Here is a 72,089-nt window from a genome sequence, read left to right on the forward strand (position 1 = left end):
AGATTTAGATTAGACATTAGGAAGAAATTCTTTACTCAGATGGTGGTGAGGCACCAGCACAGGTTGCCCAGAGATGCTGTGGATGCCCCATCCCTGGAGGTGATTTGAGGCCACGCTGGATGGAGCTTTGATCATTCTGGTTTAGTGGGTGGCATCCCCGCCCATGGCAGGGGATTGGAACTGGGTAATCTTTAAGGTCCCTTTCAACCTAAACCGTTCTGTGATTCTGTGCCAACCTCTAGTATGTCTCAGTGTATTTCTTCCTTGTATTTAACTCTCTCAAGACTGTGCACGTTTCTTTAATTAGAAAATGATGGCCACTGTAAGAGACGAGAAGCTTGCTGCCCCTATTCTAGATGTCCCTGGATTTAACACTGATGGTTCGGTAGATGAGACTTGTCTGGTAATTTCCAAACAACTGCCTTGACAGTTGCCACAGGTTTTCTCTCAGCTGCCATCTCAGGTGTTGTCCTTCAGTGTAATGAAGACAGAAGTGGGGAGCACCAACTTAAGCTGGGAGTCATGAGTGAAGACTGTGTTAAGAAAGTTGTCCCTAAGGCTCTTGCTGCTGTTTGTCTGGGATTTTGGAGGTGCACCCCTGCTCCACACACACACACGCTGTTTTCCTCCCTGCTGCGTGGAAGCAGAGGAGGACACTTGTAGGGCACCCTGCCGAGGGACCCGCTCCGCCATCCCACGAAGCGATGCCACCACTCCTCCGACACGAAGGCAGCTTCACTCCAAGCGCAGCCTTCGCCCTTCCGAGGTCTCCTTGCCCTCCTCCCGGCACCGTCCCCCCCACCCGGGGGGCGCAGCGGGTGCTGGGTGGGGGGGGGGGAGCGGAGGCGCCCAGTAACAGGGGAGCAGGGGGCGGTGGGCGAAGCGGCCGCGCATGCGCGCTGCGCCCGCCAGCGGCGGGGCGGGGCGCGGCGCGCTCCCTGCGCTCCTGTCGCAGTTGTGTCGGCGCAGTGCGCCTGCGCGCCGGCGGGGCGGCCGGGAGGGAGGGAGGGAGGGAGGGAGGAGGGGCGGCGGAGGGCGGGGCCCGGCCCTGTTTTGAACGGGCGGCTGCGGTTGGCTCACTATTTGGCAGGAAGGTGAGCAGGCCTCTATCCTGCCGGCTGCGCTGGCGTAGGCAGCGGGGGGCTCCAAATGTGGCAGAGCCGAACAGGAGGAGGCGGCGGCGGCGACGGCGGCGGCGGGGGGCAGGCGAGACAAGGGGAGCGGCCGAGCCCGCTGCCGCCGCGGAGGAGCTGAGCTGAGCGGCGCGGCGAGGCGAGGCGCGGCGAGGCGCGGGGGGGCGGCTGCAGCAGCGCTGGCACCCCCGGGCCGCCCGCCCCGGCGGCAGGTGAGCGAGCGGGGGCGAGGCGGCGGCGGCGGCGGCGGTGGGGGGGGGGCCGGGCCCAGTACCGGGCAGGGCCGGAGGGAGGCGCTGTGCGGGGAGGGAGCCGCCGCCGCCGCCGCTCCCGGCCCGGCCTCCCCTCCCCTCCCCTCCCCTCTCTCCCCTTCCCCTCCCCTCCCCTCCCCCGGGGCCGCCGCGATATGCTCGGCCCGCACCCTGCCCTCCTCCCCGCTCCGCTCCGCCCCCGGCCCCGCCGCCGCCACCGCCACCCTTCCGTGCTCTGCGGCCCCGCTCGGCGCCCGGCCCCCGCGGCGGGGAGGGCGGGCTGTGCACCCCCCACCCCCCCCCAACACAGCACAGCACAGCACTGCCTCCCCTTCCCCTTCCCCTTCCCCTCCGCCGCCCAGCCGTTGCACTGCACCGCCGGGCTGGGGCCCGCCGAGGGGCCGCCCGCACGGCTGCGGCCCCCGGGGTAGCGGGGGCGAGGCGCCCCGAGCGGGTGTGTGAGTGTGTGTGTGTGTGTGTGTGTGTGAGTGCGGGGATCCTTTGTCTGCTGCCGCTGTTCCCCTCCTCCCTCCCTCCCTCCCTGCCCTCGCTCTCCCGGTGCCTCTCGCGCTCTCCTCCCTCCCTCCCTTCTTCCTCGCCCTGCTCCCTCCCTCCCTTCCTTCCCCTCGCTCCGAGCGCTGCTGCAGCTGCAGGTTTGTAAATACTGGACCAACACACGCACACACACACACACACACACACACAACATGGCTGACGCTCGCCCTGCTCCTCCACCAGGCTCTCCGCCTTCTCCCTCTGTCTCCGCCGCTTAGCCTCATCTCCGATTAGGCTTTTGTTTCTTCCCCCTCCCCACCCCCCTCTCCTTCGTCTCCCATCCAAAAAAAAAAAAAAAAAAAAAAGGGAGGAAAAACAATTCACCCTCCTTATTGCGCGCATGGCGGGATTTCAAGGGTAAGGATCCTCGCTTTGGGAGCTTTCTCCTTTCGTTTTGCTGTTTACCACAAAATGAAACCTGAAAATCAGAAGGGGTTTGGGAACCTGGCAAGGCCGGGGGGAGGGCAGGAGGGGAGGGGGAGAGCTGGATGAGCCCCGCTGAGAGAGGCTCGATTGGAATGTGCGTATCATTTTCGCTTTTTGGGTGGGGGGAGGCCGATGCACCAAAGTGCTGGCACAGACGAAATACTGTATTACACTTACAGAATGATCTAGGGCCATTTCTTTCGTTTCAGGGTGTAGTTCAGTGTAAGGTATCAACTCGGTACAGTCACATTTAAAAGAGCTGAACTAGTTGGATCAGAACAGGCATTGTGCAGATAAAAAACAAAAAAAAAAATGCAGCACAGGCTTTTTGTGTTCTGTTGCATTCCCTGTATCATCTTGTCAATATCTCAAATAGCTGGCAGATCATGGGGTACAAAACTGGAATTAACGCTTGCCAGGTCTTTGTGCTGCTAGTTTTTTATCACAGATTAATTTGCCCTTGTGATGACAATAGCAAACTGAAGCGTTTCCTTTTTGTTAAAAGGCGCACTCCTGCCTTCCAGCTTCCTTTTTTGTTCAAAAGGCACGGCATCGTGACTTAACTGAGCTCCTGAGCTAAAACAAGACAGCATGCTTCTGACCTCTCCTAATGCAAGGCAAATGTTCAGTTCGATACCCCTCCCAACCTCAGTTATTCAGAGCACCCCCTTATGGCTTCGATGGAAACTGTTTATTTTACTGCTTTCTTATGGCCTAAAACCAAAATAAGGTAGTTTGCTGGGCACATCTGAAATGACCTACTGTGAACAGATTTATATCTAGGATGTAACTGTAGGGAAGAATGGTGATGATGCAGAGGTGGATGCCTCCTATTGCTTTCAAGACGTGTTATTGTCACTCGCAGTAAATGTTTCATTCTTCAAAGGTTGAAGGCATGGGATTTATTCAAAGCATATGCATGTGGATTGCCCCGGCTTCTCTTAATACCTTAGCAGTGCCCTAAAGTAACAAATGTCCTAGCTAGCTCTGTCGTCTTTGTCTACTTGGCTTTGGAAGCTTCTAGTAGAGAAGCACTGGGATGGCGTAGTCATACAGCTTTTAACTGATACATAGTTACTTAATTCTAGGGTTACAGTGTAATACATATAAATACTTTTTAATTTTGTGACTCTTCTCACCTGCTTTTTCTATCCATGTTAGCAAGTGTTGATTAACGGGCATGAGTAGAAAATAAATTGTAGTAATGAGTTTACAACAACGTAAAACTTGAGTGGAGTCATCCAAGTTACAAGATCATTTTGGAATGTGTATCTACGTCATGGCTCCTGAGCCAACTGTAATACTCAGATGGAAAAGTCTGAGCAGAAGTCTGTAACTTGATATATCATTAGTTTCCTACAGCAGTCAGTTACTCTTCTTTACATTTAACAACCTGTTCAAGAAAAGAATTTTGGTAAAGCCACTAGAATACTGTACTAGCAGTAAATAATCTGTCGTTCATTACAATAGCCACTAAATATTTTGGAGTCACCACTCTTCTGCTAGTAGTGTGAGATGGTACCAAAGGGAAACTGAGGTATGCAGCTCTTCGATCTGAATAGACCTTTGGGTACTTAAGCCTGTTCCTTAGGCTACTGAACAAAATGAACAAAATAAAAATATGCTGTCCACAACCCACCCATTTAAGGATGGATATGGATTGAAAAGAACCACTTAGTTGCATTTCTTATTCTACTTAGTTGCATTTCTTATTCTAGTACATTCTAGTTTTGCTACGAATTGTTTTATTGTGTAGAACGCAGCTACGATTTGTTAGCCTTATTGAAGTTATATATTGTTTATAACATCTTTGCTCTAAGTTGGAATTGTTCTTTTGTGTGATACCTGGAAGATTTTTCTTCTGTCTTTTTTGTGTTGATGATCTGGTCAAAAATCAATATTGTTGCTTTAATAAGTGTCCCATGATGAGCCAATCTAGTTCAATAACTTGCCAAATCTTTGTGTGTTTGGTGCTTCTAAGTGAGGACACTCCAGTGTTTTTGTAACTGTGGGTAACACTGGGCTATTTTTAGCCAAATTAAAAACTAAGTATTGGTAAAACCTTCTTTTCCAAAACTGTTCAGTTGTTCATATTGGGAAATAAACCTGAGGAAAAAGTCAGTTAACTTTGATAGTTTGCTTGCTACTGTAGAAATGAATAGTCTTTTTTTTTTTTTTTTTTTTTTTTTTACAATAAATATTTTTCAATGAATCAAATATGTTGTGATGCAGTTTCTGTGAAATTACCAATTAAAATGTAAAGTCTTGAAGGTAACAAGTACTTCTAGTTGATCTCATGCTTCAGTAATTCCTCTGTATTATTTTGATCCATGTGTTCTTCCATTGACTTTTTAGCCCGTGTCATCCATTGCCAAGATTCACTTTTTGACATGTTGAGATCTGTAAACATCCAGCTGATGCAATAACTGCTTTAAAGTGTTTTTCTTAATGTAACACTTTATTTGCTTAGTGTTTAGCAAAGGAAAGAATCTCACTAAGAGTATATTTCTGAGGAAGCAAAAAGAAAAGGCCAGTCTTTGTAGACTTTAAGGTCTGTTGCTGTGAACTTTTGGTGCTTTCATTTTGTTTTTCCCTGCTTGCTTCCCTCTTTTTCCCCTAGGTATTAAGTAAAACTTGATTTCCTGCTGGTAAGGCATCAGAATGTGCTTTTTTTTTTTTTTTTTTTAAATGACTTTAAAACTTATTTGATGAATTATTAAAAAAATAAAAATCTTTAGAAGCTGTTAAATGAAGCTGAACCAAAGGAGAAAATTAATTGTTATGGAAGGGTTATCTTTTCTAACATGATCAGATAGCTTGCTTCTCATATCCAGTGTGAGAGAATTTATACATATAAAAAACTAATATATATATTTATATAGTTTGTTTTTCTCGTTTTCCTTGCCTGACTACTCTCCCAAGTTTGTTAGTTTTATGATTGGAAGTCATAAACATGCTGATGTTTCTTGACACTGGTTTTCCTTGTAAGTACTTTCTGTATATCAAGATGTGTCCCACTTGCTATGCAGATGCTACTTAGATGTCAGCATACCACATGACTTAAAGGAATTTGGAACGTGGTATAAATGTTCAGACCACTTCCATCTGTATCTCTATGACATGGATAAGTGTTGAGTTCCTCAAAACAGTGTAGTTAACTAACTTGCAGTTATGTATGAACGGTTGATTCTTGTGACAGAGAGGGCTACATCATTAAAGCAGTTTTCAAGTGATGGTGAAAACATTTAATTCAAACAGTTCTTTCAGGGTGTGGTAGTGGTTGGATTTTACTTCCTATTATAGCGTAAAATGTGAATTCGCTGAAGGCAAGCAGAATTTAGGAGGTGTTTTGGTTTGGCTATTAGGTTTCTGTACATGTTTCTGGCTATTAGGTTTCTGTATGTGTTTCTTTTTTGTTTGTTACCATGTTGTAAAACTGCTGTAAATCCATGCTACATGAGGTCTGTTTTGACATGCTTACTTGGAAATCTTATTGTTGTGCTTCCACAAACTGCTGAGTTAGAAGTTGTAGTCAGTAACTGTGGTGACTAAATACTAGCTAATTGTATTCGGATATTTGCCATTATTGCAAGGTGTTTGAGAGGTTGGACTACCTTTTGTGATTATTTTTTATTTTTTTGCGCTCTGTCTATGGAATAACAGTAACTGATATTATGCTGTAGGCACAGGTAGGTAGGTTATTATAGCCTTTTTGTTAAGGTCAAGTTCATAGGTTTTTTTGATTGCTTGGTTATTGCTTTTTGTTGTTGTTGCTGTTCATTTGTTCCCATTACTGTTGAATGCTTGAATAATATATTCAAGTTCTTGAGCTACAAATAGTGGTCAGAGATTATAAGTCTTTTAACAGTAGCTGTATGGATTTCAATGATCTAGTAAATAATTACCTATACAGAATGACAGTTGAGCTCTAGATTTTTCATTTCAGATGTTAGTTTGAGCAATACTCCGTTACTGTGTTCTCTATTAATTTTGTGTTTATTCTGACATTGCTAACAGTAGCCTTGTACAGGGAGAGTATTTTTTTATCATGGTCACCAGTTGCTGAGCCCTCTTGCTGTGTTTGAAGGCATCTCTCTTTTCCTTTTTCACTTCTCGCACAGCTGTATGTGTATACTACTTTTTGATCATCTTGCAGCTAGCTGGTAGTCCCCATTTGGCTGTGCCAGCTACCCCAATTGAAAAGCCTTGGGTTCAATCACTAGTGATAGTAGAGTGCAGTAACAAAACAATTCATGATCCTTTTCCCACGTTGTTTTTTTTTTTTTTTTTTTTTTTTTTTTTTCTCCTTTCTTTGATTTAGTGTTAAACTGTTGCGGAGCCAATCTGGTGAAGTCTCAGACCACATGTGTCTCCAAGTTTGAAAATGCTAGAGAATTAAAGTGCACTTGTAAAATGTGTTGCTACATTTAAGGTCAGAGGTGGGTCTTTCACCCTTTTGGTTTAAGAGCTTTCCTAATTGTTCAGAGGTAGTCTTGTATCATGAGTAACCCTGACACAGTAACCATGTAACTTTGGGAGTAGCCTGTTAAGATAACAGTTCCCTGGGAATGTGTACTTCCAGTGTTGTTTTTTTTCCCTATATGTTATGCTACTTGTCTTTTTTTTTTTTCCTTCCTAGATGCCTGTTATAGCAAAGCAATTAATGAACACAGAATGATACTGACTTTCACCTGTTTTAAGATTACTCTGCTGAGTTGTAAAGTATAACATTACTTGGTAGTTTCATGTCTAACATTGGTGCTGCTGCTATGTGATACTGCTCTGCACAGATGTAGTCAGTCATTTGTTAAATAAAAAAAAGTAGGGGTTTAGTACTTCTTTTTGGTAGTGTTAATTTACTTGCTGTGAAGCATAGAAAGCTGTTCTAGATGATCTATGGTGATCATCCTGAAGGCTGCAAAATTTCACCTATATACACTTTGACACCCTTTCAAAAAAATCAGATTACTTTTTTTTCCTTTATTAATCCAATTTAAATCTAAAAATGAATTTTACTAGATCATGTTCTCTTACCCTCAGTGGGTGAAAACTGGAAGATTTGTTGGGTTTCTCATCTGGTATTTATTAAAATCAAACAATTATGTGTTGCAAAACCCATTTTACTACATTTGTATGTATGTTCCCCATGCAAAATTCTTCACCAGTGTGTTGAAAAAATTAGCTTAAATAAGGGGTATAATCTTATATTTGCTGTTGAGGTTTTTAAGTATGTAAGTTTCTATCATTTTAGATTTAATTTAGGTATTGTGAGCTAAGTAGTATAGAAGAGAGCATATTCTGGAATACTTCCTTGGTGACATTTCTGCTAAGTTCTCTTGGCAACTTTTTCAAATACCTTGAAAAACATAACATCTGCTTAAGTTCATCACAGTGTTAAGGTCTCCAGTAAGCAATAATACGTACCTATCAGATACTGATGAACATCGTGCCTGTTCTTCTTTGTGTCTGTAACTTAGTCACTGGTCTTCGATTTATATGCTCCAGTTTTCATTGTAAAAATCTTTGGAGGGTAGACAGACTCTTTTTTTCTTTTTTTGGTAGGAATGATACAATGAAAATAAAGCTTGGAGGTCATGTAATTTATATCTTCTACTCACAAGGCAGTTGGCTATGTCTCTAATTCTGGACAGTTGCTTGCCCATTGTCTTCTGTAATAGTTTTTTATGCAGTCACATGAATAGCAAAGTGAAATCAAAATGGGAGCAAATACATTAGAGATTAATTTACTACCTTTTCAAAATCCTTCGGTTGCAGGGAGCTTTATTAATGGGCATAATAACTTCTTGTTCATTAATTGCTTTTGGAAGATCTTTGTCTTCATCTTGAAAAATGACACACGAATTTGTTAATGGTTGTTTTGCCATCAGTGGAGCTGCAGCTTTGAGAGATTTGATCAGTTAAACTGAATGCTATGACAAGAGTATATTCAAAAAATAGCTTATCAGAAAAGTCTGTCATTCCCTGATTCAAATAATTAACAAAAAAAAAAAAAAATCATTATCATAAGTTCTTCTAGAGTTAAGGAATAGGCAAGGATTTGATGTGACAATGAACGAGAGTACTGGGTGCTTGTGCCTGATGTCATGTTGGTAGATGGAGCTTTCACAGGGGCTGTCCTCAGGGTCATAGTCTCTCTCTGCTGCTGAAGGGAGGAGAAAAAGTCTTCTAGGGGTGAATAAGGACAGAAGTCTCTTTTAGTCCCTTGACTGCAGGAGTGTGTATCTTGGGGTGAATTATGCCTGTCAGTATTCCGCACCTCCTTTTTTTAAAAAAAAAAAACAAAAACACAAAAGAGTATTGTTAGTTGCTAGCTCTAAGGCGGAGAGGGAAAGCAACTTTCCAGATCATGTGTTGGCCTAATAATTTAAGTTTGGGGGTGGGATTCACTCCTACTCTCTGTTTTACCTGTATTGGTTTGTATAGAGAGGATCATGAGACAATTTTTTTTCATATCACTAGGGACATGTGACTTTTACTTTGCATCCATTATTAATACACTTTAAAATAGTAATACCTTCCTGCAAACATGATGGAGACAGGATGATGAAGGAAACTCATTGCATTACAGATAAAAGTTTTAGGGTACATGCAGGAAGGATTTATATGAGAGGGAAGTGATTGTCCTGCTCTACTCTATGCTGGTGCGGCCTCACCTCGAGTACTGTGTGCAGTTCTGGGCACCACGGTACAAAAAGGAAGTTGAAACTGTTGGAGAGTGTCCAGAGGAGGGATCCAAAGATGGTGAAGGGCCTAGAGAGGATGACATACGAGGAGCAGCTTGGGTCACTTGGCCTGTTCCTCCTGGAAAAGAGGAGGCTGAGTAGAGGCCTCGTCGTGGTCTACAGCTCAATAAGGGGAGTGGAGGGGCAGGAACTGATCTGTTGTTTTTAGTGACCAGTGGTGGGACCCGCGGGAATGGTGTCAAGCTGCAGCAGGGGAGGTTCAGGCTGGACGTCAGGAAGAGGTTCTTCACCGAGAGGGTGGTTGCACACTGGAACAGGCTCCCCAGGGAAGTAGTCGCTGTACCAAGCCTGTCTGAATTTAAAAATCGATTGGGCTGTGCGTTTAGTCATATGGTCTGAATTTTTGGGTAGACCTGTGTGGAGCCAGGAGCTGGACTCGATGATCCTTGTGGGTCCCTTCCAACTCAGGATATTCTGTGATTCTATGAAATGTATTCATTTGAGATGTTTCTTTTATCTTTGTTCCCTGGGTGTATAAAAGTTAACTGAAGGAGAAAAAGTAGTGGGGTGAGATTCTTTGTGTGTAAACATCCTAGTTTCTAGTCATGCTTAGGCCTCTAGCTACGTTGCTCGGAGACAGTATGTTTGAGTGGAGTGGGCACACAGCAGGGACCAGCACGAAAGGCAGAGGAGTAATTCCCTATTTTTGTGTGCACCCTGTTTATCTACAGGACAGGTTTCTAGGAAGCCTGTCTTGGTTTTATGGGGATGGATACCCTGCCTTTTGAGGTGGTGTTTTCATTGGTCTTTCCTGTCTTTCCTTTTCTGGATTTCTTTCTCCCCATGTCTGATAGTTGTGTAGATTTGATCTGATTTCAAGCACTAAAGGTCAAAAAATTGCACAAAAAGGTGTGTTGTGTTTTTTTTTTTTTTTGTTATTATCAATGCCTAGACTGTTGTAAAATTTCAGGAAAAAAGGCATAATTATGTGTTTGTTAGTTAATCTATTTCAGGTCAGACACAAAGCTTTCTGCAGAGACTACCAAGCTAACAAGAAGAGAAAGATCTATACCTACCTGTTGCTGCAGCTGAAAGTTCTTGCTCTGAAGTCCTATCTTGATGAATGTGCTTTCTCATTTCTTTTCCATTTGTGCAATAAAGTAATTACATACACAGTAAAGTAATTTCAATGCCAGGATATTTGATGAGAGCTTATTATCCAAGTCTAAGAAAGGAATGCATGTTTTCTGTGAGACAAATAAGGTATGGTAGGGAATAAAGAGTACTTCAGAGTCACTTTGTTTTTAGGGGCTTGACTTCCTTCTTACCCTCATTTTTCACCTTTCTACTATGACAGGACAAGAATTAAATGTTGGAGGCAGCTGTTTTTGCTTGTCTGTAAAGGCAGTTCCTCAAAGCCAAGCAAATTTATTCACAGGCAGTACTTCCAATTTTAAAAACATTTTGAATTTCAATTCCCAAATAAAATTATCTTGCTTCTGTATTGAATTGTGTCTTGCATTTGTGAATAACTTCTTGATAGCATTTACAAACACCTAATTCTACCAAAAGCCACAAAGGGAGTGTTGATTCCCAACGAAATAGATACTGTGCTTTGGGAGGGGAGGGAGACACCTCTAGAAAGGGGGATGAGTAGTTGGTGTACACTGAGCTACAGGCTGTTTTTGACAGCTGAGTTTAAGTGGATTCCTTGATTTTTAGATTAGTTTTTCTAATTTCTGAGCAAAGCTGTCATATACGCAAACTCTTGCAGGTATTCTCTAAAATACATTTCTTCCACAGTTCAGTGAATGACTTTTCACAAAGCAACTTGAAACATTTCTACAGCCTTTTAAATACTTCAAGATCCAATTAGCTTAATGAGTGTGCAGGTAGCAGTTTCAGATCTAGCTCTTTGTGTATTCATCTGCCTATTAAAAAGTATGAGAATTAACCTGTATGAGGTTCGATCTGTTTTGATTTCCTCACTGCTTTTGGGGAAAACCATTACTTTCAGAATTGTTTCCCACCTTCCTCTTTGCAAGCTGTCCTTCCCTATCAGCTTCGACCGTTGCAGGATGTGGTGTGTTTTCTGCCAAAAATCTGAAAGATCTGTATATAAACAAAGAAAATACCATGTAGTGTTCTAATGCTGAGGGTTCTCATCTTTCATACAAAGAAAATAAATAAAACAGTATAATCAACAATTTAATAAGTTCTTATCATACCTTTGCTCATTTATCCTGTGTTGATTTAAATATTTAAGTAATCAGTATTGGAGATTTCTTTTTTTTTCTTTTTTTCTACAGCTTTACTGCTCTTCTACAAGTAACAGTTTTTATTTTAAAGTGCTGTTCTTTCCCTGACCCTACAATTTTATCAGGGTTGGGAGGAAGAATGCGCACAAAAACTAATGTATTTAGCTGCAGCTGCTAATAAAATGCTGAATTTTGTTTTCAGTGCCTTACCATTACTACACATGACAACTTTGACAATCATTGTTTGACAATCATTGCAGCTATTCACCTTCTAAAGCTGATAATCTGTTTAGGTTGATATTTATAATAACACCATAGAAGCAAAGTGAATATTCTGCAGTTGGTCTGAAAAATAACATATCATTGGTTGCCGTGGCAAGAGTCTTGGCATTCTTACCTGCAAATGCGTTCACTTAAGTGACTTACTGTTCCAATGTAAACAATTACTTTAATGTATTTGCATGAGAACTGCTTTTGGCTAAGTTAAAATGGCTGGAGGTGAAGAAAATAGGTAAGATAAATTCAGTTCATGACTAGTTGCTTATTTTTTTCAAGATGCAAATAAAAGACAAGAGATACTTTCTGGGAGTCCCATTTCTTTTTTCTCCATTTCAAAGATAAGGTAAAACTGACTGCTGATGATTTAAATTGTCTAATCATGTCTGTAAGTTTTTCTTTGAATCAGGCATGTAAGGAGACATTTTTTTCTTTTTTTTTTTTGCACTTTGACTAGCAACTTAGGATCTCTGTATTGGTGTCATGCAGCAGCTTGCAAGATGTTAATATTTACAGTAATTTTTAATGACATTATCTGTTCATTTTTTCTGTGACAAGAGGAGGCTTTTTGAGTCCTGATTTACCCACTGTCTCTAATTCATTAATTCCTTTCCTTTCCCCAACTAATTTTAAAAGAAACAGACTTTTAATAACGTAAGGGCAGTCAATATTTGGGTATGACAGATACTCAAGTTAGTGCCCCTGATGCATTCAATGGTCTGATATGATTGTAGTTACAATGACTTTGATTGTGGGAGAAGTATAGGCATGCATGTCTCAAATCCAAGAATAAAGAGGCTCATGGAACAACTTGTCAACTTTTGGGTTGTATATAGAGGTAATGCATTGTAAATGCATTGTCCCTCTTACCAATTATTTTGCAGCTGTATCTTTTTTAAGTGCCAAATTATTATTTATTTGTCTATCCTTATTCGTTATTTAGGTTGAGGTTTGTAGCAATTAAATTTTGACTTCTTTTAATTAATGCTGTGAATAATAGCTTGTCATGATAAAAATTTCAAACATGCATTAATTTTGTCTACTTTTAAAATTGGTAGATTAGTTGCTGTAGCAAAGATCTTAAATAATGTTACATAAATACTTGACTTACTATCCGACACTGATGTCTTCTGACACTGAATTCTAGCTCCCTCCAGACTGGTAATCTGCTACTGCTCATCTTGGGTAAAGTGATTATGCTGTGTGTAAATTATAAAACAGCTACAGAAGTTGAATGTAGACCCTAAGAATCAAAAACTTCTAAACCTTGGACTGTCATTCCTGAAAGAAGGGAACAAAATATGTTCTTGGTTGAGGACCTTGGTGAATAAAGTTGTAGAAGGCTTAGGGAAAGTTTCAACTATGTCACCAGAATGTTTGCTCTAAAAAACTGGTGCCACAAATTTTAAGGCTGACTTAGGAAAACACTTCAATTACGCTTATTTTAAATTCAATGTCACAGTGGCTTAGTTCAGTACACCTTAGAATCCAAATGCATTGGACTTAGAGGTTCTCAAAACACATGTTAAAGACAAATTTTTTACTTACAGTCCACTGGTAAATCAAAGAGCTTGAAAGTGGTCTGTGATACAGCAAGTCTGTTTTTTCCATTCCTTTATGTTATGGTATCGAACTTATATTCCTTCAATGTTGGCAGTAATGTGTAGCAGCATCTGCTAGTCTGGATTGTTGAGAACTGACTATTGGACACTGAAAATGTCAGTGAAAGATCAAACAGTCTCCAGAAGAAATGTGAACCCAAGAGTTTGATTTACAATGATTAATTAACATAAGACTAAGTGTAGCAACTTACAGTCCATTATCTTCCAACAGCAGGGTTAACTATGTTTGCCCTGGGCTTGCTCTTCAGAATGCCTGGGATATCCTTTTGACTAGAGCACATTTTAGACTTGGAGAATAGCAATTAAACCTACCCGTCAAACAAAAGCTAATGACTTAAGTAGCACCTTTGAGGAGACACTTAAACAGAGAACAGGGAAATGTCTTTTCAGACAGGCATTTCCCTCTCTGATTTGCAGAGATCTGTCGTTGTAACTGTTAACCAAACCAACCCGAGTAAACTTGCTTACAACTGTAAAAAATGAGTTAGGTCAACTCAATCTGTAAAAGAATGAGTAAGGACAAAATTTGCATTATACTACTAGAAGTTGCATTTACCACAGAATGAGTGCGAGTGCATGATGATTGGCAGCACCTTATTACAGTACACATACCCTGGGCAGGGGTTGTTTCTATGCGTATGCTGTTGGGTTCGGAGGAGGAGGAGGAGGATGGCCTATCCGTAATCAGAAGCTACAGTACTTTGTATTTACCATGATGGTAAAGTGTGCAACTTAAGGCAATTACGTGGACATGTAATAGCTTGTTACCTTGATGCCTATACATGTTCTTGCCCTGTGGTTAAATGCAAGGTAATTTGAAGTAGGCTGAACAATTAGGAGTAATTTATGATTACCTTTGGGTAAAGGGATCCAGGGAAGGTTCTCATGGATTTGAAAAAATACACAGTCTTTTCAAATTGTTGATAGGAGCATTGCCTTGTAAGACTTTATTTTTTTTTTTAATATTAAAGGCTGTGCCTTTATTAAATGATCAGTCAGTAGAGTTGGAACATACGCAAGGCTTAGCAAGTAGTTCTTCATTGCCATGAAGAATAACTGTGGGATACCTTAAAAGGTCCACTGTGCTTCAGAGTCTTGGCATATTGTGCAAAGTCACAAGAAGAGCTGAAGTACTGGGATGAAAAGAAAGTCATATCTTTAATATTACCGAGTGATAAATTTTACCACTTTTAAAGCTAGCTGGCTAAACTAGCTGTTTATATTGGTTCCATACTAGAACAGAAGGATACTGAAATCAAACTGTTAAATTCCTGTTCTCCTAATTCTTCTGTTGGCATAGACAAATCATTCCAGAACAAACAAAAGTTTTTGCTTAGCCAAACTGCTTGAGGAGAGTAGAGTATGGATTTAAAAACTCTAAAAATGCTCTACGATTGTGTCTTCAGTGTTCTGGTACTGAAGGCATGCATACTATTGCAGTAATGGGCAAAATATTCTTTGGCACAACTAGTTCTGCCAAAGAATAACTGAAAGTTTTGTATATAGAAAAGTGTTACGCTTGTTTTTTCCACATCTTAAAAGGGAACAGACCCATAGTTAGTTTTTTAATTTAAAATCCTCTATGTAGTTTCAGGTGGAAATTCAGTTTATGTTGATGAGTATATTCTGTTGGTTTAATTAAGCTTTTGTAAGCACATTGGACATTAGCCTATTCTTTTCACCCTTTTTAGCTCAATTCCTGTTGATAGTGGAACAGCCAGCATGCATGTTTTTAATACCAAAGTTCAAATCAAATTTTTGTGATTTTTGTGTTCTGTTTTGGTATGTGTTATTTGGATTAATATTGTAAACAATGAATTCTTCGAAGGGCAGAGGTATAGCAATATGTCATTCAGTCCCTTAGCCAAGTATTGGTGTGATGTTGCTGATGTGGTAGGCAAGTCAAATAAGAAACCATTATGTTTAAATCCGTTTGATTTTAGACAAATATATGGTACCTGGCTTTACTGCAGATAAGTCCTAAAAGCAGACTAAAACTCTAAAGCTTTGCAATATGTTCTCCTGGAGAACTTAACCCAAAGAACTAAAAGTTATTTATGAATGTGTTCTTAAAGTGGTAGTCATATAGTTGTCCTTTCTCCTGATACCTGGGGGGAACTGCAGAAAAATGATTTTATTTACTGTGATATAAAACTTCAAACAGTTTGTCTTTTTTTTTTTTTCCTCATTACTTTTTGAATATGTAACTACCCATTCCCACCCCTTTTTCCTCAGGAATTTCATTCTTTAATGATTTTTGTCACTTTAGTTTTGTCAGTGCTTTTAATTTTTTTTTATGTGTGTGTTGATGTCTGTCTTTGAAGAAAAATCCTGTGCCTATAGTGAATGGTAACCATCAGCGGACATACTGACAGCATGTCTGGTTTAGTGAAGGTTGTTTGCTGTGGTCAGTTTCTTACAGTCAGCCAACATGACTTGAGGATAGGTACTTAAAGATTGGATAAAAAACCCAACTTCACCAGTTACAGTGAAAGTAATACAAAAAGGCTACAAGTCTTTCTTGGCCTTTTTTGTCCTCTGAAGAACTCCAGGGACGAGTAGAGCAGCACATAATTACCATAATGATTTGATCAGAGGTTCCTTAAGTGCTTATAGTTTATCTCAAGCCCAAAACAGTGTGAAGAGCCTTGATCTATGAACTACTGAGCTGCATCAGCCACAGTGAACATCTCTTGTTAGGTGCACCTGTCAAGGAAAGATCAAGAACTTTGGAAAACAGATGAGCTAATTTCTATGTAGCAGTACTGGTCTGAATAATGTATCTTCTCTGACTTTTGTGTGAAAAAATGTTGAAAAACAGATCAAGCACATTAAAAATACACTTTTCTTTCAGTGAAAGCCAAGTTAGTTATCCCCTTTCTGTCCTTCTTTATCCATATTTTTAAGTCCACAAAAAGAAAAATCAGCTGGCCTCTGGCTAGCTCATTTGGTAGCAGAAGATTCTGGGGAGAAGAGGAGTCAGTCTTGTGTATCTGCATTTACAGTGCTGTTGTGAAGATCACTCAGTTTTAGTATACGTGGGTATATCCGCATTTGGCAGTCTGCATGGTGTGCAAGTTCCTAAAGTTCAAAGGAATGCATTAATTTGCTGACTATACACAAGACTGAATATGTAAGACTGAATACGTAAGTTTTTTGTATTACTTTGACTTCAGTAATTGCTATCCCTAATGCATGAATAAGGCTACAACTTGAAAAGAACTGTGCTAGAATATTTTACAGACAGCTTAATGTTCACGAATTTTATGGAAGCTTAATATTTCTGAAGATTTCTACTAATATCTGCTCTACCAACAGATGATTCTTCCTTTTATTAGTTAAGTGTTCTTCCCTGACCAGTTTCAATGGCAGCATCAGCCTCTAGTGGTTTGGAAATTGTGCAAGTCTGTTTACAATTATCTGTATGGATTTCTTGCTTTCTGTTGAGCTTATATTAGCTATAAGTTATCCAATGTTTTAACATTATTTAGGAAACAGATCTCAATAACTGATAGTGAGTTGTCCTATGTCTTGAACTGTTTTGCTGCTTAGAGTTAGTAAGCTACATTTCAATGCTGCCAATTTGAGGGCTGAGAGGTATCTTTCTTATCAACTAATATCATTTAAAACTTGTGAGGGCAAAAGAGGAATTTCATTGCTGAAGTTCATTGGGATAATTTACCTTGACTGTGTTTGTGCAGGTATTAAGATACACTTTAAAAGAAAAAAGGGGGAAAAAAAAAACACAACTATATATGGTGATATTTCAGGTGTTTGTGTGCACCAAATTTCTGGACTGGCAGTTTTTCATGAACTCATCATTTAAAAATACTACCAGTATTTTAAAAAATTACCGTATTTTTGCTCCATAAGGATCTGTTGCAATGGTTGCATGTTCTTTTGGGAAAATAAATGTTAAACCTATTAGAAGTATTTTTTTAAACATAGTGAGATATAGTGGGGGAGTTGTATTGAAACAAGTGGCTGGCTATTGCAATTTACATCAGTGGATATCTGTAAGCCTTCAAAAGTTCCTTGCGTAATCTGCTAACGTGTCTTTATAGGTGTTCCATAGAAAATCCAAATGTTTAAATGTTTAGATTATTAAAAATATCTGTTTTATTATAACAGTAAATCTTTCACTTAGAAGTAGTTAGCATGGTTGGGATATGACAGTAAAGCTTGTGGAACACTTTGGCGGGTGGTAGGTGCTGAATATATGGGAAAATGCAGTAAATCAGTTTCTCATACTCTTTTCAGGAAAGAAATCTTATTGAATAGCCCTGTACCATATGAATTAAAAAGCAAAGCAGCTCTCACGTTGATTTGAAAAAGAACAAAGTCACTTTATTTCATCAATCACTTCTTTAAATGAAAAACATTGTTTGCTTTAACCTGCTTACGGAAGCTGTTAAGTACCAAAAATAAATTATGGTTGTGTACTGAGAGGTAGTTTTCAGTAGGTTGGTTTCTTCAGCTGTTGATGGTTCTTATAGACATAAAATGTACCATGGTCTCCTGGGCAGTTCTGATAAACAAACCATGCTTAGCACATCTTCTGGGATTCGTTTTCATTCATGTTCCATTAGTGATACAAAAGGTAAAATGGAAGCATGCTTACAAAATTTGACAGAAGATTTTTGGGCAGCATACTTCCTTAAAAATAAAGATGGAAAATGTATAGGAACAGTATAGAAACACAAAATTTAGAAAGTATGGGTTGAGCTTTAATCAGCATTCTGTCAAATAAAGAGATTAAAATAGATGGCCTTGAAGACTTCTCAAAATGGTCTGCTTCTCTAACGTGCTGTTTCATTATATGCTTTACAGGGAGGGGGAAAGCACTTACCTGTCTGTGAAGCCTTCAGCATACACAATAGCTCAGAAACATCTGGAAAAACTATAGACTGGTAATGCAGACATCTTTAGGAAAACTGTTGCCTTGTTTTTATATAAGCTGGTAATCACTATTTTTAGAAACAAAAGAAAATGCTGATAACTGAAGTAAAACTCAAGAGTTCGGTCAATTACTTGCTTTTTTGTTAGGGTATGTGTTTGTTTCAAAACAAGTTTTTTTAATTTGGTGATATGGCGTGGATCATTTTGTTTACTGTAGAGGAAAATGTTATCCTGCCCCTGTTTTTAAAACAAAACAAAGAGTCTTTCTTAAATCATATGAAGAGAATTAAACAATGTGATAAATTAGTCTTAGGATAGCCAGGATCATCATATTCTTACTGTGTTCGGACTGGACCACTGGCATATTAGTAGAATTAGGTGTTAAGGCTTCTAATGGAAGAAATAAAATTCACCAACTTGTTAGTGAAGTCATAACCCAACTGCTGGTGTCCTGGAAAATTAAAGGAATAGGATAGATTTGTTTTCTAACAAATATTACATTTTTTTCTTGTGTTATTACAGCAAGGCATATCCTCTAACTCTACCAGTATGACAAAAAAAAAAAATCTTACAGAAATAGGATTACATTAAATCACAATGTTACCTTTTCATGATTTCATTATACTGGGTTAGTAGCACACCTCAGCAGTGTTGGTCGTGGAACTTGATTCCAGCCAGCTCTGTGTGTGAAAAGATCTGTAATGCACTGGAAACGGAGAATATTAAAAGATATGATTGCACAAGCTGAATGTTAAAGCTGATGGTCTGGGGAACCTTTCAGCCTCAATATTTATACCTAGAAAAGTTAGCTTCTCTTCTAGAGAACTAGCAAGATCCAACTTTGTGACTCTTTTGTAAGGAGATGTAGCTCACATGACCAAGGCTGAATTACATTATAGTAATCTTTCATTTAAAAAAATAAAAATCAAAAATCCAATGCATTGCTAATGGAACTAGTTAGCGTGAGGAACTGTGTTTCTGAAGATCTTCTAGAAATAGCTGTATTAGTAGAGAAGATCAAGAATGATTTTGGAATGCTAAGATCCTACTAAGTGCATCATGAGAGGTAGATGCTGAGTTGCTGGACAGCTGGGCCAAGTGTTTAGTGTGGTGTTCACAGCTGGAATGTTTGGCTTTTAGAATGGTATTAACAATGCCTAAAGCATTTCTTAATACCATTTAATTAAATAAAAATAAAAAGTGGTTTTGGTTGTCACAAATTGTGTGCCTGTGTGCACTGTTTCAAGAAAGCAAGAACAATAAGCAGGTCATAGAGTCCCAGAAAGGTTTGGGTTAAAAGGGACCTTAAAGACCACCAGGTTCCAACCCCCTTGCCATAGGCAGAGACACGTCTGTCTAGACCAGGTTGCTCAAAGCCCCACCCAGCCTGGTCTTCAACACATCCAGGCATCCACAGCTTCTCTGGGCAACCTGTTCCACTGCCTCGCCACCCTCTGAGTAAAGAATTCCCTCCTATCATCTAATCTAAATCTACCTTCTTTTAGGTTAAAGCCATTGCAATGAGTCCTAACGCTGCACTCTCTGATAAATAGTTCTTCTCCATCTGTCTTTAGATACTTGGTCAGAAAGAACAATGTTAGGTGACTGCCTCCCATAGAAAGGGCAAGGGACAATTTCTCTTCTTCCCAAGGTGGGAACAAGAACAGATTTCCTGTTGATCTGCAACTGACAGTCTTAATTCACTGACTTTATAAAACAGGAAAACTTTTATCTCTTTCACTAGAAATGTTGACGATCTTACTAATTCTCTATACCTAAAAACTGTTGCTTGGTTAGTGTATGTGAAGTGCTTATGTGATAATCACACTTTAACTTGTTTTCATCTGTTCTAGTTAAATATTTTCTGCTTGTAGTGCTGTTCCACCTTTCAAACCTGTAAAGTGAAGATGTCATCCTGAGTTACTAGTATAGTTATTTTGCTGTAACCAGTAATGTATGTATGGATACGTGTGCTTAAAATTCATTCTTACCAGTGATTTTCATTAGCTCTCTTCCGAAGTGTTTGCTCTGAATGGTTAGGATAGCTTCTTTTCAGTCACTTTAATTCATCAAGAGATAAAGGCTGATGTGATTAGGGCTAATAAAGTGTTATTTGACAGCACTTTGCTCCTTAACAATATTAACTCATTTTGGTCCATTTTGCAGAATTTGGTAAAATTACACTTTTTAAACAGGAAGGAGATGTGAAAAACACTTCCAAATTCATTTTGTTTGTCCTTAAAGTTGTGACTCATAATTTAAAATCAAAACTATGAGCCATTGAGTTCTATGCATTGTAATGAAAAATTATGTTGGGATTATCTAACTATTTTTTCGAATACTATTTTGAAAGCTTATATATATGCCTATTCTTCTATAACTTTAAGAGAATATGTGTAACTGCTTGCATGTGTCCTGCATCGTGCAGTAGCATGGCTTAAAACTCTTCAATATTTAACTGAAAGTGATCTATGACTTGTCAAGTATCAGGTTAAGTTTTTGGTCAAATGCGGTTCATTATTAAGATTCACTTAAGGTTCGTTATTATGATACACTGCAATGAGTGTGACTTAAGAGCTGAATGAACGGAAGAGAAGAATTAACAGAACTTCTGTTATACAAACAATTTATGAATGAGGGTGACATTGTGAATTGTCCTGGTTTCCGTTAGGACAGAGCTAATTTTCCTCCTGGTAGCTGATAGGGTGCTATGTTTTTGGATTAGGGTGAGAAGAGTGCTGATAACATGCTGATGTTTTAATTGTTGCAGAGCAGTGCTTACACCAAGCCAAGGACTTTTCAGCTTCTCACTGTCCTGCCAGCGGGCAGGCTGGGGGTGCAGCAAGAGCTGGGAGGGGACAGACCCAGGACAGGTGACCCAAACTGGCCAAAGGGGTATTCCGTACCGTATGGGGTCATGCTGAGCAATAGATAGGAATGGGGGGGCCGGACTGCTCGGGGATAGGCTGGGCATCGGTCAGCAGGTGGTGAGCAATTGCATTGTGCATCACTTGTTTCGTACACACTATTGTTACTAGTACTGTTATCATCATTATTGTTATTTTTCTGTCTTAATGAACTGTCTTTATCTCAACCCACAGGCTTCACTTTCCCATTTCTCTTTCCCATCCCAGAGAGGGAGGGAGGAGGGTGAGTGAACAACTGTGTGGTGTTTAGCTGCCGGCGGGTTAAACCACAACAATTGTAACTGATACTTCAATGGGTGAAAAGAGGGAGGAGAATCTGATTTGAAAACTTTGCAGAAACATGTTTTCTCTAACAAAAAGATGGAAAGACCAGTATTCAGCAGTTGGTCAGAACTGGTTGGTGTAAGATTAGAGATTTAAAATTGTTTTCACTTACTGCATTTTGGAATTAACATGGCATGCTGGCAGGATGGTACTGTGGTTGGTTGGTAAGTGATGCTACAGAAGCTATATAGAATTCTGTGGTACTGCAATTCTGTTTATGCTGGAAGCTGCTTTGTGTTTAAATTTGGAAGTGTTTTTTTGGAATTGCTTTTGTTTGCCCAAGATGGACCATTAAAGTTTGCTCCTTTTAATGCTAGATGTATGCATTAAACTAACTGAACTTCTAGGAAAGTTTCAACCAAAATTGCTTCTTTGTCTTCATGATGATATAACAAAGAAAAATATTTTTTTCCTGGAGAAACTGTAGCCTTCTGGATCTTATTTGACCTTTTAAATAAGAGAGGTGTAACAGGATTATTCAAGAGTGTGTGTATATGTGTATATATATGTCTTTGATAAGGACATGGTGTTATTACTAATGAAAAAATAGTGAACTAGTAATGAAGAACATCAACTCTGAACAATTAAACAGTGAGCAATTCCTGTTCATGCATATTTAGCAGTGACCTACTGGGGTTTGGCAACAGAGCTCTCTCTAAGTTCTTACATATGTTTTCTTTCTATCCAGCATTGTGTGGGATGGGTAGGATTGTGACCATAATTTGGGAGTGTGGCATTTGTTGTGCTGCTGAAGACCAGAGAGGCTTTGTCTGTTTGTATTCTCTGTTCTGCTTTGTGTGTTTTTCTTTTATTTTAATAGATTTGTTTTTGACTGAAATGCAGGTTTTCTCAGGGGTGATGGCTAAAAGTTATTTGTGACAAGTAGCCCTCACTGAGAAAACCTAAACCCCCGGCAAGCATGTATTATAACCAGCTTTACAAATAGGCTTAGACAGAAAAAAATGCTGCAGTGATTCCGAGAGTATTGGTGTGAGGAACTATGTAAAAAAAAATCATGTGTGTGTGTGTGCAAATATATAAATATATCAGTATATGCAGGGAAGAGTGGAATCTGTAGGGAATAATACAGGAAGAGGGTGTAAGGCAGTGCTTGGGAAGTAAGGTCTTTAAACCATGTTGAAAAAGGAGTGAAAAGCTTGTTTTGCTTGCATTGAACACGCTTGGAGTGGTAGCTTTAGAAACTATAGTGCAACAACATGTTTTTGACAGATAAAGAGACCTAGGCAATCTGGAAGGATAACTGATGCGTAATGAATGCGGAGAGCCAGGCGAGGTGGGTGCTGACAGTGGCAGAGACTTCTTAACCTGATACTTTCAATAGAAGTGCTTCATTGTACCTATACAGTATTAACAGGCCTTTCCGTTATGCAATCATTAGGGCTTATCTCACATCTCAAACAGCGTTATCATTGTACTGAAAATACTGTGAACTGTGAGAGGAGCATAGCTCTAGAGAACATGGCAAAAATTAGCTGTATTTTTGTGTTCAGAGAAGTACAGAACTGAAGTGCACAGCTGGGCGATTTGTTGGACTTAGGGTTACTGTAAGTGGGATTACATCAGTCTGGTAGCCAGTCACTATTGGGGTTCCACAGTAAAATGGGGCTCCATTTTAGGGCCAATCTCCTTTAATCTTTTTATAACATTATAATGAGTGGTGTCTGTTCCACTCTGCCCTTACCTCAAGTACTTGTGCGAAGTTTGGGGTGCCACAGTATGAGAAGGACATAAAACTATTAGAGAGTATCTAAAGGAGGGCTGCGAAGGTGGTGAAGGGTGTACAGGGCAAGACATGTACGTAGCAGCTGAGGTCCCCTGGTTTGCTCAGCCCAGAGCAGGCTGAGGGGAGGCCTCATGGCGGCCTGCAGCTCCCTCACAAGGGGAGCGGAGGGGAAGGCGCTGAGCTCTGCTCTCTGGGGACTCTGAGACGGAACAGCATGGAGCTGGGACAGGGGAGGGTCAGGCTGGGGTAGGGAAATGTACCCAGAGGGTGGTCGGGCACCGGGACAGGCTGCCCAGGGCAGTGGTCACAGCACTGAGCTGGTGAAGGTCAGGAGACGCTTGGACACTGCTCTCAGATGCATGGTTTGGTTTTTATGTGGTCCTGTGTGGAGCCAGGAGTTGAACTCAAAGACCTTGTGCGTCCTTTCCAGCTCAGGATACTATATGATTCTGTGATGCTAGAGTGAAGCAAATCTAATGGGTGCAAGACTTTGCTATTAAGTAAGAATTAAACAAATATTAAAAGCAATGTGTTGTAGCAAGTACCAGGAATCCTACTGGGGGGCGGGGGGGGGGAGGGGAGGAATTGTATTGATTTAGCAATGTAACGGGAGTTACATTAATGTAAAGAGTAACGGGAAATTTTTCCATAATCTTCTGTAGAATAAGAATTGCGCTTTACACATTTATCAAACAATGTTTTGTACACCAAAAAAGTCAAATTTAATGTAGGTGTGTCCAGGCTTGTTTTCTTTTTTGAACTTCATAGATGAGGTTCAAATACTTCCACAGATATTTCACAAGTACACAAATACTGTGTGCTGCTTCTTGTCTGTGTGTTTAGCTTGGATGTTATTTGAGCATTTTCTTCATTACTGTGAAATATGAAAGTAAGTAAAATGTTTATCTTGGAGTTTTAGTAGTGAAGGCCACAATTGTTCATGTTGCAGTTATTACGTAACTTTATATGTTGTAAAGCAAATAGCTTTATCAGTTTTCTTTGATTGAAAATGTCCTGGGGTTCTACTTCCCACTTTCACTTCAGTTTAACAGATCTTACTCCTAAGAGAATCTGTAGTAGCATCAGGCAATTAAACACATAAAATGACTGATATGTGACCCAAGTCAGAAGTTTAAACCTAAAATTTATGTCCAATGATATTGGTGTCAAAATTTTCACTTGTAATTATTTTGTAATTAAATTTTGATGCTGCATAATGTGTAGATGACACATACATAAACATCAAGGTTCTGCTTGAGAACACGATGAGTTAAGAATCTTTCTGTGTTAGGTAGCAGAGACATCCAATTCTATTCTGTAACTTCTGGGTGGCAGTCTGTCTAGGGTAACTGCTAATTCTGACACTGCTTTGTTCTGAATGTCCAGTTATAGTGCTTTCTAAAAGTGGTCCTTTGACCATTATAAAGTCAGCATGAATATAGAGGTGTTTTTCTAAACTGCCCTGTTAACAAGTTACCTCTTAAAATTATAGTAAATTCCAATAAATTCTATGCTTAATCCTTTATCCTCTGATGTTAACTTCATGCTAGAGTAGAAAACTCATAATGCTTGTTTTGTTAAGCATTGACCTCCTAGCTCTGTAGACATAGAAAGCAGGGTTTCATTTTCGTAACTGCACGCTAAAGCTTCCTGCACAGTGGTATCTTGAACTACTTTGAACAGAGATTGGAGGTTTAATAAATAGGACTTTTTTCACATTACACTGAAATTCTTACTTGACTTTATATATAGGAAACTTAAGATGATGTCAACCAGAGGAACCTTGGCAGGCCTGTGCAATACTCATGCAGTTCAACACAGCCAAGTCCAGGGTCCTGCACCCGAGCCAGCGCAATCCCCAGTGTCAATACAGATTGGGTGATGAATGGATTGCAAGCAGCCCTGCAGAGTTGGCTTTTGGGAGGTACTGGTGGATGAAAAATTGCATATGAGCTGGGAATGTGTGCTTGCAGCCCAGAAGGCCAATTGTATCCTGGGCCACATCAAAAATATCTAGATGATCTTTCAGGTTCTTCCCAACACAAACAATTTTTTGATTTTTCAGATGCTTCCAGGCATTTCTTTGATGGATCAAGCTTCAATTTCTGCTTTTGTTTGCTAAGAACCTTTGGACAATTTGTTCTAAAGGCTTTTTACTCCCCCACTGAAGACAGAAAATTCAAGCTGGTACAACCTAAAACTTGGTAACGTTAAAGGTAAATACCAGTTCTCTTGTGATGTGTTCAAACATACATAAGCCTACTTGAACACATGACTGAATGTTTTAAAATATTCAGTCATCCACATAAAAGTGTGTGCAAAGGAATAAAATCCTTCATTTGGAAGGGACCTTCAAAGACCATGCAGTCCAACAGTCAGACCTCTGCAGAGCTAACCAGAAGTTAAAGTATGTTATTCATGTCTGTTGTATATCCAAATGCCTCTTGAATGCTGACAGGCTTGAGGAATCAGCCACCTCCCTAGGAAGCCTGTTCCAGTGTTTGACCACCCTCACGGTACAGAATTTTTTCGTGCTGTCCAGTCTGAACCTCCCCTGGCACAGCTTTGTGCCATTCCCATGCGTCCTGCCATGGGTTCCCAGGTAGTAGAGGCTGGCACCTCCCTCTGCAATTCCCCTCCTCAGGTTGTTGCAGAGGGACTTTGAGGTCACCTCTTGGCCTCTGCCTCTTCTCCAGAATGGACAACCCAAGTGTCCTCAGCCTCTCCTCATGTAACATCCCTTCCAGACCTTTTACCAGCTTTGCCATCCTCTGGAATACTGAGAAAAAGGGAAAGAAATAATGTGAAGTTCACGTGCAGTAGTACTACAGTGCATGCTGGGCTCATGTGCCTAAATGTTGACTAATTTTAGCTATCTATCTGTACTAGGTCTGGACTGTTTTTTTTTGTTTGTTTGTTTGTTTGTTTTTTGTTTTTGTTTTTTAAAGTTAAATGGATCTGAGGTACATGTGTGTTTTCACTGGACAGATGTGCATGTAGCCATAAGGCTGTGACAGACAGCTCACCTGCTAGTCGCGTCATCTCAGGACAAATTGTTTGACAAGCTTAATATTCACTGGTTTTGCTTGTGACCCACTCAATGAAATCTTTGATATGTATAAATGCAGTGCATTTCGTGCAAACCCCTTGGAACTACAACTATTGTATATCACTTTTAGAGGCTCTTGCATTTTTAAGCCAGAATCCTACATTCATGTTGGATGTGGATTTTTTTTTTATTGTTAAGGTTAACATACCATATCAAGCCAGTCACATGAGGATGAGATGACATTGCTGTAATTTGTAGATGACAGGGAAGTCTAAAATACTCCTGATTGTGGTAGGGTTTAGATAAGCTCTAAAAATTGCCACTTTGCTGTCTTTGAACTCCTGAACTTGAACTCCTACAAAGCGAGAGTTGAGTTCTAGATACCTAAGCTTTCAAAACAGTAGCTTTTAATAAAACAGTAGCTTATAATATCTGGAGAGACTTTAACCATTACAGCTTTCTAGAAACAGTGCTGAAGGAAGCAATTTCACGGGTGTGGCACTAGTCAGATTCATCCCACGTTCTTGGGAAAACATTTGAATGTCTTGCATTTTATATTTGCCTTTCACATATGGATATTTTGTTTTACAACTGCAGCGTATACTTCTGTGACTGTCTTAAATACCCTGCCCTTTGTTATAGGGTGCTTAGAAGAACTAATTTCCTGAACCATTCTCTCTCCAAGTAACATATAGCTTTTCAAGGGACAGATGCCAGCAAAATACAGCCAGTCTCGGTCCTTGAATTGCATATGGTATATACTTCCTATAATTTATAGCAGTTGTCCAGGATGGGAGAATTGGATACGATCACCCTGTGTTTGTTCGTTTGTTGGTTTGTTTGGTGTTTTTCCATAGAAACTGAAAAATCCTATTTGTTTTCTTGTGTTGTAGAATATTAAGAGGTGGGTGCTGTAATGCAGACAGGAACACGCTTAACAACTTCTGTACCTTTCATCGCCTGCAGCATCTATTTCTATAAGCGTAAGGGTAATGCAAACTAGGCTAAAAATTATTCTATAAGGTTTCAGAGGAAATAACATATTTTTAGCATTTAACCTGTAACAATCCTTTAAAGCCAGAAATAGGTGCATTATATGATGCAGGGTGAGAATCCTATGCTCTTATGCTTTCTGCACCAATATTTTTAGTACAGTTTTGAACTGTAGTATGAAAGTTCTCAAAGTTAGTCTTGTGAGATGGTATTTTGATATTAGAAGGGTGATCACTGAGCCCCTGAAATTTAAAATACCAAAATTATTTACAATACCAGTTTGTACTACTGGATCTAATGAAGTTCATCCTGATGCCTCTACAGAGTGGCTGAATTATGTACTCCATCCGAGTTAGTTTTAAATTAAATCTGTTGCAAAAATAAGAGCTCTTAAATGCTAAGTTGGATGAAGTAAGGGAGACCAAGTGTTTTAATAGTATACATTATGATGAAAATTGAGTGGAAATAGAGAAAAAATTATTCTGTTACTGCAGTAACAGCTACATCTTGGTAATTCAAGGGAAAAAACAGGTAGAGACAGGAAACACTGGAAATGGTACTTGGAGGATTTTTTATTTTTTATTTTCTGTGTAAGACCTTTAAATGCAGTCTTCGAGAGCTACCATTTGTATGTGTTGTTGCAAAATTATACTAATACATAAGTTCCCTGCTGTACTTCAAAACAAAAAACTCCAGGTTTCACCCAAAATACCGTTTTTAATTTCAGTAAAGCTACAGTAAAGACCTGTGCTTGAAAGCTGGCTTAGACAAAACTTGTTCAAATAGTTGCCTGAGATAGCTTTACAAAGCATACTAATCTTAGAAGTCTACCTGTCTTGTTCTAAATCATTTGGAGTTGTCAGTAATACCTGTGGGGGGAGTATTGGGATAATTGTCAAATTAATATACTGCTTATAGTTTTTCTACTTTTTTTTGTTTTTCTACAATTCCTAAATGATCTCGGTTTCTCTGGTTCTGTGCTATATTGGGAAGTTTTTGTTTCCAGAATTTACAAACTGTCCACTTTTTCTTTGTTATGTTAAAATTTTTATCTAATCTTTCCATTTGTTTATGCTAATAAAAAGGTATTTATAATCAAAAACAGTGTGCTGTCTCTTGCAGTGGACACAAAGTACAGGAGTTTGCTGAAAGGTTAAAACAATTTTTTCAGGTCCAAAATAATTGTATATTTTTTTCTGTTATGTTAGTGGAACATTTTATTGTGCTAGCCTTTAATAAAATCATCATAGTACTTTTTCTTAGCTTTATGAATATGAAGATACTTAGGAAAACAAACAAACAAAAACAGTAGTGTTTCTTTCCCTTTAGCAGAAATGGTATATTGTTTACAGTCCCTTTCTCCCTAGAAGTCACATGTAGAGGCACCCTATCAACAAAAAGTAATTTGCACAAGTTTCAGGTTGTCGGTCTTCTGTTGAATAATCTGCAGTTGCATCAATGTAGCATTGTAGATAGAAAATAATTTTATTTCTTAAGTGTGTATTTGTTTATTTTTGTTTGTATATATACACAGAGTCGTATGCCAGTGCTACTTGTTTTTGTACAATTCTAGATGAATAACACACCTATGGGTAGAAGAAAAACTGTATAGGATATTGAGGGAAGGGAAGCACTTGATTTGGAGTCTGTCTGTTGATAGATCCAGAGTTGAAATGTATTGCTCTTCATCATTGTCAACTGTAAATCACCTTTGTGTTTACAGGTTCATGTACTCTTTATCTTTTTTTTCTCAGCTGTTAATACTTTTATGAAGCCTTAGTGATAGGAAGTAAAGTTTTTAATAACTAATTTGCTGATGAGTCTGTAGGTTACTTATACTTCAAAGCAGACTTGTAATTTGAATGGTTGAATTCTCACAGCATGGGAAAGCTTTTGTTTTTCTGGTTTTTGTTTGTTTTTAAGTAACACTAACTGAAAGTAGTCATGTATTTTTATCCTCCCAGTTATTTAGGGGATATTCTAACATTAAGATCCTGCTTAGGGGAGGGTGTGTGTGCAGAAGACTTGAATGCAATCATCCTTTTTGTTCCTGTGGTAAAATGTAAGGAGTCTGTGTTGAGATGCCTGCGTCATCCCAGTAGCTTGTGCTGAAACCATGGTTCTACTCCAGCTGCAGTGTATACCAGCAGCTCCGAGCCGAGTTGCACAGATCAAAATGTTACTTAGCAAGACATCTCTTCAGCTGACAGACTTAAGTTCAGAATGTCTCCTTTCACGAAGTGGTCTCGGGACATGCAAGGCTGATCCTTCGCTGAACAGACTGTCAGTGCAGGTTTAGAGGGAGCTGCGAGCAAGTGTTAAGAGCCCGCTAGGTGGTGCCAGAAGGCCTGCTCACTGGCAGCTCTTGAAGCTGTAACAGACCTTAGAAGGCAGAAGCCTGTAGTTAATATCAGAGGTGTATATTTTGAATTTACAGTTCTGTGTCTTAAGTTATACAAGCAACATGTGCTACTACCCTCTGCCTCCTTCCAAACGCTTCCTCCTTGACTGAAGCAGTGCCTCAGCGAGTCTGCCAATACTTGAACAAAAAGTTTCCGTCTGTGTTCATGGTGGTTAAAGGTTAGAAGCATCTAAGGCTGTGTTTTCAGTGCCATTTGTGTTGATTATCACAGCTATGATGTTGTGCTACCTAACGTCCCTCTTCCATGGCAACAGCAGGGTCCTGAAGCTTTCAGTAGAATGCAGTAAACATTTTTTGCTATGTGCTGCAGTGAAATATGTGTAATTTAATGGAAAAATAAACGTGAACATGAACTGAAAGTTAAGGTAGAGTATGATTTTAAGTGATTATATTAATTCTGTAGAGTTAAAAGCTCATATGTGTGTTTAATTTTTTCTAAATAATGAAAAGGTTATAGAGGGTGGTTAAACTGCCTTACAGGAAAAGCTGTGTAGTCTGTATGCATGCTGTTTTTTCTTTCTTTTTACCTTTATGGTGGAAAAAATACAGCTTTAACGTAGCTCTATTTTTTCAGTCCTAACGCATCTTCCTCCCTATTCTGTTAGTATGATTGTACTATTCTAACCTGGTCTTAGCACTCCTTATTTTGAACAGCCTTCTTAGTTGGTCTTCACAACTGTCAGAGTGAAGCTAAGACATAAATTGAATTCATAATGCAACCTTTAGAAAAACACATTTTATTTTTATTAAAAATAGAGAAGTATACTAGATTGCAGCTGATTCTCTCTGGACTGTAGGAAAAATGGATTTCTCTTATCTGGGTGCACAGAGGCTGTGAGACTCGGTATGGCAGCATGTGAGAACGCTGCTGTGAATTCGTTTGTTTTCATAATCAGGAATATTTCTGTGTTAAAGTATTTTGATCTAGCATAAAGTATTTTTGAGTTTGGTGAGGAAAAATTATCTTCATGCTGTGTCCTAGTAAAGTGGTTAAACCAATTGCTTCCTCTTGCATCTTCAAGTGCTGTTTAAACTTCCAGTGTTGTTGCTGTGGTATCCTTCAGCATTGTTGTGTATACAGTGGTAGATTTTGAGAGGAGGTGAAATGTGGAAAAAAATCATATGCTGCTTTAAAAGAATGTTGAACTTTCATTTCACAAATTTGTACAAGTTCCTGACTGAATGTTTAAGTTAATTCTTCTAAACACTGATCTTTCTAAAAACTCTGCTGATTACCAAATCCTTGCTTAAAATAGAAAAATGAGAAATTGGTAAACAGTTTTGTCTCCCTGCTCTTTTTTCCTAGGAGTATTCCTCTGTAATACTCCAACATGCCTAGAAATTAATGAATGTTATTCATGGAAGAATTGGCAAATGCTGTTAGATGTAAATTTGCTCATTTTGCGTAACACTTGCACCATAGCTGAAGGCATGTCCTTGTCTCTTCCCTTACTCAGTAAGGCACAAGCATAAGATACACCTTTTCTCTCAGCTTGGTCAGTGGTTAAGGGTATTCTTTTGTTTTAACCTGTGTATCAAAACTGACAGCAGGCTGCAAAACAGAAATAAAAGGGGGAAAGCCATCTTTTGTTTAACAGATTACAGAGAACACGATTACAGCAATGACATTTCTTCAGGAAAAGGAGCTAAAAAGAATGGTCTGACATAACCTGCTGTCTTAACTGCGTACAACCCAAATTTAAAACGCGTAATTGAAAGTATTACCTAAGTGTCTCTTAACTGTGGACAGGCGTGGGTCATATATATACACACACACACACACACACACACACACACACACACACATATATATATATATATGTTATCTGTTGTATATCCAAATGCCTCTTGAACACTGACAGGCTGCTTGAGGAATCAGCCACCTCCCTAGGAAGCCTGTTCCAGTGTTTGACCACCCTCACGGTACAGATTTTTTTCGTGCTGTCCAGTCTGAACCTCCCCTGGCACAGCTTTGTGCCATTCCCATGCGTCCTGCCACGGGTTCCCAGGAAGCAGAGGCTGGCACCTCCCTCTGCCCTCCCCTTCCTCAGGGAGTTGGAGAGAGCCACGAGGTTGCTTTTTGGCCTTCTCTTTTTGAGACCAGATAACCATAGTGTCCTCAGCCTCCTACACAGGATATGCCTTCTATCCCTTTTACCAGCTTTGTTGCCTTCTCTGAGATCTTTCATGTACCTTAACGTCCTTTTATGTTGTGGAGCCTAGAACTGCATGCAATGTTCAACACGAGGCCGTACCAATGCTAAATGTAACAGGAAAATCACCATTTTTCACCAGCTGACTCTGCTGCATTAATGCACCCCAAAATGTGGTTTCCCTGCTTGGCTGGCAGGGCACATGTCTCATGCTGAGCCTGCTGTCACCAGCACTCCCAGGTCCTTTTCTACTGAGCTGCTGCAGCTGTTTGCCTCCAGTCTGTGCCTGTGTCTGGCATCACTCCATCCCAGGTGCAGCATCCCAGGTGCAGCACCCAGTGTTTTCCTGACATTTGTTGAACTTCATGCCATTGCTGATTGCCCAGTGCTCTAGATCCCAGTGCTATCTAGATCCCTCTGCAAGGCATCTCATCCTTCCCAGGAGTCAAGAGCACCTCCCAGTTTCATACCACCAGCAAATTTCCTGAGGATGCATTCCACTCCTCCATCCAGATCACTGACAGAAATGCTGAACAGGACTGGCCCAAAATAGAGCCCTCGGGGACGCTGCTAGCGACTGGCCACCAGCAGGATGTAGTCCCATTAACTTAAAAGCCTTTGAGATCTGCTGTCTAGTTCCACACCAAGTGTGGTGTGTGCCTGTCCCGTTTCAGTTGGACAGTTTGTCCCTCACGGAATTCGTCTGGACAGTATCAAATGCCTTTGTAAAAAATCCAGGAAAAACTACATCTACCATCTTCGCTTCATCCACTAAACAGATGATCTTATATGTTATCAAATTAGTGAGAAAAGCCTTTCCTTTTATGAATCTGTGTTGTGTATACCTAATGGTTGTGTTATCACTTGGCACTTTAAGTGACTTGAGTTTACTAGTTGTTGTAACTTAAATCCTCAGTAGGACTGGAAAAAGTTGTCCTCAATTATCTCCTTCATCTAGAGGAATGTAATGACTGAATGTTCTAGGACTCGGGTGACTTTAGAAGTAGAGAATCACCAAGAACATCTGTAGGTCTTCTATGAACCGATGACTTGTTCAGCTAGTTGATCTTGGGTAGTTGTAGTAATGGAGTCTGGTTTTGATACCTCAAAACTCGAGAGTTTTTTTCTGCAGACTTCTTTTTTAAACCTTATGTGGAAAGGTTACTTTGCTATGTGGGTGTGTTTTATTTATAATAAATGGAAATAGCAAGAGCTGAAGCACAACCCTACTGAATGTAGAAACCCTGAAACAAGAAGTTGCGCTAAGTTAGTAGATGTTCTTCCCTGTGCTAAGCTAAGTGGTTTTAAAGAAACTTTTGTATGTTGTGTGTACTTGTTGTTGATCTGATACGGAACTTGACTGAATATGATGGAAAAGCAGCATCCTTATTGTTTGTTTTGCTGTCTACTGGCCTACATGCCCCCTGTTTGGTCAGTGTGTTCAGAATAACAGAATATGAATGAAATTCCAATTGAGCATGAAATCAAAAAATACTGTTTTATTTTAATGCTTATTTTAACGAAGCTTCAAATCAAACTACTTATACTTCACCTGTTTTGTTTTTCAGAGCGATATAACTGAAAGTGCATCTTCTACATTTGAAGAACAATTTTTTCATTGAATAGCGGATTAATAAGTAGCTGTTTTATTTCATAAGAAGAAGGTATCCTGGGATCTGGGAAGAACTGGATTTTCACCCTAGTCCAGCAGCTTTGCTGCTCACTTAAACACAGATGAATGAAGACCCCATTTGGAAAATCACCAGGTCAGCGGTCCAGAGCTGATGCAGGTAAGCCTGTTTTTTGGTTTGCCTTTTTGGTTTGTTTGCTTTCAGGACGTAAAATTGTTCTTACTTTGTAGATTTTTTTTTTTAACGTATTATTGCCTTTTATAAAGGTGTTGTTATTTCCATCTTAAAAGAGCTCATGTTACAGAAGCTGATAAATTAAAAAGACATAATTAAATTTAAGTGTTACAGACCAGTATATAAAAAGTATTTAGTAGTCTATAATATCAAAGTCTTAGTAGAACTGTATGTTAAATAAAATTCTGAAGTGGAACAAAATGAGCTTTTTATAGGATTACATTGACATTTTAAGGGGCAAATTCCTCTCTTGCTTATCTCAAAGATTACAGACTATTGCTAGGATGTGTGTTATCTAAATTGAAGATTAGTCAGAAGTATTTAAAAGCAATTCAGAGAAACGCAAAACACAAGTTAGCTTTCAGACTTGTATGACCAGTTGGGCTTATTTAAAGTTTTGCAGCTTGGCAAATCTCAGTCAGTCTTGGGTTCTCTACAGGATCATCAGGATTACCAGTGATGGTAAGTAAGGATTATCAGCAATGATGCAACAAAAGCATCGAGTGAGTAAACAAGTATTGTTCAGTATTTTGCTGCTTGGTCCTGCAGAAACTAAGCTAGACTCTTACCTACTTCAGCAGTGCATTCTGTCTGGACTAGCGTGCAGGACAGTGCCTAGGAGTTACCATTTGCAAGTTAAGAATTCTATAAACCAGTGTTTGAGGATGAAAATGTTATAGGTGAATGTTCATTCTTCTGTTCGATTACCTGCTTTTTAGTAGTACTTATTTAAGTAATGTAAATTGTTTTGTATATTTAGTCAGTTTTCTGCTATGAAGTGCATTAATAGTTTTTATCTCATGCTGTAAAGTATCTTACTATTTTATACCGAAATGAAACTCGCTAATGACCTGCATAGGAAAAAACTGTAGATGCATGGTGCAGCATATTATCTAACACTAACCATTGTGAAGCGGTGCTTTTCTAAAAATCTCAGTAAACCAAATGAATATCACCTCAAACTGGAAAAGGTCAGTTAGCTTTTTAAAATATGCAAGAAGTAGCCCATTCTGGTGGTTTCAGATACTTTACCAATTAATTGCTTCATGCTGAAGCAACTGATGATGGACAATTTCTCTGAAATGTGTTGGTAACTTTGTTTTTACATGTGATTAGCTTCCATTAATGTTTCAAACATGACTTCTGCAAATATTTTTTAATAAATAGTTTCAAAGGAGTGATCCATTGCAGAGTCATAGTCACTTGTTTCAGTGAGTTTTCATCCAGACAGCTGATAAGTTATCCTTCTTCTTGACACTAGCAGAATACCAGTGGGAGGAGAATTGTATTTGTGGGAGGAAAAAAAAAGGAAAACCTCTGTACTGAAGGTTGACTTTAGTACTGATGACTTTGTAAGTATTAGTGAATCACTGCATCCAAGTTCAAAAAAATTCAGACACAAAGTTTTTTTAAGGGAAATGTTAGAATTTTTATCTATAAATCAATTGTGATATTTTATTATTATCAATAAAAATTATCAATAAAACTACAGTACAGATTTGAAATGTCATAAAATTAAACATATTTAGAGTATGATTGCATGGCTAGATAGTATCTATTAAAAAAAAGGAAATTTTATTTAAATTTATTGTAGAAAATACTGCTTCCTACTTATCCTTTCAACTGTTTATATATTTTATTTTTCAACTTTTTTTGAAAGGTTCCACTTTCCATTATTATTTCATTGTGGTTTACCCTATGCAAAATCATCAATAAATTTACGCTTGTTTCTTTAGTTGCTCCTTTTGCTTTATAATATTTACAATATTTATTACATTTACAACATTTATTACAACATTTACTATTTAAATCTTTTTCATTATCAACTTTTCTAATCTTAACTGAGAAGTCCTTAAATTTTAGTAACTTGATGAACTGTTATTTAAATATAACCCATAAGTCATATGCATTTGGTCAGCCTCAACTCTTAGCATAGTTGCTGTGTAGGCTTGTGTATTGCCTCTGGCTTTTGTTTTCTTGAAGCAGACAGCTGCTGACCTTTTTCCTATTGTTGCTTTTGGTTTTTACCGTATTTGATGGACTGTGTTTCTTTTGGAGAAGCAAATGTGGGGATGCAATTATTTGTTATTTATTACTTGATTATGGATAGGTAGGACAGCAGGCAGCTGTCATTAGAGGGACTGCATAGGCCACTCTGTAACAATGATCAGGCATGAGATTTTATTTTAAAGGCAGATACTTAATTTTAAAGTCAGGAAAGAGAACACTGGCTTATTACAGGAGAAATTTTACTGAGACTGATCACGTTTTCCTTTGGGAAGAAAAATAGCAATAATTGAGTTTGTCAGAATTTATAAAATGATTCTGAAGGCAGGAAGTGATATAAATTAAAATTGTAGTAGGATAGTTTTTATTTTTTTTGTATATATTTTTTAATTTGTTTGTTTCTTTTTCAAGTGTCTCTGGCAAAGGAAGCTGTCAAGCACAAGTCAAGTGACAGTGGCTAAATGATGACTGCCTCTTCTTCTAGTGCAGAACTTCCTATGCTCCATCTTGTGGCCATTGCCCCTTGTCCTGTCCCCACAAACCACTGAAAAGAGGTTGGACAAATCCCTGTCTCCCACACCTTAGGTATTTATACACATTGAGGAGATCCCCTCAGTCTTTCTTTCTCCAGGCTGAACAGACCCAGGCCTCTCAGCCTTTCCTCATAGGGAAGATGCTCCAGGCCCCGTATCATCTTTGTGGCCCTCCGCTGGACTCTTTCCAGGAGATCCCTGTCTTTTTTGTACCGGGGAGCCCAGAACTGGACACAGTACTCCAGGTGAGGCCTGATCAGGGCAGAGTAGAACAGGAGGATCACCTCCCTTGACCTGCTGGCCACGCTCCTTTTAATGCACGCCAGGATCCCATTGGCCCTCTTGGCCACGAGGGCACAATGCCGGCTCACGGTCAACCTGTCATCCACCAGGACCCCCAGGTCCTTCTCCTCAGAGCTCCTCTCCAGCAGGTCATCCCCCAGTCTGTACTGATACATGCGGTTGCATGGTATTAACTTAATGAAGCACATGTTAAACATATATGACTACAGTACTCAAATCTCCACCTAAATTCAGGGGTGACCTTATCGCTGTCTATGGGTACCTTAATGGAGGCTGTAGCAAGGTGGGGGTCGGTCTGTTCTCCCATGTGCCTTGTGACAGAACGAGGGGGAATGGGCTAAAGTTGCGCCAGGGGAGGTTTGGGTTGGATATTAGGAAGAACTTCTTTACTGAAAGGGTTGTTAGGCATTGGAATGGGTTGCCCAGGGAAATGGTGGAGTCACCATCCCTGGAGGTCTTTAAAAGACATTTAGATGTAGAGCTTGGTGATATGGTTTAGTGGAGGACTGGTTAGTGTTATGTCAGAAGTTGGACTCGGTGATCTTGGAGATCTCTTCCAACCTAGATGATTCTGTGATTCTGTAAACTATGCCAAACATCACTCCAGCAGGGAGGAACAGATAAGGTTAGGATATAAACTCAAAAAGGAAAGTGTGGAAAAAGTGTTAGCATTGGGAAGAAGAGTTTAGTGCTAGCATTTGTTAGATAAAGTGAGAAGAAAGCTGGAGAAGCAGGAGATAAGAGACTTAGAGGCAGTCGATGATCTGTGCTCCTTCTCTTCCAACAGTGCAGGGATGCTTGCTTGGTAAGCTTTGTGTCTTCACTTCTGTGTGGAATAGCTGGGATAGCGTTTTGCTAGCACTATCATTGTATGTTAGTGCTAGTGCAGTAAATGTATTTATGAACAGCAATTCCTAACCTGTTTTATGTGTCAGCTTATTCAATGTTTTAAACTTTTGCAAAACTTTCTCAATGCTAAGTCCTTGGCAGGGCTTTGATACAAATGTTTGACTCTGATCAAAGTACTCCTTAATGCAACAGCATGTGACAATTAAATGCTTAATTCTGTTGCTCTTGACTAGGAGTTATGTTTGTGTTCACTTTCTTTTAGGAAAAATACATATTACTAAGCATGTAAGAGCTTGAGCCATAAATATTTTCCCCTTTCTCAGATCCACCAAAGTTAGAGTCTTTGCTGCTTGTTAAAAAGAACTTTAAAACAAATCCATTTACTTCTAATTTTTGTTCAGTGTTAACTTATTCTTTTATTTTTTATGTTCAGAGCAATTTAGTCGTACAGAGCATTTTCAATGTTACGTAAAATATAGCATATCATGGAGTGTTCTAGTTAGAACTTGTCATTCCATAATACAGAGGAGATAAAGAAAGTTTAAACCCATTCAGTCAATGGCATTTGTGGTATACATGTATAGGATGTCCTCTAGTTAGCATGTTAATTAATATTCTCTAATTATAGTTAACTTCTCTGAAGTCACATTACTGCTTGTGACCAAACTGCTTGACCCTAAAATGCTTGGTACACAGATTTTTTTTTTCCTCTGGAAAGATTTTTGTGAAGATATTGCCCTTTAAATACGGATTTAAAAAAATCTTCCTACTGCAAATCGGGCACTTGACAGTGAACGTGATAGAAGCATAATTAGATTAATCAAGTGGCTGTGATAATACCACATATCTGGGGAGAATTTATGTAGGTTGGGTTATTGCTTTATGTTCCACAATCATTAGCTGAAGAAAATCAGCAATATATGCATATGTTAAATGATAATATTTTTTTAAATTTGCTTTCAAATGTTTTATATCAAAGACACATCAATGTAACATCTCATAGGTGTAATCCGTTAAAATGACATGTATTTACAAGTGAATAGCTCTGTAGAGAGATCTACAAGCTCTTGGTAATTCTAAATAGGAAAAGAAGAATCCTTTGCCTCACTTGTCACAGGAAAATAAGTTTCTTGTGCATCTTTTATGGTGAAAATTTATTTCTCCTTTTAATCTTCGGTGAAAAAAATTAAATACATAGTACTTAAATCTTTTAATGTTTTAGAATATCTTACTACTTCAATTTTTTTTAACTCCCGTAAGTAAAAGAAAAATGGAACAACATCTCTAAATATTTCTTCTGGGAATGTGTCCTGATGGATTTTGCCACTTAAGAGAAATGTTTTTGCATCTATTTGAAGGCCATTCAAAGGCTGTTTTGTTTCAGCTGCTTAAAACGTGTGTGTGTGTATACACATGCACATTTAATCCTGACATGGGTCAGGTAGTATTCATTTTGGAACAGATGGACAATATAGGTGCTTTATGGTGCAGTTAAATGGAGTTTTTGTTCTGTTACATGAGCTGCGCACATTTTTCCCCCATTTTCTTTCAGAATCCTCACTAAAATTACATGGATTATTGATGTACTGCTTCAGTATATCTTGTTAGCAGTAACCTGGATGCTGTCCAGAGTGATAAATAATAAAGTGGCACTATTTACATCTTGAGCACTTACTTTCCATTCACGTTAAAGTCTAGCTACAATTCCAGAGTGTCTCTGGATGCTGTTGAACTTTGTTGAACACAATGAAAAAACTTTGCTTGTTGAACTTTTCATTGAACACAATGAAAAAAAAAAAAAAAACTATTGCTGAACTATTTGCTCGAACAAAGAAAGATTTAGGCAGAATGATTTCTCAGATAATTCTGCCTTTGGCTAGAATATATTAAATGTAAGGATTTTGTGGTGTTCAGTCTTCCTGTCTAGAGGTCCTGTAGGTGAGATAAATGTTCATGATTCAGTGAACTCTTGCTACAATTTGAGATTCACCTGAGTGAAGTGCTACACAATTCACTAGTTTAATTTGAGAGGTCTTTAAAATAAACGTGTCTTTTTGAGACATCAGTTCAGCCAACATAAAATCTAAAGGTGGTTTATTGCCAACAGGCTTGTAATCAATACCAACGTGGGTTTGTTCTAGGATTTTCACATACATGTTATCTTACTTTCTTCTAAGTTTGTTATATATAAATGTAACTTGTCTATTTATCTGAAGAGGGCTATCTCAAAGTACTGGTGTGAGGACCTGAGCAATGGTCAGTCAGTTAGCTTTGGTTTAGAGCTTTAACTGCATGAACAAACAAGTTTCTTCAGCACCTGTCAAGTTTTTGTGTTCACCTGACAGCAAAAACAGTAAAACTCACCTCTCAAACCTTAGCAGACTTTTATTATAAATACTTCTTGGTTTGATACTTTTCACTTATGTGGAGATTGTGTATGCATAGTCAAAAAAATTTTGACCTAAGTGAAATCAAGAGAGAAGAAATCTGTCTGTAGAGCATGGATCATATCAAAAATAAGTTCACAATGTAAGTTACTGAGCATGGCAAAGGCCTGTTCCCAGTGGTCTGCATACCTTCTCCCTTGAGGTTCTTACTTTTGTATACCTCTAAATTTCTTTTTCTTCACCTTGGGAAGTGTTTTGGGCCCATCTTCTTAGGCACCGGTTCACAAGAATCCTTGAGCTGAGGACAGAAAGCAAGTTTTCTGCAGAGTCACTCTGCAGAATAACTAATGAAAAGAGTCTAAACCATGACACTCCATACTTGCAGGTAATGGGGTCAAAGAGTGCACCTACTAGAGCAGTCAGGAGTGACACTCAATCCCAGCACAGGATAACTCAGAGTCCTTCTGGACAAAATGTTCAGTGTACAGCTAGACAAATATAAAATACAGTGCCTGAACAGGTGACTGATGGGTTGGACTTAAAGGGGTTAATGAGGTTAAATCACACTGGTGTCCCGTCACTGATGGGATTCCCAAGAGCTCAATTATAGGGACAGTCCCCTTTAATGTTTTTGTAATGAATTAGGAGGAGCTGTTGACACCCTTGAGGGTGGAGATGCCTTGCAGAGAGATCTTGACAAATTAGTGTGCTGGGCAATCACCAACTTTACGAAGCTCAGCTGGAGCAAGTGCCAGATTATGCACTTGGAACAGGGCAACCTTGGCTATCTGTACAGGCTGAGAGATGAGAGTCTGCAGAAAGGGATCTGGGGGAGTTCTAGTTGACAGCAAGTTGGTCATGGGTTGACAGGGTGCCCTGGCAGCTAAAAGGGCCAACCATATGATGGGGTTCATCAAGCATGGTATTGCTAGCTTCTCAAGGGAATGGATTGTCACACTCTGCTCTGTGCTGGTGCAGCCTCACCTCAAGTGCTCTGTGCAGTTTGGGGTGTCACGGTATAAGAAGGGCATAAAACTATTAGAGAGCCTCTAAAGGAGGTGTGCAAAGATAGCGAAGGGTCTAGAAGGCAAGACATATGAGGAGCAGCTGAGGTCCCTAGGTTTGTCCAGCCCAGAGCAGAGCAGGCCGAGGGGAGGCCTCATGGCAGCCTGCAGCTCCCTCACAAGGGGAGTGGAGGGGCAGGCGCTGAGCTCTGTTCTCTGGGGACAGCGACAGGACCCAAGGGAACAGCATGGAGCTGGGACAGGGGAGGGTCAGGCTGGGGGTTAGGGAAACGTTCTGCACCCAGAGAGGGGTGGGCACTGGGACAGGCTTCCCAGGGCAGAGGTCACAGCTCCGAGCCTGCTGGAGTTCAGGAAGTGATTGGACAATGCTTCCAGACATATGGTTTGGTTTTGGATGGTCCTTTGGGGATCCAGGGGTTGATGATCCTTGTGGGTCCCTTCCAACTTGGGATATTTTTTTTACGATTCTGCAAAATGCATGCAACATGAGTAACAAACATGAGGAGGAGGTTGATAGCTGCTGTCCAGCTGGAAAATTGATTTGATTGCTATCAGGGAAACCTGGTGGGATGAATGACACAACTGGTGTGCTGCAGTCAATGGCTACAAACTGTTCAGAGGGGACAGACAAGGAAGGAAAGACTGGGGAGTTGCCATCCATGGAAAAATAAATGGATTGATTGATCAGGGAGAGAACTGTCATTGAAGAACTTGTGTGCACAGGTCAAGAGCTTATGGGTGAAAATCAGAACAAGTCAACAATGGAAACTTTGTGCTTAGTGTCTGCTACAGGGCACCTGATCAAGGGCAGGATGTTGATGTTGAGTTTTTTTCAACTACAGGAAGCAATGCATTCGCAGGCCCTGATCCTGTAAGGTAACTTCAACCACCCTCACATACCACCCTTACATCTGCTGTGTGTATAAAGAAATTTAAAAAAAAAAAAAAAAAAAAGACATTTTTTGGAGGGCACAAGAGCTCTCAGTTCTAAAAACAGGAGGTTGGGCAGGAAAGGCAGGAGACCAGCTTGCCTAAGTCAAGACATCTTAGCCAAACTGAAACACAAAAGTGAAATGCATTGGCAATGGAGCCAGAGGTATCCTGGGAATATTATAGGGATAATATATTGGGAAGATTATAGGCATATATATGGCTTAGGAGTGTCGGGAGCCAAGGCATAGCTGGCATTGAACTTGGCTAGACAAGTAAAAAATAACAAGAGTTTCTTCAAGAACATAGGATAACAAAGGAAGATAAAAGAAACTACCCCCACTGAAAAGTAAAACAAGAGGCCTGGCTACAGTTGATATGGAGAAGGTTGAAGTACTCAACTTTTTTTGCCTCAGTCTTCACAGGCAAGTGCTCTTACCACACCTCCCTGATCCCAGAATCTATAGGCAGGGACTGGGGGAACAAAGTCCCATCCACTGTAGAAGATGAGGTTTGAGACCATCTAAAGAACCTGAATGTGTACAAGTCCATTGGACCTGATCCCAATGAGATGCATCTGAGGGGCCTGAGGGAACTGATAGATTAAATTGCTAAGTCACTGTCCATCATATTTGAGAAGTTGTGGCAGTCCAGAGAAGCTCCCACTAGCTGGAAAAAGGAAAATGTAAACCATTAAAAGGGGAAAAGAAGACCTGGGGAACTACAGGCCAGCCAGTCTAGCCTCCTGTGACCCACAGGATCATGAAGCATAGCCTCCTAGAAGCAATGCTAATGTGCATGGAGAACAGCGGTGACTGGTGACAGCCAGCATGACTTCACTAAGGGGACAAATCATGCCTGACAAATTTGGTGGCCTTCTACAATGTAGTTATGACATTGGATAAGGGAGGGGCAACTGATGTTGTCCACCTGACTTGTGCAAAGCGTTTCATATTGTCCCACACAATATCCTTTTTTCTGAAATGGTAAAGAGACATGAATTTGATGGTTGGACCACTCTGGATAAGAAATTGTCTGGATTGCTGCACCCGAAAAGTTGTAGTCAATAATGCGGTATCCAGGTGGAGACCAGTGATTTGAGTGGTGTCCCTTGGGGGTCTGCATCAGGAATGGTTTTATGTAACATGTAGCATCTTTGTCAGTAACTTGGACAGTGGGAATGAGTGTGCCCTCAGCCAGTTTGCAGGCAACACCATGCTGAGTGGTGCAGCCAACATATTGGGAAGGGATGCTATCCAGAGGGACCTGGACAGGATCAAGAAATTGGAACATGCAAACCTCTTGAAGTTCAAGAACGCCAAGTGCAAGGTCCTGCATCTGGGCCAGGGCAATCCCAAGTGCAAACACAGGCTGGGTGGAAAACGGATTGGGAGCAGCCCTGAGGGCCTGGGGGTGCTGGTTGGTGAAAAGCTCAACATGAGCTAGCAACATGCACTTATAGCCCAGAAAGCCACCTGCATCCTGGGCTGCATCAAAAGCTGCATAGCCAGCAGAATGAAAGAGGTGATTCTCCCCCTGTGCTCTGCTCTTGTGAGACCCCACCTGGAGTACTGCAAAGTAGTGGATGCCCCATCTTTAGAAGTGTCCCAGGTCACGTTGGATAGGGCTTTGAGCAGCAACATGATCTAGTGGTAGGTAGGTGTTATTGCCCATGTCAGGTGGGGTGGAACTGAATGGTCTTTAAGCTCCCTTTCAACCCAAACCAATGCATGAGTCTATGATAGTGTACTACATGAATGTGTATTCGTGTTCTGATGATGAAGTTCCATTGTGAGAACAGGTTTATTTTTTAATAATTGTTTTTAACAAAACACTCCCTTATTTTTAATAAACAATCTTGTTACATTAAGTATAAATCATTCACGTCCATCTCATACACAGAAGAGGTAGCTAATGATATGGTCAAAAAGTTTGTTTAGTTGTAGTCAAGTCTCAATTACTCTTGAGTTTCTAATTGCACTTTTGTTACTGTTTCTGAATTCCTGTTAATAGTTCTTACAAAGATGCTCATAAGAGCAAGTGTAGAGTCCTGCACGTGGGAAGGAACAGCCACACATATCAGTACAGTCTGGGGGACAACTTGATGGAGAGGAACTCTGAGAAGGACCTGGGGGTCCTGGTGGATGACAGGTTGACCGTGAGCCGGCACTGCGCCCTCGTGGCCAAGAGGGCCAATGGGATCCTGGCGTGCATTAAAAGGAGCGTGGCCAGCAGGTCAAGGGAGGTGATCCTCCCCCTCTACTCTGCCCTGGTCAGGCCTCACCTGGAGTACTGTGTCCAGTTCTGGGCTCCCCGGTACAAAAAAGACAGGGATCTCCTGGAAAGAGTCCAGCGGAGGGCCACAAAGATGATACGGGGCCTGGAGCATCTTCCCTATGAGGAAAGGCTGAGAGGCCTGGGTCTGTTCAAGCTGGGGAAAAGAAGATTGAGAGGGGATCTCCTCAATGTGTATAAATACCTGAGGAGTGGGAGATAGAGGGATTTGGCCAACCTCTTTTCAGTGGTTTGTGGGGACAGGACAAGGGGCAATGGCCACAAGATGGAGCACAGGAAGTTCTGCACCAACATGTGAAAGAACTCCTTCACAGTGAGGGTGATGGAGCACTAGGACAGGCTGCCCAGGGAGGCTGTGGAGTCTCCTCTGCAGATACTTGAGGCTCGTCTGGGCGCCTACCTGGGCAGCCTGCTCTAAGGAACCTGCTTTGGCAGCGGGGTTGGACGCGATGATCTTTCAAGGTCCCTACTGACCCCTTCAATTCTATGATTCCGTGATTTAATTACTGTTCTAGTTACTCAGTCTCATAACAGCCTGAAATTGCAAACAGAATCTTTGCTGTATTAGTTATTATGAAAGGCTTGTTAATCTGCTTTTCATTCATTGCTGTTTTATATGTTCTGTAGGCTGAACCACACGGATACTTCCCTTGTGCTGGTCTGGCTAACTCAGAAAGGCATTCATTTGCATTAACACAAAGATGAATAGTTACACAGTCAATTGATTCTCTTAACTGTTGTAGGGAGTTGATCATCTCAACTGTGGTGGCCTTTCTTCTAGAACAAACACAATTCAGGTCCCTGTTGTGTTAAATTCAGCTTTCTTTGTATCTATTGTGGTTAGCTCATTCCCCAAAATTAATGAGCTTGTAGTCCTTGTCTGTTTCTGCAGATCTTTCTCCCATTGTGGGAGTTGATTGATCGATCACAACGTGAAGTGTTTGGATAGCTTACATTCTGGCACTTAAAAGGAAAACTCTTACGTAAGCTCACTTTCTTTGACACTGTATACACGCTTTATTTTTCAATAATTTCGTCATCATTTATGTTGTAGGTCATGCAGGAGTCTCTGCCAGCATGATGAAGAAAAGAACTTCCCACAAGTAAGTTGTCATTATTTTTACAAAAGCATAGCTGTCAGTAACTTGAAGGTTTGTTCTAGAAATATATCTGTATTGTTCTGTTTTTTTCCTGAAAATCTTATGGAATAGTATTCAGTCTGTATGCGTGTTTAGGGTCATAGGAAAGACTAATCCACTAATGGAGCTTTAAACAGCATTTTCAATGTTACTTTGAAATTGTCTTGTGAAAAGAATTTTATAATTACTTTGGAAATCTGAAGCAGTTGCAAGCCAGAAACTGGGCATTTTTCATTTTTATAAAGTAAAGAACATACTGAAGTACTTCTGTGAGAAGGCTGCTATTTGTGTGTGAAGGATACCTGCTTATACTATACATTCGCAGCATGCATTGTTTCCCGTTCAACATATTTAAATAGCAGCAGCAGCTGAATGTTGGTGTGTAGCCGTGAGAAAACAGAGGTAGTACTCCAGACATGACTGATCTTAGTGTTGAACAGCGAGGTGTATATGGCTGCATCTCTGGTGGGAGAAATCTGGGCTGGTTAAGCGTGAAACTTTTTAAAAACTTTATTAAAATGTTACTAGTTGCATTTGAAGTGTAAAGTCCTATAATGATGGTATAGAACATGCATCAATCCAAATCGATTTGTCTGGCAGGTGCATTTTCTATGATTAACTTATTTGATAATTGTTTCCCAGAGACAACACCTGATATAAAACTACTCTAATCCCTTCCACCAACTCATCATTATCCATTCTTGTCTATCTTCATAGAAGGCAAACAGAAACATTTATTTGTCTAGAGGCAGGTAGAGTTGGTTAAAACTTAATTTTTCTTGTTCTTTTTCAACCGCTCAGAGAAAGGAGTATATGATGGGAAGACTATCAGAGGTGGGTTGCCTTTTGTACTTGAGGGTGGCTAGATTTGTCTTTACTGTTGTGTTGATATACACTTTTTAAATACCTAAATAGGCTATATATTTCTTAGCATGAAGGCTATATGACATGATGATGAGCATTTAACTTAACCATCCAGTTTAGCTTTATGTTAATTTAGCCTGGTTCTATTGTTTGTGAATCATTTAGTAAAGGTGTTGTGTAACAAACCAAGATGCGTGCTGCTCATTGATTCCTCAGAGAATGAGAGACAGTATAGAATTGTTTATATGTGTAGTTTACAGTAAGCTAGTGGATACTAAAGACTAAAAATGTATGCTAATACTACTCTGAGCTGTTAGAGTAGACTATGAGTTAGTAATGCATGCTTTGTTGTTGATTTAGTTAAGGTGACTTTTACATTCCTCACTTAAAGAATAAGGAACAAGCCTACTGGCACTTGAATGCCTGGGGGGGTGGGGGGGGGCAGGGCAGATTTTAACAGGCTTCTGAAGGTTTGTGGCAGAAGGAGGAGCTGAGAGCATGGAAGAGGGTGTGATTCTGTAATCAAAGAAGTGATAAAATGAGCAGCACAGGATAGTCTTCTGAACTCTTATGTGGTAGTTAATTGCTGAGCCGTCTGGGAAGGGTTCCCATGGCTATAGGTCAGTTACAAAAGGACAGTTCTTCCAAATGCTCTGTCAGTGGGTAGTGATGATCTCTGAATGTGAAGCTGACGTCATTGGTGTCAGATCAGTCAGTAGTGTCTCAGATCTTACTCTCTTTCCACCTTCTTTGCGTAAGGAAAGAGTACTAGAGTACATATAAAAACAGTCCTTTATTCATATGCTGCCCAGATGTCGTGTAGTTGACAATTCAAGGACCTCAGTGCACAGGTTGTACCTACTGTTTAATTAGCGATGAGCCTAGCCTTTTGAATTTTTGAGCCCACTTTAACTTGCATTCATGGCTCCTGCAGCATCATAAGATGAATTTTACAACTGAATTACGGCTTTTGAAGGAGAATGGAAAATACCTTAAGGCTTCTGCCTTGATTGATGTGCCTCATAGTCTTAATATTGTGAAAAGTAAATAACAATTCTTGCCATTCTGCTTTTGCTGGTAGTCTGTAGTAAGGTCACAATCGTAGTAAGTCTGTGTCCTATTTTTAATAACTTTTCTACTTTACACCATGAAAGAGTGAAATTTTACTGACTGTTTTTACTGTGCTGCTCCAACACTATTTTAGCATTTTCTTCCCAGATTTTTTTTTCAGTTGCGCCTTTTTTGCAAGCTCTGAGTTATGGCTTTCTTTCATCCTTTGCTGTTTTTTTCCTTAGTTCTACCCTGTGGTGTTTCTCTGAGATGAACATCAACACAAAAATAATTAAAATAAAATACCTAAATGAACAACTTTAGATTAGTGGGAATCGCCATGCTCCTTTTATAAATGCCCATTTGTCTTCTAAGTACAACCATAAGGCAATGATTTTCTGCTACCAGTCCTAAGTAATTTTGCACTACATTGGTTTCTTGGTGGCAGCTGCCAAATAAGTCTGTATAAGGACCATCTAAACACAGCTTCAAAACCTATGAAGGTTTCTTTCTACCTGTGTAGTCTCTAGCAAGTTTATGAATTATCTGGTTTTGATAATGAAACCTTTTCACATAACTAGGTTTTGTTTACCAGCATAATGCCTTCAAGATAAGGAAGAGGATCTGAAACCCTTGGGGACTGAAGGGCCATTTACGATGAGGACATATCTGATGTGTCAAGAGCTGTTTCCAGGACTTGCTGTTTTCTGGTTTCACATATCTAGGAAAACTTACATCAAACTTTGAGGAAATCTTTGTGGTATTTTTAAGGATAATTTTAATAAAATTGAAGTAAAACATTTTGGGTCTTCCAGGTATATCATCTCAGAAGGTTATGTACATTTGTATTACTTGGTGTATCAGCAAGACAGTGTACGCTTGAGGAGATTTGGGTTGACTACTGTAGTCTTGTATGAAAAAACATTGGTAGCTTTTACCTGTTGTCTTTTAGGAAGCTATACTCTCTTACCACATATTCAGATGCAAGAAAAAGTAGATTTTCCTTGTCAATTTACTTGTTTAAAGATCTCTTTTTTTTTTTTTTTTTTTTTTTTTGCACTAAAAACCACTGCAAATGAAAAAGAATGGCTGTTCAGTAAGTAGGACAGCCCTCAAAAACAACTTGAACTGCAGGTATACCTGGATTGCTTGGCAATTGTGCACCTCATGCTTTTTGCTCTGTGAGGCATTTTAAAAGGTAGTTACCAGTCTGAACTCTCTCTTGTAGCGTTTTTCCATCATATTCTTTAAAATGTCTGTGAAGCTTCTCATTTGTTACAGTTTAAACATTAAAGTGGGTTACGCTTTACAGTCAGAAAGTAAAATCAACTGTGAGGTCAAAAATAAACCGTGTATTTTACCCTTTTCAACAATCAGGTAATTGGCAACATAGACAAACTGTCAAAAACTGTGACATAATTATGTCAGTGTTCAATGAGCTGTTTTACCTTTAGTTTGCTTTATTCTGTCTCAAAATAGAAGGCTGATTCATTAGAACTAAGTAAATTAGTTGCATGTAAAACAAACTCATTTCAATGACAAGAACTAGTTCCTTCATTTGGTCATTCATAGTAAAGCATGACTGACACTAAAAAAAAAAGTAAGAACAAGAATTTGAAAATGTGTTCTATTTTCTGCATAAAAATTATAACCAGTTTCATGGGAAGGTATCAGTTAACTGGCAGAGTTTATAATTTGTGCTCTCAAAGTTAGGAGTACAAACACAACATGGTTATCCTAAAAAAGTCCAATTGTCACAATGGGGCATTTTGACAAATACTATGGAACTTACTGCTAAGAAATTCATCTGGAGGTGGGACAAGCTGATGAAAAAATGATACATCTTATTTTTGATAAAGTTTGATTTCTATGTATTTCTATGTATTTGGTGTATGATTTCTATATGTTCGTATGCATAGAAATATTTATATCATACAGTTATATATCATTACTCTAAGAGTGAGATTTCACTGTTATGACTGTTTCTGGTCGTTTTTGGATTCATATCATACATGTGAGCTTTCGTCATTTCTAGAGACTTATCTGTGGTTAGTGTCTCTAATCTAGGCAACAATACTTTTTTATTTTCGCAATTGGTATTCATTCTTTCCATGTTGCTTTTAAGAATGCTGGTGGTGTGCATATTTGACTGTCATTTAAATGAAGTGTTGTACTAGTAGTAACTAATCCAAAAACTTGTTTTAGAACTAGTTGACATTCACAATAATTTTGATCAGGCAACCCTCTAAGTAATCATTTTAGGAATTAATGTCCGTATTGTAACATGCTAAAATAGAAATAATATTTTTTTATCATCTGTATGCTGTTACAATGTTCAGATGCTTCTTTATTTGTTTTTAAAACTGTCAATTAATGTTTTTAATAACTGCATAATAAAGCTTTGTATAAAGCTTTCTGTGGTTTGAAATTTCAAGCCAGCTTACATGCCCACTGATTAGAACAAGTGATACTCAACAGAAATTGCCATGCAAATTCCATGAAAATACAAAGGAAAAACAGAAAAATACATTGAATCATTCTACTATGTTAAAGAGTATCACATCTATTGCTATTACTGTTGCACATCATTTTTCTTGTTTTGCAATAAAAAGGAATGCTAGAGGAATGTTGTTTCTGACATGTCTTGGAGTTAAAAATATATGTAAGTGTAAAAGGAACCTCAATTGAAACCACAAGTAACAGGAGGAAATAAAAAGCCATGGAAGAATTTTAGTCAACCACCAGTTATATCCACCAATTTCTTCCCCCAGGATAAGGGAATACTGTTGTACAGAGAAAGCAACGAGGTAGTAAAGTTGTAATACTGTCAGGTAACTTTGTGCTTTGAGACCTGTTCAGGTGAGTTTTACATTCAGTGTTGCAACTTAGTTCTTAAGCAAACTAGTTTTAGAAAGGACACTTACGAAACTGACCTTCTGAAGCATGTCAAAAGTGTTCCACTACTTCTTTTTTTTTTTTCCCAATAGTATGATATGCTTTATATCTCCTTAAAACAAAGTATACACTTGTTGTCTGGAATAGAATTTTGGATATGTACTTGTTTAATATTATGTTTGTATCTGTGTACAGAAAGCATAGAAACAATGTGGGACCAAGCAAACCTATTTCTCAGCCACGAAGAAACATTGTAGGCTGCAGAATACAGCATGGATGGAAAGAAGGGAGTGGACCTGTAACACAATGGAAGGGCACAGTTCTCGATCAAGTTCCTGTAAATCCCTCTCTTTATCTTATAAAGTATGATGGATTTGATTGTGTGTATGGACTAGAACTGCACAAGGATGAAAGAGTTTCAGCACTTGAAGTCCTTCCAGACAGAGTTGGTAAGTGTTGGTTTTTTTCCTAGATACATGCAAACGGACGTTTACTATTAAATGTTCTCTACTAATCTTTCACGACATCTCCAAGATAACATCTGACTATTTAAATTACATTAGTCAAATGCATTTTTGTCACATGGGAGGTAATCTAAATGTTCTATTTAAATTTTCTTGATTTCACAAAGATTTGATGATACCAGTGAGTACAGTGGTATCTCTTGTCTTTAAATAGTGTGCAGTATATTCTGCAGTTTTTGTTTAGGGTTTTACACTTTGAGTTTATGAAAAGTTAACTTTGGTATTTCTGTTAAAATTTGAAATGTAAGACATTTTGGTTATATTGTCTGCTCTGTGTGTCTGATATTTTTTCTCATGTACTTCTTCCGCTAAGTATTTCTAATAACAGGAGGAAATGCTTTCAGAGTAAAATAACTTGATTAATAACGTTACTTAATAAATGTCACAGTTAGTACTGGATTATTAAACTGCAAGTTTTTTCAAACAAAAACAAAAGAGTTCAGTATTTAACCTAGTTAATTCCTAACCCACGAAAGGACTAAGCTGATATTTCTTAGGACTGCAGACCAATCAGAAGTTGTCTTTAGAGTGGTGTTAGAGGAGAACCAGTCCAAAAACTTCCATTAAAAACTTTGTAGAGCTGTTTGGTCTTCCGTACTCTTCTTGGCTGGCTGCCCTTCTCCCTGTCGAGTACCTAGTTAAAATGCAAAAAGTCTTCATTGCTGTATCCTCAGTTGTTCTTCCTTTACCTTTTTTTGTAATTACTTCTTCTTGGGCAATACAATGTTTTTATTATTTTAACAACTCCATTTTTCTGCTTTTCTTCAATAGTAAACTCTCTGGAATGGACAGCATTTTTTATATATGAATTAAATAACTTCCAATCAAACTTGTTCGTGAATCGTGAAAAATTGTTTTATGAATGTACTTATGAAATGCTGTCATTTCAGCTTCATCTCGGATTAGTGATGCCCACCTGGCAGACACAATGATTGGCAAAGCTGTCGAACATATGTTTGAGACAGAGGATGGCTCAAAAGATGAATGGAGGGGGATGGTTTTGGCTCGAGCTCCTATTATGAACACGTGGTTTTATATTACCTATGAGAAAGATCCTGTCTTGTACATGTACCAACTTTTAGATGATTATAAAGAAGGTGACCTTCGCATTATGCCTGATTCCAGTAAGTAGGCCAGTTACACCTTTCCTATTAGAAAGTGACACCTTTTTATATTATTGTTTGGCTATGATTTATTTACGGACATGAGAGTTTGTTTTTGGACACGATCTTGTTTGTTCATCCCTTTTTTTAAATGAAGTATAATATGAGAGCTAACCAAGATAACAGTGTAACCAAGATCACCTGTGTTAGCTGTTGACACATTTTACTTTAATCAGCAGACGTAGTAGCAAAAGAAAGCCATTTTCCATATTTATTCCTAATTCTGCTGAAAATATGTACTCTGGATTTTTTAATAGAAACGGGCAAGCGAGAAGTTTTTCACTATTGTGTATAGTGAGAAGTATCACAGATCATAGAAATGGCTCTTGATTTGCATAAGAACTAGTTCTTATAGGAATAATATTTTGGGGCCTGTTAGTATAATCAGATTACTTTAGTTGTGATAGGTGTCTTCAGTGAGGGAAAACTTTCAGTAAAGAAAGAAGCACTAATCTTTTGAAAACTTGTTTTGTCTAACACATTGCAATACACAAGCAAGAAAAATAGTTCAGTAGATGAGAGGGATATTTTTTCCTTGTATTTTGAAGTGAAAATTTTTATTTTGTTTTCCCTAGTTATGTAGAAGAATTTTCACAGAATGAATATTGTTCAAAGCATTTGGATAGCCAAGTATAAAAAAGAGAAGAGATTTATTTCTCCCATGTACCTAAAACACTTCCCTGACAAATGATTTGGGTTTCAAAGTAAATTAATAATTGGGTAACTAGTGGAAGGCTATATAGTGCTCTATGGAAGTATTAGGTAAAACTGATTTGGTGAATCCTTCAGATGTACATACTACTGATAACATGCAGTCTGCTGACTAAATAGACAAGTGCAATTTATTTGTTTCTCGTCAATAGTAATCGTTTATTTAGATGTTGTTCCCTAACCCTAACAAAAGCAATATATCTGCCACTTGTAAAGCGTAAGCCACATACATTAATGAAAAAAGTGACCTTCCTATTCCTAAATAAATAAGGCAAGCACCTGTCTACTGCTTGACTCTCTTTCCAAAACCTTTCAAATATATGCTACCTTCTGTGAATCTGAATGTTTTCCAGATAGATTGATTTGTGTCCTTACATCAATGATTGGATATTATGGGTAGTATTTTTCAAATCAGATTTTAATCTACCTGGAAGTACTTATGTTAGTTTGGTAGAACTTTCCATAGTACTGTAACTAAAACTTCCAGGGCATTTTTTTCCCCTTTTCCCCTTCAGCATCACTTTTTTTTTTTTTTTAGGGAAAAATGCATTTCTGGATATTACACTAAAACTTGATCAACATTGCATAATTCCTTCTAAATTAAAATGTGTTAAGCTTGAACTTAGGCTAACAAAGACTCTTTACACAAAGCTGATATTAAGAGGATGATAACTATGTATGATGATGCATTTATGGAGAATCTGAAATAAAAATTTGCAGAGAAACTTCATAAGTTTGGGGAAGAATCTAAGTGTAACTACGTCAAGCCAATCCATTCACTCATTTGGGAGTTCTTTCACAACTCACAGAATTGAAAAGAGAACGGATAAAATCTGTAAGGGGTTCTCAACTCAAGCATGAACAAAGTATTTTAGAGGCTTAGGATTTCCAGAATAAAAGCCACAGCAGGTTGGACCATTACTAAGAAAATTCCTCACTGGAATACAAAACACAATTTGAGCTAAGTGTGTTCTAAGTGTATTCAAAAAAAGAGAGACAAACTGAGAAATAAATGTATGTTTTGATGTGGTTAGCTTCCGATTCTCAAGTATGGTGCTTTTACTGCTGATCACATTTGTTCTGTAATTGCCTTGTAACCAACCCCCATTGGCATATTATAACTCATGCCTTTTTGCATCCACATTTGGCATAGGCATTGCTGAAAATACAAGGATATTTCTGGGAAGGTTTTGCTAGACAAGCAAATAATATGGTTACACTTTACTAGTGACATCTATTCCAACATGGGATCAAAAGCCCTTTTTAATAAGGTTACATTTACTAGACATCTTAGAGGTTTTTTTGTTGAAAGGGCATGCATACATTCAAATTTTGAATAACGTGTATAGGGAGAAGGGAGGTTTAGTGTGGCAGCTAATGAGGTAGATACAGTGTCACCTTCTGCTGGTGGCTTAAATTCAGTTATAGAAAATTTCTGTGGATAACTTCTGTTTAAATCTTCATGTTGATAGATTTACCCCTTTAACGAAAGTGCTGTTTTTGACTTCATAAAATTGAAAGGGGGGTTGGGGTGACCACTATGGTTTCCAGAAGTGTAACAGTTACTAAGTGCTTGTCTGAACAAAGCTTACTTTCAGTGTACTCTGTATTTAAGCCTTCTGATTTTTTTTCTTACCCATTTTGCAGAAGATTCTGCAATTGTTTTGCATACTGAAATACCATCAATCCCTGCCAACTTACACTATTTTTGTGTTACAGATGATTCACCTCCTGCAGAACGGGAACCAGGTGAAGTTGTGGACAGCCTGGTAGGCAAACAAGTGGAATATGCCAAAGAAGATGGCTCAAAAAGGACTGGCATGGTCATTCATCAAGTTGAAGCCAAACCATCAGTCTATTTCATCAAGTTTGATGATGATTTCCATATTTATGTCTACGATTTGGTGAAGACATCCTAGACATCATTGTGAACTTTTGCCAAATTTGTGGAACTATTAAATGTAAAATTTGTAGACACAAAGACTTGACTGCTTTCCAGTTTAATGAAAGCTTAAATGTCCCTGCGAACCCACAATCTCTGCCAGCAAAACTGTTTTGTTCTGAGTAATACAAAAAAAAATGTATGTGAACGTGACACATTTTGTGTAAGAGAACTCCTTTTCTTGAAGGAAGTCAATATATCTGGGCAGGAGGGAGTTAAAAGCAAAGAACAGCTGCAAATTCAAGCTGTGTAAAGTTGATCTAGTATTGTAATCATTAATCTAAATTTTTTTCATAGATTTTAACTTTCTTCAACCTTGCACTCACCTGTTCAACTGCCACATGCAAGTGTAGTTTGATATTTTGATATGCCTTCTTTTGTAACATTAAATTTAATTTCTTGGCTTCTGGCAGTCCTTGTTTTCAGGGTTGGGACAGAGTTGACTTTTCAGAAAGGTTTTAACAGTTTGTGCAGAGTTAAGGAGTGCCTAACCCAAGTAACACCAATCTGCTGTGTTTCTACACTTTATTTCAAATTCAGCTTTATAAGAATTGCAGTACGTGGAAATACTTGTGCATTTTCAGTAGTCACAGGGCAGTAGGATATCAAATGTTTGACTTATGCACCTTTCAGTGAAAAGGCTTTAAACTATAAAAGTATATTTAATCTGTATAACCAGTTAATTAGAAAATGCAGGTTAATGGCCCATATTTACAAGTTGTAGGAACCAGTAAATACGTGCGACAAGGCTGCCTTCAATCCTAAATGTTGTATTTCTGTATTTGTTTGTTATATACACTTCTTAGCAAAACCCAAGTGCTTGGTGCCACAAGTTTAGCAGTATATATGCTACTTCAGAAGATTTTAGACTACGCATTGGCAATCAGTAGTCTCTCATTTAATATCAAAACCTAGCAACCTGAATGTTTGTGTGCGGACTTAGATGCCTAACAGTAGCTAATATTTTACACGGTAAATACAATCTCAAAGGGGGGAGGTGGGAGTAATTTTTTTTTTTATTGAAGACAACTTTAGAGAAGGAGAGGCATTTGTTGCCTTCTGCTCAGTCTGTTGCATTCCTTTTTTGGTTGTTGTTTGATTGATTTCTTTTTGTTTGTTTGTGTATAACCATTTTGTTTTAAGAAGGCATCTTCCCAACTTACTCTTTTTCTGGCTTTCCCACATAAGGAGTGTCCGGACAAATCTACAGCTTAAACCTGTTGCCTTTTGTGGTGTACATTGTACTTGCTTTGAGGTATGCTGTTAACGTGAATTTCATTCTATGAACACTAGAGTTCTGCATGCCAGTGGTGTACTATCTAATGGAAGCTATAGGCAGTCTCAGTGGTTCAGTCATCTGCATTAGATTGTGGATGTAAATAGCAGCCCACAACAGCAAAATCCTTTCACGGTTTTAATCTTGCAAGATAGTTGTAAATGAAGATTAAGGTTTTTTTGTGTGTGTGTGCTTTTTTTTGTTTGTTTGTTTTTTGTTTTTGTTTTGTTTCTTTTGTTTAAGTGTGGCAGCTTTTGAAAGTATCAGAATGGTAACAACGATCAGCACAGCAACAAAATTGTCATGTTACATTAAGGCAGAGCTCTGCAAGTTTCAAAGAACTGCTTCACAGAAATGCAGTTTGTGAAGACAGTCAGCACTGCTGATGGAAGGAACAAATACACTGATATCCACCCTTACGCCATTAGTGGAAGGATGCAGGAGAGGTGCTGTTAATCAGAGAACAGAGGTCTGTATGACCTCAACTGTGGGTATTCTTGATACCGAAGACTCAGTGGTTTAAGCCCCTTTCTGTCCATTTTTTTGCCTATTTCATATTTTAGCCTTAAGGCTTGTGCCTCATTATGCTGTTGAATGGTAATTAATACTCACCATATAAATATGATACCTTAATTCTTTGTCCATTGCTACTATATTGCATTATGTCCAGTATTTCATCATGGGCAACCAAAGGCAGGCTATTGTATTTCAGTGAATAGCTTCTCAATGCAGTCCTTAATTCTAAGTACCCAAGTCGTAAATGTTCCTTGTGTTTTGAACAAAGTGAGCAGATTTGCAACACAGTGTTTTCATCCTGCAGATCTGTTATGTGTTTTCTATTGACTCTTAAGAGTCCTGCATGTAAATCTCAAAGCTGAGCCTGGCTCCATGAGCCCAAGTTGATATTTGTGGCACAAGAATGAGTGAGTGTATTGATTATACACAAGACACACAAATAACCTAGTACACTGAATTTGGGGCTATACATCTGAGGAATATGAGGTTTGGTTTGAAATGTCTGAGGTTTAGGTCTACTGGAACATTTTTAGCATTAGGCTTGCATTTGTGGGTTTTCTGCAAGCCACTTTAATACACCACATATTATGCCAATTAGAGTATAATCTATAAACTGTAAATTTTATGGTTGTTTTTAGATGTCCCCATTGTCTGTTGTGTAGGTATTTCTTTTAATCTTTTTTTCCTCTTTCCTTTTCTTTTTTTTTTTTTTTTGGTTTTGTTTTTGTTAGCTTAAACCACCTTTTTGAGGCTTGAGACTAATTCCACTCCCTGCCCATCTGCTTTGGGCTTTGTTTTAGGCTCATGTTTCAGATCTGCATGCAGTGCTTGCGTTACCCTGGTAACTAAATGTTGGTTCCTTGTTCTAGGGGTTCAACATTACTTTCCAAAATTACATAGGGCTTGTGATGGCACAGGCCATGGATCTTTGTATAAAAGTTATTGGCCTTTCACATTTACCTGCTGTAGTATTGTTGTATATTGTGTGTGTGCGTGTGCGTGATGTCAGGCTGCCATGTAAAACTTTTTAAAAGAAAAAAAAAAGTTAAATGCAGACCATCCTTTTTTGCATGCTTAGAGGATTAGAACGTTCAATGTAACAAACTAAAGTTGCATGTTAAAAATGTTTAGGTTTTGGTTTTGTTCTGTTTTTATTTTGTGTTCAGTTTTTTGTGAATTTGCTTATTGTGCTGTTTTAATGGTTGTTAGTAGGATTAAATGCACCGGTGAGACGAGCATAGTGCCAACGGAAGGTAATTTTCCAGTTGTATGTGTCATGCAGCATTTGAAGGGACCACATAATCTGTTAAAGAATAAATAAGACCACAACTGATCAGTAAAACACTACATTTTTTATTTTTCTTTTGAGTGCCAAACCCTAAACTAGGTAGGAATAGACTCTGGGGAAACCCCTTTTTATTGCAACAGGTAGATGCCTTCATTAAATAAATCATTTAAAAACGGAGGCTTTATCTTCAGATAGAATTGATTAATTGCTTCTGGGGGATAGAATTACATTAAAAACAGTTTCTGGTTCCTTGAAAATGCTGTGCTTTTTGTATTTTACATCATTAGTGCAATTTGGATGGTTCTTGGTATGTGTATAGTTCAAAGGTCTTCGTGTTCACATTTTAAAATTAGGTAATGACTTCATCTTTAGAGCTTGGTTTCATTATTTTTATTTTATTTTGAACAATGTAGACAGTTCCCTGTTCTCTGCATTTAGAAGTATAAACACTTTAAATCTGTTACTTAATTCTGTAAGTAATTTTTATAATTATGATGTAACTCTATCCTTAAAACATTTAAAATAAACCCTTTATGTGCAACTTATGACTGTAAACTTTGTTCTCATGAGCAAAATGTAGTGATGTGATTCCAGATTGTGAAGAAGCAGTTTCTTCAATTTTCTAATTAAAAAAGATTTATTATTTTAATGCTGAGCCATGTATGCTGGTATAATACCCTATGAAATAAGGTTGGTTGTAAAGCTAAATCTTTACTCTTTTTTTCCAAGTGAGTATAAATGCTGGTAAGATGGAATTTGACTATGGTGTAAAGCATACTGCTTAAATTGTATTTTACCAAACAGAAAAATTGCTGTTTGAGGGATTACACTATTCTGTGAGGGAGCATCTATTTCCAGAGCACACAAAAAGTATTTCAGTGGTGGTGAACAATAGAAGCATTTGGCAATGTTTAAGTGATACATTCGTTTGCTTCGAATTAATGTGCTTAATTCTTTTTCCATTAAAAAGTAGATCCAAATTAGAGGTGATGAGTCATGAACAGAAATAACATCACCATGCTGCAAGTTTTCTTAAGCCATGGAGGTTTTTCAGACTATCATGGAAGATTTATTTCTTTTATGTTGGTAAATTACCAATGCAGGCTTTCAATATTGAAGAGATTTTCTTTATTCTGCCCTCTTCCTTCATAGCACGATGGAAAGTATTGTATAGATACCTTGAAATACATATTTTGGCACCAAGTTCATTAGATATATGCTGAAGATTATGCAACATACCAGTATGCAGTTGGGATGAATACCCAAGCTTCCTCGGTTCCCTTAGTTCAGTGTCCTGTTTATTGTATCGTGTTGCCTGAGAGACTGGTCCCTGTGCATATTGTGTATATCTGCCAATTAGGGAGAATCTAAGACTTGTGCTGAGCAAAAGCATCATCAAAAAGCGGATGTTAATCTGTGTGAGCTGCCTACATTAAATTAAGGTTAAAAATAGATATACAAGCATTTTAACTAATGCCCAAACCTATTCTGTATTACAGCTGTTGAATCAACATCAGTTTTGTAGTAATTTTTATCTTTTCATAAAGGAAGTAATCATGAAAACAAAGACATTTTAGTTCTCTGTTACTGTAGTAGTATAAAAGTGCCCCTGAAAGCTGGTTGCTTAGGAGGTCATTTACAAGCAGTTTAAACGTCTGTTTTGAAGACAGTAATGCCAGCAGACTTTTGAGCTGGGGGTGGGAATCCTAGCTGGAGCTACATTCTGCTGTACTCCACTTCCGCATCTGCCAGGTTCCTCCTTGAATAGGCTATTTTCAGAAAGAAATATTATTTTCATCTTTGCTCAGTGAGATATTTACTTTGAAAACTAAAATATTTTTTTCAGTATTCATGCTGTATGCAGTTGATCCACTGATGACTTCAGCAGATTCCACTGCTTATAGGAAAGGATAAGTTTTAGTAAGGGTATTTTGGAGGAGCTTGGGCTGATGGAATTTATGATAATGGAGGTCTCAAAGGAGAAGTAAGAACAGGGTTGAGAAAATGGTAGGTATGTTATTTCGTCCTTAAGCACTGGATAATAAAGATTTTAACTTCTTGCATGCTTCTTAGATGCACTTCTTCCATCTGATTTGAGCAGGCTTCTTTTGTTTTTTAAGAATTTGCCACCCTGACTTGACATTTAAGAGTCTTGTTTCTAATAATAAAACTGTCACAGAATCACAGAATGGTTGGAAGAGACCTAAAAGACCTTCTCATTCCACTGGCCCTGCCGTGGGCAGGGATACGTTCCACTAGACCAGGTTGCCCAGGGTTCCATGTCCCTGTACATCATTATCCAATGTATAGCAATGTATAGCTGCATTTAAATTATATCAGGCTGCTCTCTTTGCCAGAGAGAATTGTTTTCAGCGTGGAGCAGCAGCTTCCACAATGTCACATCTAAATTCCTGCATGGTTCATTGTGTATTTTTTTCCATTTATGTTGTATTCTAATATACTCTTCTGTAATTATCCTTGAAAAGTCACCACAACTTAAAGCACACTTGATGCTACTTTTAAGTGCAAATTAAGTTAAATTGATACTATTTCATGTAACTAGCTACTGTGTTGAGAGGGGAGAGAGGTTTGTTTTGTTGTTGTTGTGTTTTTTTCCCCTCCTCCCTTACACTGTTTATGTGGATGATGGCTTAGTGACGGGGTTTTTAGTCCTTTAAATATGAGGAAGGAAAAGTAATATCCTTTTGCCACACTGGAACCAGGTTTTGGTTTGCTGTTTTCAGTCTTGCTGCACTAACTAGTTGGACTAAACTGTAGCAGAACTGCGCTATCTATACGCATGATACATACCTTTGAGCTTGATTGTTGGATGACTTCTTAAACTATCTTCATGAAGACTTTGGTCTTCCACTGGAGTCATAGCCCTGGGAATACTGGTTGTTGTGCTTTCTGTAAAAGTTCTAAATAAATGGGTTTTAAAACACTGTTTAACTCCTAGACATTTTTAACTTACAAAAGCGGATGTCCATTGAACACTCATGAATGTGATGAATTAGAAAACAAAACAACCTTGTAGGACCTCTGTAGCTGGGGGGGTAGCCTTGCTGAAAGGGACCTGGGGTCCTGGTGGGCAACCAGCTGAACATAAGTCAGCAGTGGGCTGCTGCAGCAATGAAGGGAAATTAGATCCTGCACTGCATGTGCAGGGCATACTACTAGTGGAATTAGGAGACTGATTCTACTCAACGCTTTTCAGGCCATACATGGAGTACTGTGTCTAGTTCTGGTCCCCACCATTCGATGAAGTTGTGAACAGACTGGAAAGGGTCCAAAGGAGGGCCAGAAAGATGATTACAGAGGCTGGAGGGGCCTGCCCTGGAAAGTATGAAGGATTTGGGTCTTTCACCATGAAGTGGCGGGGGGAATGGGAGGGCATCTTAGAGCATTCCACTAATTAAAGGGTAGCTACAACTAGGATGGAGGCGCTCATGTCACAGTGAGCCACATGAAGAAGACAATGGGGCAATCTGGTACACACTGCATCAGGAGGGGTTTTATCATGATACAATTAATCACTGGAACATCCCCAGGGGTGTGGTAGAATCCAATCCCCATCACTACAGGTTTTCAAGATGCAGTTGGATGGTGCTAGACAATCTCATGCAGGCTCCCTTTCCCCATGAGAGGTAGGACCTGATGATCTTTGGTGATCCTTTAGAACCCAGGCTTTTCCATGATTCTATGTTTCTTTTTAGCTTTAAGGGAAAAAGAAAAAATCAATAGTAGAAGCAATGCAAAAGAAACCTATAATATAAATCAGAGCCTGTGCTCAGAAGTGTAAAAAGGATAGCAACAGCACTATAAGAAACCATTCTTCCTAGTTTACCCCACACTTAGTTTGTGAAAGGATGAAACTATATTTCGTTGTGAATCTCATGTTTTGTTCACTCATTCTGTTTCCTGCTTTCAAATAATATTTGTTCTGTCTGTCAAAGTTCTCTTCTAGTGCTGTTTACTGAGAAGCTGGCAGAAAGAAGGAATAAAATGAGAAATTAGAATTATGGGGCAGGGTTTCCGTTTGGTTTGTAGGTGTGTTTTTTTTTTTTTTTGGTTGTTTGTTTGTTTATTGTTGTTTTTTCAAAATCAAGGAAGTAAACCTAGCCTTATTGAGTCAGAGTATTTCTGACAGCAAGGAAGAAATATATTGAATCATAAACCAGAAATAAGAGCTCATTCCAAGAGAATAAAAATATAGCTAACCGAAAAGATGCTGAAAGTATATAATAAACAATGTTTTAAATGTTGCTGAAAAGAAAAAAGTTTAACTATTGCCTGGGATGGTCAATGTTCTCTAATGGGGTAAATCCAGATATAATTCAGCTGGTCTTTTATATTAAAAGTCTAGGAATGTACATGAGGAGAATATTCAAATCATTCTGGCTTCCACAGAATTAATTTAACATGGAGAAATTCTTGTATGTAAAACATAATCAAATTGCTTAGGCAAATGGCGTAAATTAACATCATATGTGCTCCTGATTCTGAATTTTTACAACTTAGCGAATAATATTCATATTACAAAAGTACATCTAGCTTAAATTACTGCTAATTATTGCTAACAACATACACTTGGACATAACCTGAAAGTGTGAAAATGAAAATCTAAATGGCTTGAGACTACAGTAGGTTGTAGAAGGTAAGGAAATACATGATTAGTATTAAAAATCTCACTTTTGAAAATGTGATGCATGCAGTCATCTCCCTCAAAGCCATGTTTTGCCTTACTGCTTTGTGCTGAGATGCTCCTCTGTGAAGTAAAAACCTTCTTAGTATTCAACACAGGATGTAAATTGCAGAGATGAGTGATGCTGATGACTTTTTCTATTTGGGTCAAGAAAGAGCAAGGGAAAGTGCACCTTACTGCTGAAGAGAGATTTGAAGCCTGTAGATTCTGCCTTCTGATGTATCTCTGTTTTTCAACAAATTATCTGATTATATTGGTGGCAAGCACCTCAGAAATAACTAACACAATTTTGAGATTTTATTTTTTTATGTTTATGCTTGCATTAATCGTTAATTTGAAATGGCTGCATGGCGACGTAAAGGTACAGAAATGTCTGCTAGAGAAAAGGGTGCTGTGGAGTGAAGAGATCACTGGGCCAACTGACTGAAATTCTGAACCACACGTTGGGATGGCAGTGAGACAGCAGGCTCCAGCAAGATACAACAGGAACTGAATCAGCTTTTTACTGGCTCTTTGCCATAGCTGTAAGGAGATAAATACCCAGTTCTGAAGCCATAATCCTTTAATTACTGGGCCAGATTAAGGCTGGTCCAGTCGCATGCTGTAGCGTTCTTTGCAAGATGGTTTACAAGAGAGAAGGAAGGCTCTGCCTCAGTGCTCTGAGCCACCATAGACTCCTCCTGTTCTAAAAATCTGTTATTTGTTTTTGAGGTCTAAGTGCATCTCACAGGAAGAGTTTGTGGCCAACCTGAGTTGTGGAACATGATGTGGTTTCACTGTGAACATTGAAGACTTTTTTGACTATTTTTGGTTTGACTATTTTTTGGGGGGATGAGGAAAAAACTAAACTACCTAACTGTACAGACAACATATCTGACCTCCTAGCAGCAGCTAACTGACCCATAGAGCCTCCAGGTCCTTACATCCTAGGCCTGACCTTCTACCTCTTCACAGTGCCCCATTTCCAGCGACCAGTTCCTGTGGCTTGGCACCATCCTGTTTTCAGGATTAACAGCCTCCTGGACTGCATTGTGATTGCTAGCAAATGACTGAGTAATACCATAAAAAAGGTCTTCCTGGTCACAGCCAAAAGGCTGTCCGTGTGTGGGGGCCCACGGTGGAGCAGTCCGCTCATGAAGGACTGCAGCCCATGGCACAGACCAAAGCTGCAGCAGCACCTGCAGGGCTGCGGCCTGTGGGAAGGACCCTATGCTGGAGGGGAGGAAGAGCATAAGGAGGAAGGAGCAGCAGAGACAAAAATTTATGAACCAATACCAATCGCTATTCCCCATCCTGCCTATGCTGTTGAGAGGAGTATGAGGAAGAAGGAGGCTTAGGAATGAGGCTGAGCCCTGGAGTGTGTATGGTGGGTGTGGGGGAAAGGGGTATTTTTTTGTCCGTGTTTGTTACACTGATATTCTACTTGTAATTGGCAATGAATTAGAATGATTTTCACTAAGTCAATCTGTTTTGCCCATGATAGTGATTGGAAGGTGACCTCCCTTTCTTTATCTCAACCATCAAGCTTTTCCATCTTATCTTCTTCCGCTGTTCTGTTGCGGAGTGATAGAGAGCTGGATGAGGACATGGTGGCCAGCTGAGGTCAACCCACCTCAAGAGCATAAGAATTTATTCTATTCAACAACCTTATGCATGATGTTTTCTTTTGGCTAGCTAGGATAATTTTGTGTGTAGTTGAAAATGATGTAATTATATGAAACTCAAAGACGATGATAGAGAGACTAAACAGGTAACACCTGAGTCTTTGATGTCTTTCATTCACCCAAGTTGAAAGTTATTCCTGAGGTCTCAAATACTGTTGCTGCTTTCTAAACCCATATTAACTAGAAGAACAGACCTTCAATGTTACTTCCTAGTTTTTTTTCTTTTTAAGTGGCGTTTCCAACCTATGCCAATTATCTGGTGTTAATTATTTCTCAGTGAAAAAAAAAAAAAAAAAAAAAAAGTGTTTTAATTGTCTTAGCTCTCAGTTTCTAATGGTTTTAAAATTAAAAGGCATAAGACTAAAGGCATGCAAATGTCACATTTTCTGTGTATGCCTGTACAAGGAGAAGTTCTTTGGGATTGTATAGTGGTTAGATAAAGCTTGTTCAGTACAAATAACAGTGACTCTCAGCTTGAAAGTAACATTCCCTTTCTGCAATCAATAAAAGCAGAGATTCGCTTAAGAAAATAAGGATATATAGAGAAAACTATCTCTGTATTCATCCTCCTGAGACAAGTAATTGCAGTAGGGTCAATGTGCTTTGCTAAAGCTCCTATGAGGAGCTCCTACAAGCAGGTGTCAGCTACATTGGCAGCTTGATTTTTTTCAGAAGAGTATTCTAGATTTCATCCTCAAAATACTTGCATGGGGTTGGCTGTTTTTTGTTGTTGTTTTGTTTTGTTTTGTTTTTATTTTTTCCCAGGCCTTGGTCCTTTATTTGCTAATGAAGGAAGTTACAGAATGGGAAACTTGAACAGGGGGAATAAGAAAAAAAAAAGTACTCAAACGCATGCTCTGTGTTTGTGTTCATTTTTTGTAGTATGTATCTGTCATGAACATAATAATCTAATAAAACAATAGATCATTCTGAGTACTCTTTTAAGGATCAAGCTAAATATATATATATGCTGAAAGTATGCTATACATGATAAGCTTTTTATTAGTGTCACCTTCCCTTCTATAAATAAGAACAACACCATCATTGTATTCTTTAAAATAAAACTCTTTCAACTCATCAAACAACACTGTGAATGGTCACCTGAAATCCTTGCATTAATTAAATTATTCAAAGTCAGTCTCGATAGAGGCTGCTAACAAGGTTGACAGAAGTAGATGCTGGCCGTCCTTTCCATGACATAAGCACATTTTTTGAGTTTTGCCAGAGGTTGTGTTTATATAGAGTGATGCCATTTACTTTTATATGCGCCTACCAAATTACTGAAACAAAGCAACGGAAGCAAAACACTGGAGTCCCTCCTACTCACATCTTTGTGAGAGCCATGCTGCCTTTCTCCATCAAAGGCTCTGGAAACAAATAGGATTAGATGGTGGTTGCTAGCGTCATTAGAGGACTAAACTGGATTCTGCAGGAAGTCTCAAACTGCCCTGTATACCCAGAAAAGCATAAAAATACAGGATCTCATTAATGCTGGATGATTCTGACCCTAGAAGGGATGGACGAGTCAGAGGTCTCATCGCAAAGAGATATCTAATTACACTAAATAAAAAAGCAAAAGAATGAAGAGGGAAGTGTTTAATTTCAAATGAACATGAGCAGATTTTTATTTCAGTATTTTTCCGTTGCTGCAGGTACAAATGCTGTCATTTGTTGCCCTGCTGCTGCTGCGTTACATCCCTCTGAGTTGCTTCCCCACTGAACCAGTTTGGAAGTCAGGTATGCTGCAGCACTGACTGGGACAGCCTAACATTGTTTGGCAGGTTGATACACAGGATGAAGTTAGATACAAAGGATGCTTGAATCAGGATTTTCATACTGTGAGAAGAAATCAGTAAAACTTTGCTAAATTATCGATGCTCAGCTACGTTAGTTTTGAACCCAGGCACCTTTTGATGGCTGCAGTATGTCATTAGGCACATGACAGTTCGAATAACAGTAATAAGACAGGGGCTAATGGTTTTAAACTGAAAGAGAGTTGATTTAGATTAGATATTAAGACAAAATTATTTGCTAAGAGGGTGGTGAGGCACTGGAACAGGTTGCCCAGAGAAGCTGTGGATGCCCCATCCCTGGAGGTGTTCAGGGGCCAGGTAGGATGGGGCTTTGACTAACCTGGTCTGGTGGAAGGTGTCCCTGCACATGGCAGGGGGGTTGGAACTGGGTAGTCTTTAAGGTCCCTTCCAACCCAAAACATTCTGTGATTCTATAATCATACAAAATTGTAATCTAAAGAACCTGTATGTATTGATTTGGTTAATTTTCCTACTTGAGAAGAAAAAATAGTAATTGTTTCTTCTTTCATTGTTGGAACACAGTGAGGTTGTATAGCGAAGAGTAGATCCAAGAATATTAACTAAGGAACATTCACAAAGTATTTATATTACTGCAATATATAATAATGGCCCGTGTATTCAGGTCTTCTGATCTCAGCTTAGAAAACAGTGTCAAATGTGTCAAATCTAAAGAGTGCTATGAATATCCTATAACTATTTTAGCTGACAGACTGTACCTGAAAAAAATGAATACTTTTGGCTCAGTATCTTTGTGCAGTGGTCTCTCGTCACACAGGTCACATGTTAATGTATTGGGTTGAGATCAAAAGGATTTTCTTCCTTCCCTTTTGGAAGACACTGTGTACACTGTGGAGAGTAATTTTAACTGTTTTCTCATCAATAACTCAATTACACTAACTCTCTTCTCTAAAGCTTATTACTGTGAAGTACATAAAGGACCTCCTCAATGTCCATGTTGTGTCTGTGAATTAAAAAATAACTACTTCATGTGGTTGCATCTATTCTTGTTATTTATGTAAATAATTAATCCACTGGCATTTTCCTTCAACCTATGCGTTCCTTCTGTTGGTGTCTCCTTAGTGGACTGCCTTTCTGACTAGCAGTTTAAACACAGTGGTATGCCCAAGGGCCAGTTTCTAATCTGACTTTTCAGGGATTACATTTAATTTTGCCCAAATAAAGTTCACCTTGATCAGGTCTGTCACTTCTATTTTTAAATTGGGGTATTATTAAGTAGATGTGTTGTATATACTGTATGCTAACGATTAAAATGAATACAAGTCTAACAAGCTCAACAAGCTCTCACCCACGTAACACTGCCTTTTGGGTACACTTAATCAGTTCTTGCCTTACATCTTCACTCTGTGTGTACATGGCTTGTCCAGTTGTGTTACACAGGCACATGTTCCCTATGGACTGCTTAAGAATTATGAACCAACTGAAATTTAACAACTTTTCAGTATATACTAGTATATAATATTATATACTGCAAGCGATAACTGGACTTTTTAGAGACTACCTACTGGAAATGCTTATCGGATCAAACCCTTTACTACTTAGAACAGTGCCAGCTGTGGAAGAGGTAGATGATTTTTATCTCAGTTATTTTACCCTGGGACTTACCAGGAGGCTTCCTCTGGATGAGTATTGTTTACAACCTTTCTGATAGTGTCATCTCTGAGCTAAACACCAGTTCCCTTGAGAAAGGCTCACATGTTCCGAATAAAGAGCTCCATTATTATCAGGAGATGGAAACCAGGGAGTAAAATAATCACAATAGCTTTAGCACCTCTAATGAGAATAGTAGTAAAAAAAAATAGTAGCCAAAACAGGTTCTGTCCTGCTTGGGATGCATCACAAAGTGAAACTTGGTCCATGCTGGTATTACAGATCTGACTTTACAATCAGATCACAGAATCATCTAGGTTGGAAGAGACCTCCAAGATCACCCAGTCCAACTTCTGACCTAACACTGACAAATCCTCCACTAAACCATATCCCTAAGCTCTACATCTAAACAACTTTTAAAGACCTCCAGCGATGGTGACGCAACCACTTCCCTGGGCAGTCCATTCCAATGTCTAACAACCCTTTCAGTTAAGAAGTTCTTCCTACTATCCAACCTAAACCTCCCCTGGTGCAACTTTAGCCCTTTCCCCCTTGTCACCAGACACATGGGAGAACAGACCAACCCCCACCTCGCTACAGCCTCCTTTAAGGTACCTGCAGAGAGCGATAAGGTCGCCCCTGAGCCTCCTCTTTTCCAGGATGAACAACCCCAGCTGCTCTTGTTTCTCCAGACCCCTCACCAGTTTCATTGCCCTTCTCTGGACTCACTCGAGCACCTCCATGTCCTTCTTGTAGCGAGGGGCCCAAAACTGAACACAGTACTCGAGGTGTGGCCTCACCAGAGCCGAGTACAGGGGGATGATCACCTCCCTAGCCCTGCTGGTCACACTATTTCTTATGCAAGCCAGGATGCTGTTGGCCTTCTTGGCCACCTGAGCACACTGCTGGCTCATATTCAGCCGACTATCAACCATCACTCCCAGGTCCTTCTCTGCCTGGCAGCTCTCCAACCACTCCTCTCCCAGCCTGTAGCTCTGCTTGGGGTTATTGCGCCCCAGGTGCAGGACCCGGCACTTGGCCTTGTTGAACTTCATGCAGTTGACCTCAGCCCATCGGTGCAGCCTATCCAGATCCTCCTGCAGAGCCTTCCTACCCTCAAGCAGATCGACACACGCACCTAGCTTGGTGTCGTCTGCAAAGTTACTGAGGGTGCACTCAATGCCCTCGTCCAGATCATCGATAAAGATATGAAAGAGGACTGGCCCCAGTATGAAGCCCTGGCGGATGCCACTAGTGACCGGCTACCAACCGGATTTGACCCCATTCACCACAACTCTTTGGGCCTAGCTACCCAGCCAGTTTTAACCCAACGAAGCGTGCGCCAGTCCAAGCCACGAGCAGCCAGTTTCTTGAGGAGAATGCTGTGGGAAACAGTGTCAAAGGCCTTACTGAAGTCTAGGTAGACCACATCCACAGCCTTTCCCTCATCCACCCAGTGCATCACTCTGTCATAGAAGGAGATCAGGTTCGTCAAGCAGGACCTGCCTTTCATAAACCCATGCTGACTGGGCCTGATCACCTGGTTGCCCTGTAAGTGCTGCGTGATGACACTCAAGATAATCTTCTCCATGAGCTTCCCTGGCACTGAGGTCAAACTGACAGGCCTATAGTTTCCTGGGTCAACCTTCCATCCCTTCTTGTAGATGGGCATCACATTTGCTAGCTGCCAGTCAACTGGGACCTCTCCCAGCAGCCAGGACTGCCGATAACTCATGGAAAGCGGCTTGGCCAGCTCCTCTGCCACTTCTATCAGCACCCTTGTGTGGATCCCATCCAGCCCCATTGACTTGTGTACCTCCAAGTGCCATAGCAGGTCGCCAACCATTTCCTCATGGATAGTGAGGGCCACATTCTGCTCCCCATCCCCTTTCACCAGCTCAGGGTGCTGGATATTCAGAGAACAACTGCTCTTGATGCTAAAGACTGAGGCAAAGAAGGCATTAAGCACCTCAGCCTTTTCCTCATCTTTTGTAACAAGGTTTCCCCCCGCATCCGTTAAAGGATGGAGATTCTCCTTAGTCCTCCGTTTTGCATTGATGTATTTGTAAAAATATTTTTTGTTGTCTTTAACGGCAGTAGCCAGATTGAGCTCCAGATGAGCCTTTCTGATTTTGTCCCTGCACAGCCTCACAACATCCTTATAGTCCTCCTGAGTGGCCTGCCCTCTTTTCCAAAGATCATAAACCCTCATTTTTTCCTAAGCCCTAGCCACAACTATCTGTTCAGCCAGGATGGTCTTTTTCCTCAACGTCTCATCTTTGGGCACGTGGGGACAGACCGCTCCTGAGCTATTAAGATTCCCTTCTTGAAGAGTGCCCAGCCTTCCTGGACTGCTGTGCACTTCAGCACCACCTCCCAAGGCACTCTGTCAACCAGTGTCCTGAACAGCTCAGTCAGCCCTGCGGAAGTCCAAGACTGCAGTTTTTGACTTTGCCAAGAATAGAGAACTTTACCATTTCATAGTCACTCTGCCCAAGGCAGCTCCCAGTCACCACATCTCCCACCAGTCTTTCTCTGTGTGTGAGCAGAAGGTCCAGCAGGACACCTCCTCGGGTAGGCTCACTAACCAGCTGCGTCAGGAAGCTATCTTCCACACACTTCAGAAACCTCCTAGATTGCTTCCTCTGAGCTGTATTGCATGTCCAGGGTATGTCTGGGAAGTTGAAGTCCCTCATGAGAACAAGAGCTGATAATTTTGCAACTTTTGCCAGCTGCCTGTAGAATTCCTCGTCCACCTCCTCATCCTGGTTTGGTGGTCTGTAACAGACCCCCACCAGGATGCTTGCCTTATTGGACTTCCCTAACCCATAAGGACTCAACCTTACAATTCCCAGGCTCAGCCTCAAGTTCCACAACATCAAAACACTCAGATCAAGAGCAGGTACAAAATAAGACTTTCTGTGATATCATACTGTGTTTTTTTGTGAATTTCCTGTAATGTCCTGACAAAGATTATCACACTCAGCTTTTTGGGGAAGGTATTTGGTTTCTCTAACATTCTGTAGCTATTTACTATATAGTTTCAAGAACTTTATTATGACTGTCATTGAGACTTATAACCTAGAGCACATCAGCTAATAATTTATAATTTTCTTTAAATGCTAATATGAGTGCATGTGCCTATCTTCTGTATAGACAGGGTGCTCTATCCATACAACCTTCCACACAAGTTTTATTTTCATTTTTTATTTTTTTCCTGTCCTCTCTTGCTTGTATGCTTATGGAATGGGGAAACAGTCTAAAGTGATTTTGGAAGGCAGTGCAATTTTCTTCTCATATACAAGATCATTGTTTTTACCAGCTGGAAGAATAACCAGAGGGAAATAAGTGGTGGTTGATTTGCCTGGTGGCAGGCTTTCAGCGAGTTACAAATAGAGGGAGCCGCAAAACACTGTATTATTTATAGCTGTATTCCCTGTCAGCCTGGATTACCTTGTCTGCTTGTTATTTTTGTCACAAACCCCAGTACAAACAGCTATCAGCTCAAGCCTTTTGCACACAGCTTTTTCTCCCATGGAGCTGTAGGTACCTGGGAACTTTTCCCTGCTTGCCCAGAGGCCTAGAAGACAATCTTGATAAGTCTTTTTCTCATGGAACAGTGCAGTTTCTGGCTAAATGGCTTTCTAAAATACAGAGGTGGAATGGTCACAAGTTCCTTGGATCGTTGCTTCAGTTCATAATTAACTGAGGAAAAATGTTCTCACTGGTTGAAGGAGAAACTGGAAGGAACACCAACAACAAACCTATGGAAGCCTCGACTTGCTTTTCCTGTGACTCTCCAGGCTCTGGAGGCCCCGACTCTGTCCTTTTTCGAGGGTAGTCTCACGAAGGCAGACAGTAGAGCAATCTGAAGGATTTTGTTAGCTGAACTTCCCTTGTGTGCTATTTTAAACACAGGCAAATTTTTATAACAGCTTTTATCTTCTACTTTGGATATCAGGTGGAAGTCTGAGGGAGAACAGCACAAAACAGCTTTCAAAACTTGTAGAAACAATTAATAGGAGATAGGAGAAATGCAATGATTACATTGTTTCACGTATCACTTCTGTTTTGAAAACAAAATTTGGGGATGTTTTCAAATCCAAACAAAACAGCATAAATCAGCCATCCATGAACATGGATAAATATTGCACATGAATCAAAAACTCTTTCCAAATGCCCACAGCATTTTTTTTTTTTGTTCAGTGAAATACCAGAATAGTAATTACGAATTAGTCAGATACTATGCCATAAGTTAAAATACTCTGATTCTAAAGAGTAATTTGCATGTATTTAAATCTCTTGTAAAAGAATAATAATAACTAGACTCCTGATTATGCCCTTTTAAAGATGCATGAACTTTTGCATAAGAAGCAAGCAGCCTTTTCATTAGCAGTTTATTTGTATTACTCTTGACTCCTTTAATAAAAAAGAGGTGAGAGAAAGAACAGGTGGATGGATCTCTCAAATCATATTGATCCAACCACGCAGTTACTTTTGATAAAGCATACTTAAATAAAATTGTTGTGTTATTTTTGTGATGCTTCTTTAGGATTTCTCTGACAAACCCAAATTTTTAAAGAGAGAACTGGTTTCTTTCACTCAGGACAGAAAGCGAGGGTAACTAACCAAAAAGGTGGGTCAGGTCAAAACTTCATGAAGATCCAGGAAGAAAGGGGCAGGGAGGACCTGTGCTCTGTTTATTCCTGTAATAAATTAGATTTGAATTTTGACTTCCAGTATCTCAGTTCTTACAGTGCATCCTACACAGTCAGTAGATGTATATGACAGATGGTAGATGATCAGGAGACTTCTGTGGAAGTGGGATGTCATTTCACCGTGGACTTAGTTGCAATATACTTAACCACACACTTGTTATGATTAACATTAGTTCCACTCTAGTATTCAGTATTCAAATCACAATACACACTTGTCACAACTCTCTGTTCCCAAAGTAAAATCGACAGATTTTTGAGGGCCAGCAGCTGAAAAATAGGAGC

The 72,089-nt window shown here is 39.3% G+C and overlaps 1 protein-coding gene across 4 annotated transcripts; it reads left to right on the forward strand.

Moving 5' to 3' along the window:
- Positions 1-1,047: 1,047 nt before the first annotated feature.
- Positions 1,048-57,947, forward strand: SPIN1 (spindlin 1). Of its 4 annotated transcripts, none has more exons than XM_084305687.1 (6): positions 1,048-1,094; positions 33,305-33,526; positions 44,985-45,033; positions 50,074-50,327; positions 51,293-51,526; positions 53,996-57,947. In XM_084305687.1, exons 2-6 carry the CDS (start codon positions 33,475-33,477, stop codon positions 54,193-54,195), a joined length of 789 nt encoding a protein of 262 aa, XP_084161813.1. In that variant the 5' UTR covers positions 1,048-1,094; positions 33,305-33,474; the 3' UTR covers positions 54,196-57,947. The 4 variants fall into 4 exon arrangements, with proteins under 4 accessions (XP_084161813.1, XP_084161811.1, XP_084161812.1 ...); XM_084305685.1 differs by having other exon boundaries at positions 1,065-1,345; XM_084305686.1 differs by lacking the exon at positions 1,048-1,094 and adding an exon at positions 1,733-2,296.
- Positions 57,948-72,089: the final 14,142 nt, after the last annotated feature.

This window comes from Netta rufina, assembly GCF_964035555.1.
Source record: "Netta rufina genome assembly, chromosome: Z".
Taxonomy (NCBI): Eukaryota; Metazoa; Chordata; class Aves; order Anseriformes; family Anatidae; genus Netta; species Netta rufina.

Coding starts and splice junctions, on each gene's coding strand:
- SPIN1 (XM_084305687.1), top strand. CDS start 33,475: ATGAAGACCCCATTTGGAAAATCACCAGGTCAGCGGTCCAGAGCTGAT. Junction 45,034..50,073: donor AAGAAAAGAACTTCCCACAA/GTAAGTTGTCAT, acceptor ATCTGTGTACAG/AAAGCATAGAAACAATGTGG. Junction 50,328..51,292: donor AGTCCTTCCAGACAGAGTTG/GTAAGTGTTGGT, acceptor CTGTCATTTCAG/CTTCATCTCGGATTAGTGAT.